This window comes from Sminthopsis crassicaudata, chromosome 4 (assembly GCF_048593235.1).
Source record: "Sminthopsis crassicaudata isolate SCR6 chromosome 4, ASM4859323v1, whole genome shotgun sequence".
NCBI lineage: Eukaryota > Metazoa > Chordata > Mammalia > Dasyuromorphia > Dasyuridae > Sminthopsis > Sminthopsis crassicaudata.
In genome coordinates, this window is record NC_133620.1 from 184762908 (window position 1) to 184823855 (window position 60948).

Here is a 60948-nt window from a genome sequence, read left to right on the forward strand (position 1 = left end):
CCAGCAGTTTTTGTCAAATAATGAATTCTTATCCCAAAATTTGGGATCTTTGGGTTTGTCAAAGATTAGATTGTTATTTTTATTCACTATCTTGCCCTTTGAACCTAACCTATGCCACTGATCAACTAGTCTATTTCTTAGCCAATACCAAATGGTTTTGGTGACTGTTGCTTTATAATATAGCTTTAAATCAGGTACACTTAGACCACCTTCCTCTGACTTTTTTTTCATTAGTTCCCTTGCAATTCTCGACCTTTTATTCTTCCATATGAATTTTGTTGTTATTTTTTCTAGGTCATTAAAATAGTTTCTTGGGAGTCTGATTGGTATAGCACTAAATAAATAGATTAGTTTGGGGAGTATTGTCATCTTTATTATATTCGCTCGGCCTATCCAAGAACACTGAATGTCTTTCCAATTATTTAAATCTGACTTTATTTTTGTGGCAAGTGTTTTGTAATTTTGCTCATATAATTCCTGACTCTCCTTTGGTAGATATATTCCCAAATATTTGATACTATCGACTGTTATTTTGAATGGAATTTCTCTTTGTATCTCTTGCTGTTGGATTGTGTTGGTAATGTATAAAAATCCTGAGGATTTATGTGGATTTATTTTGTATCCTGCGACTTTGCTAAAATTCTGAATTATTTCTAATAGTTTTTTAGCAGAGTCTTTGGGGTTCTCTAAGTATACCATCATGTCATCTGCGAAAAGTGACAATTTGATTTCTTCATTTCCTACTCTAATTCCTTGGATCTCTTTCTCGGCTCTTATTGCCAAGGCTAGAGTTTCTAGTACTATATTGAATAGTAATGGTGATAGTGGGCAACCTTGTTTCACTCCTGATCTTACAGGGAAAGGTTCTAGTTTATCACCATTACATATGATGTTTACTGAAGGTTTTAAATATATGCTCCTTATTATTTTAAGGAATAGTCCATTTATTCCTATACTCTCAAGCGTTTTTAGTAGGAATGGATGTTGGATTATATCAAATGCCTTTTCTGCATCTATTGAGATGATCATATGGTTTTTATTAATTTGATTATTAATATGGTCAATTATACTAATAGTTTTCCTAATATTAAACCAGCCTTGCATTCCTGGTATAAATCCCACTTGGTCATAGTGTATTATCCTGGGGATGATTTTCTGAAGTCTATTTGCTAATATCTTATTTAAGATTTTAGCATCAATATTCATTAAGGAAATTGGTCTATAGTTTTCTTTCTCAGTTTTCGATCTACCTGGTTTAGGTATCAGTACCATGTCTGTGTCATAGAAGGAATTTGGTAGGACTCCTTCAATCCCTATTTTTTCAAATAGTTTACATAGCATTGGAGTTAGTTGTTCTTTAAATGTGTGGTAGAATTCACCTGTAAATCCATCTGGTCCTAGGGACTTTTTCTTAGGAAGTTGGTTAATAGCTTGGTCTATTTCTTTTTCTGAGATGGGACTATTTAGACTACTTACTTCTTCCTCTGTTAATCTGGGCAAGCTATATTTTTGAAGGTATTCTTCCATTTCATTTAAGTTATCGAATTTATCAGCATAAAGTTGAGCAAAGTAGCTCCTAACTATTGTTCTAATTTCCTCTTCATTAGTGGTGAGTTCACCTTTTCATTTTCAAGACTATCAATTTGCTTTTTCTCTTTCCTTTTTTTAATCAGGTTTACTAAGGGTTTGTCTATTTTGCTGGTTTTTTCATAAAACCAACTCTTAGTTTTATTAATTAATTCAATAGTTTTTTTTTTACTTTCAATTTTATTAATCTCACCTTTTATTTTTTGAATTTCAAGTTTTGTGTTTGTCTGGGGGTTTTTAATTTGTTCCTTTTCTAGCAATTTTAGTTGTAAGCCCAATTCGTTGGCCCTCTCTTTCTCTATTTTATGCAAGTAGGCCTGTAGAGATATAAAACTTCCCCTTATTACTGCTTTGGCTGTATCCCACACATTTTGGTATGATGTCTCATTATTGTCATTTTCTTGGGTGAATTTATTAATTATGTCTATGATTTGCTGTTTTACCCAATCATTCTTTAGTATAAGATTATTTAGTTTCCAATTATTTTTTGGTCTATTTTCCCCTGGCTTTTTATTAAATGTTATTTTGATTGCATTATGGTCTGAAAAGGATTCATTTACTATTTCTGCCTTACTGCATTTGATTTTGAGGTTTTTATGCCCTAGTATATGATCAATTTTTGTATAGGTTCCATGAACTGCTGAGAAGAAAGTATATTCCTTTCTGTCTCCATTTAGCTTTCGCCAAAGATCTATCATATCAAACTTTTCTAGTATTCTATTTACCTCTTTGACTTCTTTCTTATTTATTTTGTGGTTTGATTTATCTAATTCTGATAGTGCAAGGTTGAGATCTCCCGCTATTATAGTTTTGCTATCTTTTCCTCTTGCAGCTCTCTTAATTTCTCTTTTAAGAATTTAGATGCTGCACCACTTGGTGCATACATGTTTAATATTGATACTGCTTCACTATTGATGCTTCCCTTTAGCAGGATATAATGCCCTTCCTTATCTCTTTTAATTAGATCAATTTTTGTTTTTGCTTGATCTGAGATGAGGATGGCTACTCCTGCTTTTTTGGTTTTGCCTGAAGCATAATAGATTCTGCTCCACCCTTTTACTTTTAGTTTGAATGTCTCATCCTGTTTCAGGTGTGTTTCCTGTAAACAGCATATAGTAGGATTCTGACTTTTAATCCAGTCTGCTAACTGCTTCCTCTTTATGAGGCAGTTTGCCCCATTCACATTTATGGTTAGAAGGACTATTTCTATATTGCTTGCCATCCTATTAACCCCTGCTTATGCTTTTCCCCTTTCCTTCCCTTTTACCCTCCTATCCAGTATTAAACTGGTGAACACCACTTGCTTTTCACAGCCCTCCCTTTTTAGGATCCCTCCCCCACCTTATTTTACCCCCTTTCCTCGAAATTACTGTATTCCCTTCCCCTTAGCTTACTCCTTCCCTTTCACTTTTCAATGAAGTGGAAGAAGTTTCACCATAAATCGAATATGTCTATTGATACACGCTATGTTCATCTCCCTCCTTTCTTTCTCTCAGATATAATAGGTTACCTTTGCCTCTTCATGAGATGTAGTACCACCACTTTACACTTTTTTATGATATAATCTCCTTTCCACCACTAGTTTCTAAGACAAATTGTACATGTTCTTTACATATTTTTTTGACAGAAGTATAGTTCTCAAGATTTTTTTTTACCTTTTTAGAAATCTCGAGTTCTGTATTTGAAGATCAAACCTTTTATGTAGGTCTGGTTTTTTCATCAAAAATAGATGGAATTCATTTATTTCGTTAAATGTCCATCTTCTTCCCTGGAAAACGATGCTCATTCTTGCTGGGTAAGTTATTCTTGGCTGCATACCAAGTTCCTTAGCCATGTATGACACTTTCAATAGCCTTGTGATGGAAAGAGCTATCCACATTCAGAGAGAGAACTATGGAGACTGAATGTGGATCAAAGCATAATATTTTCACTTTTTTGTTGTTTATTTACTCTTTTTTTTCTTTCTCATGTTTTTTCCCCTTTTGATCTGATTTTTCTTGAGCAGCCTAACAGATATGGAAATATGTTTAGAAGAATTGCACAAGTATAATATATATTGTAATGCTTTCTGTCTAGAGGAGGGGTGAAAGAAGGGAGAAAACTTTGTAACACAAGATTTTTGCAAAGGTGCATGTTGAAAACTATCTTTGAATGTATGTGGAAAAATAAAAAAAAAGTATTAAAAAAGAATGGAGTTCAAATGAGGTGCTGAGGATGAAATATATAGAACCATGAATCAGCTGAATATGATAATTCTATTAATTGAAATTAATGAGGTCACCAAGGAAGAAAATATAGAAAGAAATCAAAGAGGGATCTAAGAAATACTCTTAGAATCCATATGCAGATATGGGTGATTATCCCAGGAAAGGAGGTTAAAAAGGAGTCACTAGAGTGATTAGAAGAGAATCAACTAAAGATCAAAAAAATTCCAGAGGAGAAGGTATGCAAGCGCAGAAGGTGGTAAATAGTGTCAAATACTGAAGAGAAATCAAGAAGGATGAAGACTGAAAAAAGTTCATAAGATTTATAATTAAAATTTTGCCACTTTTGAAGAGAACAGTTTGGTTTAAGTGATGAGCCAAATTACAGAGATGAGAAAAGACTTGGAAGAGATATAGGAGAGACAGTATATATAGCTTTCTTTTTCTTTTATTTTTTTGGAGGGGTGTGGGAGGGGAATTTGAGAGCTGAAGGGTATGATGTAGTCTAGTGAATAATTTTTAAAAGTATTATTTCTTTAATTACTTGTGAGACCATTTTGAGATATTTTTGAGTTCCAAATTCTCTCCCTCCTTCCATATACCCCTCCCCAAGAAAGTAAGCAATTTGATATAGATTAAATGTGTGCAATCATGTAAAACGTATTTCTCCATCCATGTTGTAAAAGAAAATAGACCAAAAAACCCCAGCATAAGAAAGATAAGTGAAAAAAATAGTATGTTTCAATCTGCTTTTAGACTCCATTAGTTCTTTTTCTGAAGGGGGATATTTTTCATCATGAATCTTTTGGAATTGTCTTGGATCGTTGTATTGCTGAGAACAGCTAAGTTGACTATACTACATTATTGTATGATGCACACTGTTCTTCTCCTGGTTCTGCTTACTTAGTGGAGAATTTTAAAGTATGAGGGATAGTTGGTCATACTTATAGAAGCAGAGGAGGAACCAGTAGATAGAAATTGAAGATTAGAAAGGATAAGGATGATTAAGTTAGCAATTTGTTGGAGAAAATAAGAGGCAAAGAGATCAAGGATGTACCCAGTGAAAAGATTTGAGACTGCTATTGAAGAAAATGAGATTTAGACTCAACAGAGAAGAGTAAAAGAACTTCCAAGCTAAAGTAAGTTCTCAAGTGAGGTTAACAAACATAAAACTGAAGTAGACTCAATCAGCTTGGTTGCATGACTTCAGTTCTCTTGAACAGGATGTGAATAGGAGATATCTGCCACAAAGATCAGCATTAAATAACTGTTTGGATACAATAAGCCTCAAAGAAGGAAAGGTTGTAAAGACAAGACAGAAGGGGGAGAGTTGAGAAATGGCAATAAGGATTAAGAAGTATGCCAACATATCCTCAAAGACCACTGTGTCATGTCACTATAAAAGTAAGTACAACCAATATTAAAGAAGATGGCCAGAGACACAGTGACCAGGTTTAAAATGAAAGGAAGTTTATTGCTGTTGGAATGAGGACTTTTAGAAAGATAGTGTTAAAGATCTAAAGTGACAGTTGGAGGTAAGGGAAGTATACTCTTATTTAGAGTCACTGGGAATTGGAAGAGCAAGAGTTTGTTGGTTAATGATGTTAACCAACGTTTGATGGTTAATGATGAGTGCAAGCTGAGAAAACAGTAGATGGTAATATCCATGATAGCAATGGTAAGTGAACAGGAAGTTCTCTGCTATTTCAAAGACTTTGACATCATGCACAGTTTTTTTAAGTCTCAGCATGAACAAGCTGGTTCTTGTGGATCTCAGAGTGGATTAGGCTTGTGTCTCTGTGCCTATCTCCCCATCCTGTTTTTCCCTGGGTTATGAATGATATTATTTGGAATCTTCTACTATCCTTCTCCAATACATTTTCAAATGAATTTACATTAGATTAAAACATTTGTTAAATGCTTACTTTGACCACTATGCTAAGCATTTTAAATTAAAATACAAGAAAGGGGAGAAAAAGGTCTCTGCTCCCAAGGAACTTTACATTCTAATGAAGGAAAAAAAAAACTATAAAACCGAAATGACTGTAGAGGGAGAAACTGCTTTTGGAATGGCATGTGGAAAAGTAGCCTAAGGAATCAGAAGCTAAAATAGATTAAAGATAAGCATGGATGGCGTGGGTTCTTCCTTAAAAGAAGGTTTCAGCTTAGCTCCTAACTCTCCAAACTATTTTTTTAACATCTGTCCCAGTGGTTTTCTCAAATTAAAAATGCCTCCTTTCCCACAGATTTTCCTATAATTAGTTTGTCTTTGGAAGTACCCTCCCCCAAATTCTTCTTAGCCTAAATTCTAAAGTAGTATTGCCGTAGCTACTATTTTTCTCTGATTTGTTAAGAAGATTGAATGTTTCCTAGTATGTGGAGCAAGTATGAAGTAAGGATATGGTGAAGAACTTACAGCAATGTTAAATTCTTTTTCTGTATTCTATCTTCTCTAGGTCTCTGTGACCTGCATAGGTATGTTCAGTGTTTAGGCTACTAATTGCTTAGATTTTTTGATGACATTTATGTCTGTCCAGGCTATCGATGTTTAGGCTACTAATTGTTTAGTTTTTGAGATATATGATGACATTCAATTAACTGGTGGGGAAGGGGAGGGCACCTATCTCTTAATGTTCCCCAAACTCATGATGTAATCCTTTTGCAATTAAACCTATAAAAACTTATATCTTCCCTTAGTTCTTTAGCCCTTCTACTGTGAGCTTTCTTTCTTTCCCTCCTCACGGTGGAATTGCTCATTCTCACGAAAATTTGTTAAATAAACAACTTTTCTGCTTTTTACTTCGAGAGGTCTCTGAGAAGTCATTTTTGGATAGGATTTTCTATCCCTCACACTAGTTTAGATGACTTTAAAAAATCAGCCCCCAAACCAACTCTATAATGTGGCCATCAAAGTCTTTTCCTTTATCCATTTCCTATTTTTCAGCTTGCCTCAATAAGTTAGCTTGGAGATGTTGTAATTGCCCACTGTGTCTTCATCTCACCTCTATCTTTCTAATTTGATATTGATTTTGAGCTTTAGTCTAATTAATAGTCTGATTACATACCTAAAAAATTGATTCACAAATGATTTCAATATAATCAGTCTTTTTCTGCTTGCTAAGATAAAATTGTGTGTGTGTGTGTGTGTGTGTGTGTGTGTGTGTGTGGTATGATATATTTGGTCCTCACCAAATTTAATAGTGTTTTCCAATTGTCTGTAGGGGGGAAAGTATTCATGAGGGCAAACAACATGGAACAAATTAGAAAGGATTGTCTTTGTAGTTAAGAGGATCTGGATTCAAATCTTGCCTCTGACACTTGCCACTCTTTGTGATCCTTTGTTTGAGCTACATAACCTCTCTGGGTCTCAATTTTATGATTTGTAAAACAAAGGATTTGGACTGTGGTTTGTTTTACTTTACGATATGTATTCAGGAACCTTCTGAGTTAATCTACAACCCTTTTGATTCTCTAATTTCATAATTCTAAGCCATGATTTAATGAGTTCTTCACTAAAAAAAAAGATTAAGATTATATGTATTTTATAGATATAAATAATATTGTTCTCCCACAGACTAGTATAGCTCTTTGCACATATTAAACCCTTAATAAATATTAAACTAAGTTGAAATTAAATTTCAAAATAGAATGGCATAAAAGAAATGGCATTAAAATGCATTCAATGCGTGCTGACAGCAGATGGCAGCACTAGAACGTTTCTTCTTTCTAATGTAACTCTAAATGGACTTGAATTTTGGTTAATAGTAGTGAAGTACAATTTATGTACATTTGCTCTGTCTGCTTCAGCCTCATTATTTCTAGATTTCACTTATATTAAGGCCAAGCTCCTACATGGTGCTAAACAAGAGACAAGATGACAGTGGCCTGAAACTGTGAGAATAAAAATAAGTGTAACAATTCCAATTTGGATTACACCAAAAAGGAATTATTCTACAACCAATAGAATACTGGGTCCATTGAACTTAGAGACCGAAGACTTGGGTTTTTATCCTGACTCAACCACTTAGCAGATAGGTGATAAAGTCACTCTGGGCCTCAGTATTATTTTCTATATGGTGAATGTGAGAAATGAATGGGTATTTATATTATAACTATTCCATAGTTATAAAAATTAAATTGGAAAAATGAAAATTAAATTAGAAAACTGGACTCCCCCCAAGGACATCAAGAAATAATCAAGGGTGCAGTTTATTTTCCCCCAAAAGAATGTAAGCTCCTTGGGGGCAGGGACTGACTTTTATAATCAAGGATGGTGGCCTGAAATTTGAAAAGAATCTTTTGTTCTTTGTCCTTATCCTTCCTAGATCACATTCCTCTTTTTAGAATGTAAGTTCCCTGGGAGCAGGGACTGGCTATGTAATGAGGCATAGAGAATCATGATGTGTAATTCTGTAACATCCAGTTAATAGGAAATCAGGGGAGGGATTTGTGCTTTAGGATAGGAAATAAAATGCTGCCTGTTGGAGTTTCAAAGATGTGACTACTTACCTAGGTACCCATTCTTGCAACAATGTAAAGTAATTCTTTCCTGCATTCATCAATGAGTCAGTGGAGTTCTTGGTAAAACATTTTGTTTCTTAAAGTGAACATAATAATACTTGCACTATCTATATTAAAAAAAAAAACTACTGAGAAAATCTAATAAGGTAATGTATATGAAAGCATTCTGCAACTTTAAAAAACATTACAAATTTATTAAAACTATACTTCAACAGATTTGTAATTTCATTGATTATGAGTAATCTGTCTAATTACAAATCATCCTATATGACTTTTGTCCATGGATCTCTCATAAATCCTTCAGAGGTGATCTACTTGATATGTTTTCTTTTTCTTTACTGATTTTTTTCTGGTTATATATGTATATTAACTTTTTAAATGAATAGTTCTTTTTGAATCGTGTTGGGAGAGAAAAATCAGAACAAAAGGAAAAACTCACAGGAGAGGGAAAAAAAAGAAAGAAAAAAAAATTAACACAGAATGTATTGATTTACATTCAATCTCCAAATTCTCTTTCTGGATGCAGATGGCATTTTCTATCCTAAGTTTATTGGAATTGTTTTGGATCACTGAACCACTAAGAAGAACCAAGTCTTGCCTAGTTGATCATTGTACAATGTTGCTATTACTCATGTAAATTAGCTCATGTAAATCTTTCTAAACCTCCTTTCTAAAATCAACTTGGTCATCATTTTTTATAGAACAATAATATTCCAATAGCTATGTGATTGGTCTTACCTCTACTTGCCTCAGTTTCCTCTTCCGTAAAATGAGGAAGAGTGAACTCAATGGCCTCTAAATATGTGGTTCTATGAGCTGGCCAGGCTGTCCATCAGCACCACCCCAGATCCAGGACAATGTAAACTCCTTTAGGGAATTCCTGTGCTTCTTTCTGAACAGAGCTCTTTCCAGATCTCCCATATGCATACTAACATTCTCCACCTCTTCCCCACCCTGGAAATGTCTTTGTATTTGATATAAATAACAGCCAAATACCACAACTTATTCAGCTATTCCCCAATCGATGGGCATCTACTCATCTTCCAATTCTTTGCTACTACAAAAAGAACTTATAAACATTTTTACACATGTAGGTCCTATTCCCTCCTTTGTGATTTCCTTGGGATACAGAACCAGTAATGGCACTTCTGGGTCAAATAGTATGCAAAGTTTTATAACTCTTTGATCATAGTTCCAAATTGCTCTCCAGAATGGTTGAATCATTTCACAACTCTACCAACAATGCATTCGTGTCTCAGTTTTCCCACATTCTCTCCAACTTTTATCATTATCTTTTCCTGTCATCTTAGCCAGAGTTATGAGGTGTTACCTCAGAGTTGTTTTAATTTTCATTTCTTTAATCAATAGTGATTTAGAGCATTTTTTCATATGATTATAAATACCTTGAATATGATCATCCGAAAATTGTCTGTTCATTTCCTTTGACCATTTATCAATTGGGGAATGACTTGTGTTCTTATACATTTGACAGAGTTATTTTGTATATTTAAAAAATTGAACACTTATCAGAAACACTGGCTATAAACATTTTCCCCCAATTTTATACTTCCCTTTTAATCATATTTGTGTTGGCTTTGTTTGTGCAGAAACTTTTTAATTTAATATAACAAAGTTGTCCATGTTACATTTTATATTCTCTAGTTCTTCTTTGGTCATAAATTCCTCCTTTCTTCAAAGGTAAATTATTCCTTGCTTTCCTAATTTGCTTATGATATCACTCTTTATACCCAAATCATGTATCCATTTTGACCTTATTTTGGTATGGGGTGGACTGTAAGTCTAAGCTGAGTTTCTGATATATTATTTTCCTGTTTTCCAGAAATTTTTGTGAAATAGTGAGTTCTTATCCCAGAAGCTGGACTTTTGGGAGTTTATCAAATACTAGATTACTATAGGCATTGAATATTGTGTCGTGTGTATCTAACCTATTCCACTGGTCCACCGCCAGTACAAAATGGTTTGGATGAATGCTGCTTTATAATGTAGTTTTAGATCTGGTATTGGTAGACCACCATGTTTTGTATTTTTTTCCCATTAATTCCCTTGATATTCTTGACTTTTTGTTCTTCCAGATGAATTTTATTTTTTCTAGCTCTATAAAGTAATTTTTTGCATTTTGATCGGTATGGCACTGAATAAGTAGACTAATTTAGGTAGAATTGTCATTTTTATTATTCAGCCCACCCATGAGCAGTTTATATTTCTCCAGTTGTTTTGATCTGACTGTATTTGTGTGAGAAGCTACTTGATATGTTAAGAATCTTCCTCGAGAACTTCTGTTGAGAGGATACCAATGGAGCATGGAGGCTGTTCATCTTGTCTTTCAACTCTCACTATGTAATTGATCCATCTCTTTCTTAGGTATTACAGATCTCTATTATTACTCCTCTAGACAATTCATTAGTAATATATTGCAAGCCTACCACAAACCTCTCCATTGTCCTTTTGATGACTAGCAACTTTAATTTTTTTTGCAAGACTGTGGCCTTATATAAAGTGAAAGCACACACACACACACACACACACACACACACACACACACACACACACACATACACACAGCATAACTGGAAGAATCCTGATGTTAAAAAGGCATATCTTTGATTTTAAGGTGAAGCTCACAAGCTATTAAAAACACTGTGCAACTTCTGAAAGATTATGTAGCCTGCTCCTCTCCTATTTAATTCTTGGTCCAGTTCATTGTTTATTAACAGTGATTGTCCAAGATTAATTTACCAGCTCAATAAATTGTCTGTCCAACTATGTATGAGTTTTTGAACAATAGGCTTTCTTTATCCATTTATTTTTTTCCATCAGTATTTCAATCAGTATCATATAATCTCTAAGTGGAAGCATGTGGGAGACTTCATTATCTTTAGAAAAACTCTCACGACAGAGAACCTATATGTGTGTTTAGTCTTGAGAACACATCATATCTGAGTTCCAAGGATGAACCTAGCTAAAGAAGAAGGCACCTTGACCACAAAATGACAAATTTTTTGGTCGTGGTAATACATGAATGAATGAGAAATTTTAAAATGATCTGAGACTTCTGTTTATATCTTTTTGCTTTTACAGTAACAGTTGGCAGAAGAGGGAACAGAGGGTGCCAAAAGTCAGTTTTTATACCTCTACAAACTTTAACTCCTAATACTTTAAACATGATATCCTTGCCCAGTGATCAATGAGTAAACTTACTTATCTATCTTGACATTCTTGTAGAAATAGTACCAGAAGGAAAAAGCAAAATTTTCCATTTAACTAAATGGATGGATGGCTTGCATATTCATCTTAAAGAAGCAAAGAGATGGAAGAATTGACTTTAGCAAGCAACCAAATTTAACAAGAAACACAATTTAATGAGTAACTATAGTAATTTAAAAATATTTATTAAGCTATTCCTATGTTCAAGAAACTATGCTACATGCAGGGGATAAAAAGAAAAAAAAATAGAAAAAGTCTCTTCTCAAGGAGCTTTTATTGGAAAACTATAGCATATACACAGAGAAGTAAATTGAATATCATTTAAAAAGAAGAGAGCATTAATTCACAAGGAATAAGAAGCTTTCCTAGGAGATAGCATCTATATTGAACTTTAAAGGAAGATAAAGTTTCTAAGAGGCATAGATGAGGAAGAAGCCCAGTACTATAATGAAGGGCAAAATACAAAAGCATGAGACGCTAGAGATGGAATGCTGATTTCTGAGAACAGCAAGTTGGTCAGGTCATCAAAAAGTAGGATATAAGAAGAGTGAAGTAAAATAAATCTGGAAAGATAAGCTACAGTGTTCATGATAAGCATTTGTTGGGAGAAAAAAGGGGTATTGTGAAAATAATTGCAACTTATGCAATGATAATTCTTGCCATGGATGATGAAGTAGTGAAATTTTATGAAGAAATCAACAATATTCTTCAAGTTAAGATATTTCAAATGTTTTTTCGTATTAAATTGTATTTTTTGCAATTATACATAAAAATTTTAAGATTCATTTTAAAATTTTTGAGTTCCAAATGCCCTGCCTCTTTCCCTTCCCTCCTCCAAGAGAGTAAGCGATTTGATATATATGCAATCATATAAAACATCTCCATATCAGTTATTTTGTGAAAGAAGAAACAGACCAAAAGAAAACACACATACACACACACACACACACACACACACACACACACACACACACATGAAAATAGTATACTCTTCATTCAAGTTCTGTTACTTCTTTCTCTGGATAGGAATTATTGCATCATTGTTTTCCTGAGAAGAGATAAGTCATTCATAGTTGATCATCACATAGTATTGCTGTTACTGTGTATAATGTCCTCCTGGTTCTGCTCACTTCATTTTGTATCAGTTCATATAAATCTTGCCAGGTTTTTCTGAAATCTACCTGTTTATCATTTCTAATATACCACAACTTGTTCAGTTATTTCCCAATTGATGGGCTTCCCCTCAATTTTTAATTCATTGCCACAACAAAAAGAGCTGCTATAAATATTGTTGTACATGTAGATCATTTTCCTTTTTCTTTTTTGAGGTAACTCTAATTTGCTCCTTTTAAACAAAATATTTATCCAGAAAATGGGAAATAAATAAGAGAAATAAGTACAAACTATTCCCACATCTAAGAAAGTTTTGCCAATATAAATCAACTGCCACAATGAGGAATCCAAAACAACTTTAAAACTACTTTACTCAGCATATACTTAATGCTGCCCTGAAAAGATATATGGCAAAAAGGAGCAACATCAGTTTAGAATACAAATTTGTTTGTAAAATTATATGGATAGCAAATAAGTGATCACCTTTAACCTATGATACACAAGGTGTAAAGTTTGGTTCTGAGAGAACAAAGACAAAAACAAATCACTCTGTCCTCAAAGTGTTTACATGCACACAAATAATTCAATATAAAATATATACAAAGTAAAAATAGAAGAATTGTGATGAGAAGCACTAACTAGGAAGATCAGGAAAGGTTTCATAAGAGAAAAAGCATTGTAGGAAAAATCTACATTTTTGCTTTTTTGTTGTTATTTAGGATGGATATCTAACCACTCTTCAATCTCTTTTCCTATATCTTCATCCAGGTCATGACAACTAAACGTGGCTATTTCATAGGTTCTATCCTGAGCCCTTTTCTATATATCATTTCAGCTGATGATCTCTATGCTCATGATTCTCAAATCTATTTATCCAGGCCAAATGTCTCTGCTAATTTCCAGTCTCTCAGCTCCAATTGCCTTTCAAACATCTTGAATTGGACATTCCATAAAAATCTCCAACTCAGCATTTCCAAAACTGAACTTAATATCTCTTCCTTTTCCTCACTTCCCTATTAATATTGAAAATGTCACTACTCTCTTAGTCCCTCCGGTTTGCAATCTATTCTTTACTTTCTCACCCTCTATATCCAATCAATTCTCAAAATTTGTCGATTTTATCTTGATAACAGCTCTTGTTTATGCCCCTTTCTCACCTAAAAAAAATAAAATAAAATAAAATAAAATAAAAAAGGTGATACTGCTATCACCATAGTATGGGTCTTTTTTACTTCAAGTCATGCAGAAGCTTGCTGGTTGGTCTCCCCATCACAAGTGTCACCTCATTCTAGTTCATCCTCCACTCTGATCTTCCTAAGTCTGACCATAGTAGATGATGTCACTCCCTTACTTAAACTCTAGTGGTTCCCCATCACATCCAAGATCAAAAATCCTTTGTTTGATATTCAAAGCCCTCTGTAACCTGTTCTTCCATCTTTCCAATTTTTTTTACCCCTTATATTCTTTTCCATTCAGTGACAGTGGTCTCCTTGCTCTTTCTCAAAGGTACTCCATCTTCTAAGTCTAAGCTATGCCCCATGCTTGGAATATTCTTCCTAAAAAGAATTGTTTTCTTTTACCTGGTTTTCTCCTGGTTTCCCTGGCTTTCTTCAAATCCTAGCTAAAAATCTCTCTTTCAGAAGAAGCCATTCCTGATCCCCCTTAATTCTGGTACCTTTCTTCTAATAATCGTAGCTTCCATTCTCACTTAACCTAAACCAACTCTAACTGTAATTGTACAGCGGTTGACTTGTTCTGTCACAGCAAAATGGCTTCTATAGTCAGACTGCTACTACAGAATTTTTTCTCCTCTAAGTGTTTTTGTTTTATTTTCTTTACCACTGGTGAATGTAGTCTTAGTTATAGTTTTCTTTCTTTCTTTCTCTTTCTCTTTTCTCAATCGTCAATGCTGAAAAATTACCCATGCATATGTATTGTAAATAAAAAGCTATGATAAAATTTTTTTTAAAAGATAAAGGACAAGTTGGCAAAATAATCTCTTATACCCCAATACTTAAAAATTTGCAATTTTGAGTGTGTAAATCCTCTATCAAGACAAATCAAAATTCCTACCTTTTTTTGGTCTTTTTTAGATGCTTTGGCAGATTTTTTTTTTCCTATACTGCTGCCAATAGTGATAAAACTCTCAGAACTTTATAAAGCTTATTGTCAGAGAAAAGATAAATTCTATTTCTGGACCCATAGCAAAACTATCTTCCTAGAGCCTTCCAGAGTTTGCATCTTGTTGTGGCCTTTGAAAACACAAAAACTATGTCTACCCCATATGGCTTAGGAATTCGACTTAAGTAGCAGTCACTTCTCTCCAGTTGCATCTCTCTGTATTGCCAACACAATGACAAATTATTGTAATCCCTGTCTTGAAGATCTTTGGCATGGGACTCTCCTTATTGGTGGAAATGAAGGCCTTACTCTCCATAAGGTGCTAGGTGGAGTTAGTGGAAGGCAGAGAGCTTCAAATTTCAGTAGTTCCTCTACAAAATATCTTTAGGGACAGTATCATTCTGGACTGGCCAAGCTTTATGACTTTTGAGTGTCAAGTCCTTTCAGGGACCCCCAACTTCCAACCTAGAAGGAGGATGGAAGGTTGTTGAAGGAACAGATTCTGGAAATAGAGGAGTGAAGTTAGCATTCTCCACCATTTTCCTATCTCTAGCTTGCTGCATTAGAGGCTTTGGAAAATTATCTCTTGAGTAAGATTAAAGACACTCTTAGTTAAGCTGAGTCATCTCATTCACAATGGGAGAGCCCCTCACTCTCAATTCCCAATTATATAGTCTCTTTTGTATACCTTCTCTGATTCCTCTTTTGTTGTGATTTGGATAAATGAATTCCTTTGCTATTTGGGGAACCCACGTTTGCTGGGTCAAATCTTGAATGTAGAATTTGGAATCCTCCTTTCCCTCGCAAATTGCAAAGTGATCAGATGTTAATTTGACCCCAGTCACAAACCCTAGATGAAGAATATCTAAGGGAACAGATTTATATATACTTCTAACCTGGCATTTCCTTCTCTGAGGATAGCAGAGTAGTGGGCTTCTAGCAGTAACTAGAAGGAATCAAAGTAGGAGGAGAAGAGACTATAAATATCTGTTCTGCCTCCTCTGAGCCACACAATAGCCCTCCCAGAAACAACATACATCCTGCTACATCATAATATCCTTTTCTTCTATTTCTCTTTCCTGTTTTTATTTCTTTTCCCTCTTTCTACATATGTCATTGATTAATATTTGTAAAAATTAAGGCAGATTTCCACATAGGATATTCATTTCTCCATAAATTAAGGCTGTGATTTTATTAGTGATGAGAACTTTTGGGTGAGGAAACTACTATGCAAGTCGCTCAGCAACTTCTCTACAACTTAGTCTTAGTTTCCTAGAATACCAAGAAGTGAAGTAATCTGCACAATCACGCAGCCAGTATGTGTCAGTGAAGGCCCAAACTCAGACATTCTTGGCTTGGAGGCCAATTCTATCCATTTCACATGATCACTTTTGCAATTTTCATCACTCCACCTGGGCTTCAAAAAAACCCGAGGTTAGGGAAATGATTCATTCACAAGCAATATCTATTTAAATTACTTTTTTTTTCTGAAATTAAAGGTTTTGAGAAAGGATAAAAACCTCCCAGTTTGTTTTGCTTTATTTAAATGGTGAAAGGAATTCCTTTAATATGTTTTCCTTTAAGGATGGGCTCATCCGACCTCCTCCTCAAACAAACTGTAGCCTCGGAAAAGGCAGTATTTTAAAAAGCGCAGGCACATCGGCCTGGTCTAAAGGGAAATAAATACCCTCTTTGGAATCAGAGGGACTAAGTTCAAAGGCCAGCTGTTCCTCCTCTTCTTCGAGCCTAAGCATGGATGGCGGCACTTTAGCCATCAGTTTCCAAGGTGGAAGGAAAGGTTGGTCCAGATCTCTCAACTCACTTCGTTGGGGGGTTGTACACAATCGACCCCAAAGGAACGAACAAAGGAGCGGGTCTCCAGCCTCATTTCAGGGACACTGCCCCCTTCGCGGTTTAGTCTGTAGAGGACGCTCCGTTCCGGCCGCACACGGGCCCACGTGGCACGTTCCCAGGGTTTCGAGGCCAGGTGACCTGTCGATTGGACTGCCCGGGCTAAGTACTTTCTCTGGGTCACCAGAAGAAGCAGCATTAGGATGCAAAGGATGCCAGGACTGACAACTCGGCAGATTTCCATTACACTGAAGAACTAAAACCAGTCACCCCAACTTGCCGGGAGAACGTGGGGGCGGGAGAAGACGTGGTTACGGCGTCAGGACAAAACGTATCCACTGCGCACGCGTATGAGGTACTACCTCTCTCTTGCTTCAGCGCCCTTTACTGTCCCTACCACTTTTGGATCTGACAGAACAGATGGACGAAAATTACTCTCCCACGCGACGTGGACTCCCTAAGTCTTCCTCTATGACTTCCCACGTAGACAGCGAAGCAACTCAACCTCGCCAACTCTTCTGAGTTCCCACCCCTTAATTTGCCAGTACTCAAGATGGCCGCGGACAGCATGGGCTCTTGTCAGAAGCCTATCACAGGCCAAGCATTGACCTTTGCCCCTCCCCACTCCTCCCTCTCCGGCGCCGGTGGCAGACAGCTTCTGCGCATGCGCAAAAGGGACTGGGGGAAGTGGGGGGGGGGGGTGCGACACGGTCCCACGGTATTGCCAGTTCCGCCTCTGTAGCAGCTTTAGTCTCTGCTTCTTTCCTTTGCCACCCTTAGAGCTGGGTTCCCATCGTTACCTGCGCGAGGGGACCGGGAGGCAGGACCGGCAGCGGCGCGCTCCCAGACCGCTCGGTCCCGGCTGTTCCCCTCCCGCAGGCAGGTGGCCGGGGTCGGCGGGAGAGGCCAGGGGGAGGCCCACAGCAGCGCCATGTCGGCGGGCGGCCCATGTTCGGCGGGGCCCGGCGGGGTCTCCGGGGGTGCCTCCTGCGCTTCTGGGGTGCCCCCCGGGGGGGTGTCGATGTTCCGGTGGCTGGAAGTGCTAGAGAAGGAGTTTGACAAGGCCTTTGTGGACGTGGACCTGCTTCTGGGCGAGATCGACCCGGACCAGGCGGACATCACTTATGAGGGACGCCAGAAGATGACCAGCCTGAGCTCCTGCTTCGCGCAGCTCTGCCACAAAGCGCAGACTGTGTCCCAGATTAACCACAAGCTCGAGGTAGTCCGCGATGGGCAGAGGGGAGGGGAAAGGAAGGACGCTGTTCGGGGCTCTTCTTCGGTCAGCTCCTGATGAGTGGGCGGCGACCTGCCCACCTGGGGCTCTCGGGGCTTCCCCTTGGCGTGGCGGGGGGACGGCTAAGGCAGAAACCTGGGGGCGTCCACCTGACACTGCCTGCTTCTTGTAACCATAACTACTGGTTACCCTCTTGCTACGGTGGGAAGGAAACCTCAGTCGGAGATGGCCACAGTTCATTTTCTGGGCCCAGGGACATACTTTCAGGGTGGTGTCTTAGTTCCTTAGTCCCAACATTTGGGATTCTTCTGTGGGATGAATGGATAACTGAGTGGCTTGTTGGGGATACACTGTTGGAAACACACCGTAGCCTTTTTTCTTCCGTTCTTGAGCCTTTTAGTGGAATTTGGTCCGATCTGCGGAGACAAATTAGCTTGGAGAGGGGATTGCTTTCCTTAATTAAAGATGCTGGATTGGTTCTCTTCATAGATAGGGTTAGCTCTTAAGTTACTTCGGTTGTGAATGGCTGTCAGCGCTGGGTTTTTTTCGTGAACCTTTTCCGAGCTCCCTTATTACTTTCCTTCTAGATGATCTTTAATTTATCCTGTAGAGACTCCTCCCCCGCAAATCTTAGTGCAATTAAAAGCTTTTTCACATCTTAGTGCAGTTTTAAGTTGCCAAACCTTGAGTAGCTTAAAACTGCACTGCATTTTTGGGACATCTTATCTCTCGTTTGTGTAGATCTCTCTGAATGTTTTCTTCTGGGTTAGATTTCTTGAACTCCTTGAAAAAAAGGGGCTTCCCCTCCCTTGTATTCCCAGTGTTTAACACTTAGCCCTGCACTTAGTAGGTGTTTCATAAGTGACTTGTCAGCTTATTTGACGTGCTCTCATTCTCAAAAGCTGGATTCAAGCTAAGTAAAGAATGCTCATGCCTTGATCTTGTGACTTTCTAGGGGCAAAACTATTTACACATCCTATGTAGAAATCAATTCAATTAGAACATTGTCACAATACTACTGTTTCATAAAGGAACGTTTCTCACTATGGGTTTTATAAGCAAAGTATTAAACTTGTCCTTTAAAGTAGGAAAAGGGGAGGTTAAGTTGAAATTAAGACAGGGATTAAGTAGGAAAAACTATGGTAATAGCTTTCAATTCTGCAAGAATAAAATTATAAGTAAAAATGATACTTTTTATTAAGAAATTATTACTATTGATTCAGACATTTGGGTTCTTGTCACATAATTTGGATGACTTCTTAAAGGATCAAAGTCACAGAACTTTTACAGTAAAAATAGTAAGTATTGAAAGAAAAGTTGTGTAGTTAATCTTTGGTTAACTTGCTATTGCATACTAAGATTTTTATCTTGAAGGTTTTTCCTGAATTTTCATTGACAGCTTATCCCTTCCAGAAAATTTGGTAAGAAACTGGTGGTGAAAATGCCTCTGGAATTCTTGGGTTTTAATATTTTTTGATTGATTCTTCTGTGCAATTTAGCAATTTTTAAGTTTCTCTTTTTGCTATTTGCTTTTGAGTGTGTCTGATACTGTTTTGTGGGTAGTAAGACCTCTGAATATTTACTCAAATGTAGGAGTATATTATGAATAAACATCTTTTTATATTAGAAAAGATTTAATTTCTTTTAAAAACTTGAATAGCCAAATACTTAAGCAGTGATGATTTAAATGTCAAATTAAGAAGTTAATTTTGTAGAAAAGATCATTTTGTGAGTAGGAGGTGGTTTTCAGTTACCTTCATCTTTATCCATTCCAAATGAAAGTTAGTAATCATAAATTATTCAAAGTTGTTCTCTTTTCTCAAATGACATATTCTAAATTCAAATTCACTTGTGCAAGATTGTATTTTTTAATGTAAAAATAAAATTATAACCCTTTGTTTCAGATGAAGTTCATAGCAAATGGAAGAAAAATAGGCTTTCATTTTGGGATTGGCTATTTTTAGAAAAAGTTGCATTTGATTTATTTCAACACTTTTGAAATACTGTCAGATCTTACAAGTTTAGCAAATTCTGCAGTTTCCATTTAATAGGAACTCTTATCTGTGTATGTAGAAAAAAAAAAAAGTCACTATCAGTAAGCACGTTTCAGAGTTTACCACAATGTAGCTCATATATTTCCAGTCTTCTGAATACTTAGAAAATATTGACCTAACATTTTGATGCATACTTTCTGTTCCTTATATGACATGGTTTTTAAGTGCATCCAATCTAGTTGGGTTTTTCTGGATACTCTCCAGCTTATCAATGTCTTTTTAAAAATGATGTACCCATGAAGGCAGTATTCCAGATATAGTCTGTCCACTGCTTATTATGGTGGGATTTATGTTTATGTTTGATTGCCTCCTTTGGGTTACTATATTAACACAGCTTAAATTTTTCTTAGTTTTGTTTATAGTAAGATGGATGGACTGGTCATTTTGTTGGCTTATATAAAACTTCCAATGAACTAAAACACATAGTTCTTTTTCATATGAATTGCTGTTAAACCAAGTAGGTCTCTCTCCTGGGGGAACTCACCTGGAGCCAAGAAATGGAATGTCTTATTAGAAGTATAACAAAGAGGTCAGTGTCAGATTGAAGAGGCTGTGGAGGGGCATAAGATATGAGATGACTGAAAAATAGGAGTATGTGGCTGAGGTCTGGAGGGCTTTAAATTCCAAGCAGAGCATTTTGTATTTGAACATAGGGAGCTACTGTGTAATTTGAGTATAGGATGACTTGGACAGATCTGCATTTTAGAAAGATCAATTCAGTTAAATTTAGGATTCACTTGGCTGGGATGAGACTAGTGGCTGGCAAGCTAACCAGCTAGCTACAACAGTAATGGGAAGAGATGAGGGCCTGCACCAGAGGTAGCAATATCAGAGCAAAAAACAGATGTATGTGTGTAATACATATATCTATGTCTATCTATATCTACACATATCTTCTACCTATTTCTATCACATCTATCTATCTCAATAGATATCTATTTATTTATGTAGTTATCTAGCTAACTATCCAAAATCGTATGGGAAATGGTGCAGATGTGAAATCAACCGGCCTTAGGCAGGATATGGGAGGTTAGAGACAGTGAGGCGTAGAGGAAGACATCTAGAATGTAAACCCCAGGGATTGAGTAGATGGTGATATTAGGAAAGTTTGGAAGGGGGAGGTTTAAAAAAGAAAGATGATGAATTCATTTTTGGACATGTTGAATTTTATTTTCTTGGTATATCCGGTTCAAGAGGTCTGAAAGAGAGAGGTAGAAGACTGAAAGTTAGGAGACACATTTGGCCTGGATAAAAGGATTTGAGAATCAGTATTATTGCTGTTTTTGAATCATTTCAATTGTGTTTCACTCTTTTGACCTCATTTGGGCTTTTCCTGGCAAAGATACTGGAGTGGTTTGCCATTCCTTCTCTGTATTATTTTATAGAAAAGGAAATTGAGGCAAACAGGGTGCAATGGCTTGCCCAGGATCACAGCCAGTGAAAAAATATCTAAAATTGGATTTTAATTTAGCTCCTTCTGACTCCAGGTCTGGTACTCTATCCACTGTGCCCCTTAGCTTTTTTAGCTCTCTTATTTCGATAAATATGTATAATACAACCATTTATGTTAAATTGTTTTGATTGTGTTCATATGGATTTCGTGCTCATTGAGAACTTTTTGATTCTTTGCTTTTGAACTTTGTATTGTAAACCACTTTTGATTATATCCAATGGAATATAGGCAACTACTCGATGCAGTGGATTGAGTGCCAGGTTTAGAGTCAAAAAGATTTATTTTCCTGAGTTCAAATGTAGTCTCAGATACTTAGTAGCTGTGTGACTCTGGGCAAGTCATTTAACTCTGTTTGCCTTAGTTTCTTATTGGAAAATGAGCTGGAGAAGGAAATGACAAATCATTCCAATATCTTTGCCAAACAAACAAAAAAATGGATAGTCAAACAAGACTAACACAATTGAAAACCAACTGAACAAAGAGAAAATGGTACGCACCCTTTCTTAGTCTTTACCATTGTTTGGTGAAGCAAGAACTTTTTGTTCCCAAGTATTTCTATAAATTTTTAATCTGTTTTTCATGTGCTCTAAAAATAACAATTGGGTACTTTTTTTTTTTTTTTTTTCCTGAGGCAATTGTGTTTAAGTGACTTGCCTAGGGTCCCATAGCTAGGAAGTGTTAAGTGTCTTGAGATCAGGTCCTCCTGACTTCAGGGCTGGTGCCCTAACCATTGTACCACCTAGCTGCCCCAGCTGGATATTTTTTTGATGAGGAAATATTAATCTTTCTATAATTGCATTGGAGTAATTTTGTTTTGTTAATATGATATAATTTTTTTTTTTTTTTTTTTTTTTTTTTTTTGTGGTTGTGTATCCTTTTATATCTGGTCTGGTCTATTTCATCAAAAGTATGTTAAGACCAATATTGCCTAGGTGTTAATCTTGGATTTGTTAGCCAGTCTTTTTTTTTTTTTTTTTTTTTAAACAAATTCATTCTCAGCTTTTCATGTTTTTGTCATGGCAAAAACCTGGCAAAGTTAAAGGTGGTTTTCTTTTGGTAGTTCATTCTGTACTCTCCAGTCTTTGATATAACACATTAAGAATTTTATACTTAATGAATCCAAATCACATTTTTATATTGTTGGAGAAAGTTTTGAAAGGATGAAGTAACTGTTTACTATGCTTTTCAACCAAGTTTATTTACTTGTATATTTATAGGTTTTTTGAGTGACAAACATTTTTAATACTTTGTATAAAAATACACACCCATGTAATTGTTCTATTTTTGGAGATGTCATTAGTGTTCTCATGTTTTGGTGTAGAGGGCTAGAGCTGTGGAGAAGTATACTTGAAACAAGATGTTAACTCTGGAATTGATGAGATGATAGTTCTCTAATTCACATATATACTTAGTACTTAGTATAGTCATGTAATGGTCCTCTAGTTCACACATATTCAGTACGCTGTAATGATGTAATTGTACTAAGGTATATAAGAGCTGAGAAGAAACTGGAAAAGGAACAATTCTATCTTTGACCATCCTGGTGGCTCTCCTGCCTCCTCCAGGAAGATCAAGGATTTGGGCTGGCACAGAGATCCTCTAGAAAGGTAGCCCGAACATTACACTTTGGTAGTAAATATGTGATGCCTTCTTAGGAAAGGTGGGATAGGCTTGCTTCAGAGAATAAGCTTTATTACTAATTCATGCAGAATTGTGCAGTATTTGAGTCGATAATTATTACTCTTTTCAAAACAGTCTATTTTCCAATTTTGTAGAAGAGATAGAATTTGTCATTTCCTTTAAAGTTCAAGTTTTCTTTGGGACTTCTTTAAATCATATATAGATACTATATTTTCCATATCCTTCTTTTGGAATTTCCTTTAATTTTTATGCTTATCAAGCTTCCATCTTAATAGTTTTTAATTTATGTTATTTTGTTCTTGGTGTTGCTTTGACTACATGTACTGCCTTAACTTTTTGGCTTTCTCTTTAAAATTTTTAAAAAACAAATTTACATTGATACTTTTGTTACCTACATTTCTCATTGTCTCTCTCGAAAAGAGATTCCTTATGTCAAAAAAAAAGAATTTACCAAATTAACCATGTCAATAAAATCTGACATCCACACCCATAATCCTTTACCTCTGCAGAGAAGGGAGGTGGATGACTTTCAGCTATTAATTAAGGGCATCAAGAATTGATGATATGTTTTTATGTTCTGGATTTCATTCCACTTTTTTTTAGTTGTTGTCTTTAATGAAACAACATGGTGTTTTCTATTATGCATAACAGGTAGATGTTGCTACTCAGAAGCTAAATTCAGAAGCCAATATTCAGAATAAAGAAGCACATTTGGTTTTTGTTTGTTTCATTGGTGCTGATGGACTCAGGGTACAGAATGAGACTTGTGGGGTTTTTTTTGGATATGGCCAGTGTGGAGTTTTTGTTATATATTTTTGTTACAAATTTCCTCTTTCCGCTCCCTCTCCTCCCAACCCTATTAAAAATGGAGGAGACAAAAAATGAATTTTTGTTCATTGAAAAAAAATTTGTAAGTCATAGGCATATTAAAAGTTATCTAGTCTGTTAGCCCCCTTTTTTAATAGGAGAGAGTTTTGGGTATAAAGTTAAAGCTTTGCTTTCTTTAAACTATAGTATAATTACAATCAACATTTATTCATTCCACATTGTGTTTGCTAAGTTCTATAGGATATGTAAAGGTGCCTTTAATGGAATTTTGAAATTTTATGAATTCTGTCTTCTTCAGCTATTTCATTCAATGCAGATTATGTGCTTAGAAATTTGAAAGAATTTTTTTTTTCTTTCTTGGTCCCACATATAACTTATATTTAGATTTTTCTGTACATGAAACACTTAAAATTTTTTTGTTAGCTTTCAGCTTACTCATGAGTAATATTAGTTTGGTTTATAGCAAAATTCTGGTGTAATTAAATCATTGCTTTCCTGTGGTCTTTCTCCCAGATCAATAACTTTTATTTTATGCATAATAGATTCATCAGTAAGTTAAATTACTTGAAACCTAAATCAAATTCAGTTAATACTTTTGGGCAGATGTAGGAGATATAAAGGTTTGTCAACCTTTTGTGTAATCATGAAATTTATTCATACAGTTTCAAAACAATCCTTAATTCTGACACCTCTCACAAGAGGAAAACGAAGAACCTGAAAAAATAGGAAATATTTTTGAAATGTAGGAAACACAAATCCAGAATATGTTTGAATTCTTTTTATTTCCATAACTTAATTTTATGTTTAAAGAGTTAGATTTCCTTTAGGAAATATGGTATGATAAAGACAGAAGCCAAAGGCTGTGAAACTAGAACAGCAATTAGTAAGAGATCAAAGTGAAAGGGCTTATGAAGAAATAAGGACATGAAAGCTTTACTGGAGTTTTTATCTCTGAAAATGTAGTGAAAAAAAGTAATCTTAGGAAGATATAAGTAGTACTTTTAAAAAAAATTTAATAGCTTTTTATTTTCAAAATACATACAAAGATAGTTTTCAACATCTACCCTTGTAAAACCTTGTGTTCCAAATTTTTCTTCCTCCTTTCCCTCCAGTCCCCTTCTCTAGACAGTAAAACTCTAAACAGTTAAATATGTGCAATTCTTCTATACATATTCCTACATTTATCATGCTGCACAAGAAAAATCATATCAAAAAGGAAAAAAAAAAATGAGAAAAAAAAAAAAGAAACAGTAAAGCAACAACAACCAAGATGAAAATACTATGTTGTGAAGCACATTCAGTCCCCATAGTTCTCTTTCTGGAAGTAGTTAGCTCTGTCCATTACAAGTCCATTGGAATTGGCCTGAATCACCTCATTATGGAAAAGAGCCAAGCCCATTCTATTAGAGTTGATCATCTCATAATCTTGCTGTTGCCATGTAAAATGTTCTCTTGGTTCTACTCACTTCACTTAGCATAAGTTCATGTTAAGTCTCTCCAGGCCTTTCTGAAATAATCCTGAGTAGCACTTTTTTCTGATACTTTTACTACTGGGTAATCATTACAAACTAATTCATATATGCATTATTGTATTCCTAGGTGGTGCAAATAAGCATGCTGGACTTGGATTTAGGATTTGCCTCAGACATTTACTGAGCTTTGTGATCTTGGACAAGTCATTTAACCTATCTGCCTCAGTTTCCTCATCTGTAAGATGGGGGTGATATTAATAGCCCCTATCTTCTAAGGTTTTGTGAGGGAAGAGTGAGATAATATTTGTGAAGTACTTTGAAAACCTTGAAGTGGTATGTAAATACTAACTTTATCACTAAGATTATCTTGAATGAGTACTTGGGTACTAAGTTACAGTAATACTGGGGGGGGGAAAAGGTTTTTTTATTCATTAGGGTCAGAAATATAGACAAGACACTTATCACTTACTTTTAAAAATCAAATCTGGTTTTAAAAGTCAAGAACTGGTTATTCAATTTTTGCTTTATTTGGCTGTATTTCTTCTTCCCTCCTTTTGTTTAAAAGACATTTTCTTGAGATCAGTCTACTTTCTACTCTGATTTGGATTTTTAGAGTTGTTCTGGGTTTCAGGTATCCAAGCCTTCTTTGTCCAAGTAAGCATAGATTACTGAGATGTGACTAATAATATTATTTAACCTAATAATAATAATATTAAATATAATAATACATTTAATTATTGAACTAATAATATTATAGTTTGCCAGATAATTTTGATCCTAGTAACAGGTGTTTTCAACTTAAGTAGTATGTAAGTTGCATTTCTATGTATTTATATTGTCCCAAGAGAATACAAAAATAGTATGAAATTTTATTATGTGGTGATTTGGCTTCCAGTAATATAGAGCTTTTGTTTGCCATAGATGTTTGACAAGGGAGGACTTTCGAAGTTACTATTTAAATAAGTATTTTGAAATTTCTGAATATATCTGTGGGTAATAAGTTTTCTTATGTGGCTTACAACTTTGATCTATTTTTCTGCTTGTTCATTGACTCAATGGATATCTATAGCTTGTTTAGTTGTATTTTTATTTAACTTATTCTTGTAAAGTATATTGCATAAAATTGTTATTTGAATCTTTTAAAGCTATCTAGCATCTGTTTTGTTTTATGGGGATGTAACTATATTTTTTAGGGACAGCTAGGTGGTTAGCTCTGAAGTCAGGAACACTCATCTTCCTGAATTCAAAATATTTATTAGATATGTGATCCTAGACAAGTCACTTAACTTTTTGCCTTAGTATCATCATCTATAAAATGAGCTGGAAAAGGAAATGGCAACTACTTCAATATCTGTATCAGGAAGGTGCTAAATGAACAAGATTAAAAGTGACTGAACAAAAGGTAACACAATGGATAAAGGCTTGGAGTCATGAAGACTCGTTTTCCTGATTCAGATAAGCCTGTTTGCCTGTTTCCTCATGCGTAATATGGTTATGCCTTGAGTTAAGGCAGAATTGCACAAAGTTGTCAGCTGTACTCCTCTAGTCATTCCGAGTCCAGGATGCAGTAGATGACTTGATGTCTTTGATATTTGACCAAGCTCTAAATGCTCCACAATAGCTTTCATCTGCCTTCATGGCAGATGGAAAAATTTTTTCTCATTTACCTATTCCACATGGAGGAGATATCCCTTTACCTCACCAGTGGGTTTCAGACCTGTCAGTTACCTGTGACCTGGGTTAGCCCATCTGCTTGAGACTCTTTTACTGGGGTTATGGCCATTGGGCATGCTACAGGTTCTTAGAGTCACAGGTGAGAGTTGAGAACAAGGTAGATACCAGAGACAGAAAACAGCCCTGAAAAGGGCTCCACAAGTCCCACCATAGGTGCTGCTCCTCCTTGACCACACTATACACACTATGAATTATGATTATTACCCCCAGTGCTTATTCCCTATACCTTTTCATTGGACATTTCAAACTATATGTCCCAGAGAAATCTCAAATTCAACATGTCCTATTATTTTCTTCCCAAAACCTTCTCTTCTTTCACACTTCCCTTTTTCCATTAAAGATAAAGATATCCTTCCATGTTTGTAATTCCTCTCTTCCTTCAAGCTGCAGTTCAGGCATCATCTTCTGTGTGATGCCTTTTGGTATTTTCCTTTTCTACCAAGTGCTATTGCCCTTCCTAAATTATCTACTTCATATATATATATATATATATATATATATATATATATATATATATATATATACACACATACACACACATACATATCATTTGTTGTCTCATTTGAGCCTTTGAATAAAAACTGTGAAGTAAATGCTATCATTATCCCCATTTTATAAATGAAGAAGTGACATGTCTAGGGTCACATAGCTAGAATATATCTGAGGTAGAATTTGAACACAGGTTTTCCTGTTTAACTCTAGCACTCTATTTACCATGCCATGCTCCCTTAATGTTATCTAATTTTATCCTCATTGTTAAGAAGTACTGTTCCTTCTTCATGGCAATCTTTTTACTTAATTAACTTACTCTTCTATTTAACATAGCTTGCCATTCTCTACCTCGCTGTTTTTTACACTCAGAAAATTCTGTCTTTGGCATCCAGAGAAGGAGCACTTGGGATAGATCTGAAACAGGAAATTAAGAAATTCCCCTCTAGTTCAGGCACATTGAAAAATCTTTTCTCCTATTTCCATCTTCCTGGCAAAAGGGCTGCAGAGCACAGATCATGGTCAAGATTAAGGAGAAGATTAAGGTTCTTGTTCTCTTCTCCTCCTTAGGTTGAAAACCTAAGGAAAGTCTCACATAACCTTTTCTGAATCCAACTCTTGTGCTCCCTTCCCCCAGGAGTCAAACCCTTCAGTATGAGATGCCAGTATAGCCCAAATGGCTTTGTACAAATAGTAGCTGACCTATTTCCGGGTTGGGGCAAATTCTGCCCGACTTATGAACCCTTGATGACATGAATGTTATGGGAGAGAGAGCAGGATGGAAACTGAGAAACTGTGATCCTGAAGTACTTAGTCTGTGGCCCTGTTCCTTGCAATGTTGGACTATGCATACCTGACATCAGACTATTTATGGGATCTCTTCTGAAAAACTGCAGAAAAACATCAGAACATTTACTTCCTGGCCATGATCAGGTTTGGTACTGGGCCACAGTCCTTGGGCCTCTATTTCCTCCTATTTCCGTCAGAGTCCTGGCATCTCTCCACATAGCCCAGTTTCAAATCCACGTTTGGAAAAAGAAGTATACTAACAACTTGGCAGTCTTTCTGGACTTCAGTGCTTTCTTTAAGACTCCTACCCATCAACTAGAGATCTGGAAAAGGTGACCAGCTGTCCTTCCCTTTGTCCTTGTTCCCAGTGGTAGGAAGGGAAGAGCCTGTGGTTTTTCAGGGTTAGGTGGGTACTACAATCTTGAAGAACAAGGCCCTTTAATCCACCTGGTCATACACTGTTACTTCATGGTAGAGGCACAGGAAATGAGAGAGAGAAATTCTTTAGCAGGCCTAAGATTCAGAGCACAGGTAAAACTCCTAGGAAGGGAAAGTCAGATTTCCTCCTGAGCTAAAGAGGCTAGAGAGCTCCAGCAGACCTGAAAGACAAATGGCCAGGGACCAAGATGCAGGTAAAAGAAAAGCATTAGCTTTCAGGCATTTGTTACCTTCCCCTGGCAGCAGATGGGGAGCCTCAAGGAGGAGTTTTAGGGACTAGACTCAGTATTTATGGGGAGGAGTATAAAGAGTGAAAATACCAAGGCCTTAGATTAGGTAGAGTCCTTTAGGCCCTTGTTTCCTTTCTCTAGAGAAGGTTGTAGGGAGGGAATAGTGAGAGGGAGGGCTAAGGTCCAGCAGCAGATAAAACTCCCCAGGCTCTCACTTCTTCCTCCAGAGGCAAGGGAAGAACTCTGAGAGGGGCCTAAGTAAAAGTCTCTGGTTTCTTTTGTTCCCAAATGCTAAAGGGTCAGGGCATTGGACCCAGGGCCAGGCAAAAATGCTAGGGTCTTGCTATCTTCCCCTAGGCAGTTCCCCAAAATGTCAAGACATGAACTAAGATCAGGGTTGATTTTAAGGTCATTGGTGATTCTCAAGGTTCCTAACTTTCTTATCTTAAGGGAATATCTGAAGGCCTAGGCATAGTCACTGAAGCTGCAGAGGGCTGAGGGTAGGGCTCTGCTCTTGTTTCCTCAGGAGAATGTAACCTTATAACAGGGACACATTGTCATTACCGTATTTGTATATCCAGAATTTACTGGCACAGAGTATATACATGTTGATTAATTATGTCTCATAAAATATTGTGGACTAATGACAGTTATAGAAGTCTATTTTACGTGATTGCACATATATAACCAGTATCAAATTACTATCATCTTAAGGAGAAAGGAGGTGAAAGAAGGAAAGAGAACATTTAGATCTCAAGATTCTTCCCTCCCTCCCCCAGGGCAGTTGGGGTTAAATGACTTGCCCAGGGTCACACAGCTAGGCAGTGTTTCATGTCTGAGGCCAGATTTGAATAGATCTCAAGATTTTTAAAAATGAATGTTAAAAATGATCTTTATATGTAATTGGGAAAAATTTAAATATTATTTAAATAATGTTGGTCAGAGCCACCAAAGATTGTTAGTAGGTGATAAGATAGTATTATTTATAAATGATTGAGAGAACATGTTTGAACTAAGATAATATCCTATATTTTTTCAGTAGCTTCTTCCTTGTCTTCTGTTGTCTTAAGTGTAATTTGAAATGGAGATGGCATCCTTATATGATTACCTTGAAAGAGTGACTCATTGCATTTTATTCTTAACTAGTATAATGTCGTTTAGGTAGTACAAAAATGATTTCAGTGTCATAATGAAAAGTATCATTCAGACACTCAGAAGTATACTTTACTGGAATGGTAAATATTTTCTTCTTGTCTTTTTAAAGGCACAGTTGGTGGATCTGAAATCTGAACTGACAGAGACCCAAGCTGAAAAAGTAGTATTAGAAAAAGAAGTTCATGATCAGCTTTTACAACTGCACTCCGTTCAACTTCAGCTACATGCCAAAACTGGACAGAATGTTGATTCTGGTACCATTAAGGCAAAACTGGTAAGTTGCTGAAAAAAATTCTTTGTTTTGGATCAGAGTAGAAGATCTTTTTTAATGAAAACTATGTAAGGATTTATTTACATATCTATATGACAAGACAATTTTTTTTGAGTTTTATTATTGATTTTTATTCAAATTCTAGTCCATGATTTCCTGAACTTAATGATAAGGATAAGAAGTTTGGATATACATTTTTGAAGAACAACAGAGAATTACGTAGTGTCTGTCTGCTTTTGAATCTTTAAGTTCCTTCCCATGTTTTAGTAGTGAGTTTCTTTTAGCTACTTCTCCTTTGTTTCTTTTTTTCTCCTCTTATTAGGACTTTATTAAATTGGCAGAATTAGAGAATTTTTGAAGTAAAGGACCTTCAAACTATTCTTGGATACTTGAATACTATTTGGATACTTTGTAGTGTTTTATTCACAAAAATTCTGACTTAAGAAGTACATTTTACAGAAGAGGAAACTGAGACCCAGAAAAAAAATAACTGAAATTTACATAGCACTTTAAAGCTTACAAAGAACTTTATATATGTTAAAAACATTGCCCACAGTCACATAACTAGTAAAAAGTCTGACGAGATACTTGACCCCGGATCTTCTGAATCCAAACCTACAGTTTCTCACATTGCTTTTTTGCTCTCTATTTTATTGAAAAACTGAATCCCAGAGAGGTTTGTTTAAATAGTCCACAGTCACTATTAGCAATAAAGTTGAAACTGCAATTTAGATCTTTTGTCAGGTTCTTTTTCCCATTTTACCAAACTGAAGTTTGAAGCGTTTCTCTCTAGACCACTAACCTCACTAGATCTGAGAGCATTGTGTCACTTTGTGGTTCTCCCCAAATGTCACAATATCTAAATTGTGGAATTCCTAGCCAGAGATTAACTCTACAAGTCGCCCTTTTGAAATCTATTTTAGAGAGATGTTACATGGTCTTTGCACATAGGAAGAACTCAATAAATAGCTGTTGAATGAACGAGCAAAGTGAATAAAACATTTAGGTTTATCTGCAGATTGAGTATGACAGAGAAACAGTTGAAATAATTTCAGAAGTTCTTTTCTCCTTGAACTTATTTAGTTTTCCTTTTAAAATGTTTGGTTTTTAATTTTTTTGCTAACACACTTCTGTTTATTTTTTATTATAACTAAATGAATATACAGAATTCTTTATAATAGTATTATAATCATGTAATTTGTTTTGTCTTAAGGTTTCAAATTACTTCATACAATAATTTTTGCAACAGATTTCTAAATATGAAAAAAAATCCTTGAGATAAGTAGTTTTAAGAAACATTTACTGAAGGACAAATTGTATTACAACCAGAAACAGAATTTAGAACTAGAATGGACCATAGAGATCATTTTACTTATCTTCTTCATTTTACAAATGCTGAGCATGAAATCCTGAGCATGAGCCAAGTCCCTTGACTTGCTGGTAATTACCTAAAAAGTATTAGAGCTGATAAAAACTGTAAGTTCAATATCTTTGCTTTTTCTATAGTACTACACTGCCTATATGGGTAAAATCTAGTGGATTCATTTTATTGGAATTTATTTGTAATAAACAGTGTCATCGAAAGAAATTCGGATATGTACAGAGTCATCAGGTGGAGGGTCAACTCTCACTCTGCTGCTTAATAACTCTCTGACTTCACCTCAATTTCCTCATCTCTAAAATAGTAGGGTTTGATTATATAGTTTTCATTCTGGCATTCTGGAAATCTGAAGAAGTTGCCTAAAGCAATTTCCTTGGATAATCAGATTGGGAGAGCCAGTTTCATAGCCTACCTGATTCAGTGAAAGTTAGGAAAAGTGCTCTACTTATAACAGATTCAGTGAATACTCTTGACAGTAAACAGACCCAGGGTAGAAAACATTTGAAAATAATAACTTCAATTATTTACCTGGTTAGCCATGTCTGAGATTCTCTGTAGACTGTATATTAATTACACTTTAAGTTTCTTTTCCTCTGTCCTTGTGTTAGGATTCTCTAGGAAACATAATCTATCATTCTGTATTTGTTTTTTTTTTTTAGGGGTGGGAGGTTGAGGAAGGGAAGAAAGTTCAAAAACAGCTGTGTAACTGGATTAAATTGTTATGAACTTATGAGTAAATTTTTATAGTTCTGTTTTTTGTAGAAGGTTATACTTTACAATCATGATTTTTACCACTAAATTAATGTGTTTATTTACTTGTGTTTCTAACTAAAAAAACTTTCTTCTTGTATCTTAAGTCTGTCCCCTCTGTGGAAGAACTGGTAAGTATACATTTCCCCATCTTATTAGTGTATGTTCTGTAGTGTTTGTGTATGTATGTGTGTGTGATTATGCTAAATTGATGCACTTTGTATTTTAAAATTTTACTGATGTTTATGTGTGAAAATTTTTTGAAAAGTTAGTGGGTAATCCCATAGTCCTTTCTATTATATTTCCTGCTAGCTGTTTTCTGATTATAGTTACCCTCAGCAGAATCACTATTTGTGATTCACTAAGAGTTACCAGAAGTTTGCTTTTCTTCTTAAAGAGTTGCCTATTTTCTCATGTTGTGGGAGATACTTCTCCAGGCCTTTTTCATATATATATATATGTCTCTCTCTCTCTCTCTCTCTCTCTCTCTCTCTCTCTCTCTCTCTCTCTCTCTCTCTCTCTCTCTCTCTCTCTCTCTCTCTATATATATATATATATATATATATATATATATATAAAATTATATAGATGAGTAAGGTCAAGTTTTTACCTTTGATGGAAATTTGTTTGGTAAGTTAGGGAAGGTTTGAACACAGACTATTTATAAGGCAATTAAAAATATGATAATTTCTTTAGAAACAAAGTTCTCTTTGACATTCTGGTTAAGAGATTATTTAAAACTGAGGACATTATCGTGAATTTTCCATCAGTGTAATATTATTGAAATTTCTCTGGAATGTAATTTTGATGTCAAGAATATGCATGGATTTTGCTTGTTATGCTATTGCATGTAACTTGTAGCAACTTTTCAGAAGTTTTAAAAATGTTTATTTAATCTTATACAAAACTGATTTGAAGTTTTGAAAGCAATAGGATATATTGTTAATACTATTACCTTTTAGTTTTGTTGCCTCCTACCTCCTTATCCCCTTTAGCCAACTGTGTAGCTTTCTTGAAATGTCCTTTGTTTAAAAAAAAAAAAAAAAAATATATATATATATATATATATATATATATATTTTCTACTTATAAATTCTAATTAGATGAAGCATATACATATATGTATATACGCTTCATAATTTTATTTTTATATATATGTGTGTGTATATATATATATATATATATATATATATATATATTTATATACATGCTTCATCTAATTAGAATTTACAAGTAGAAAATACCTTTTGTTTATTACCTAATAATAAAATAATTTAGGTTGTATGATCTGTTTCTCATAATGTTACTTTTAAATGCTTTTCTTTCTTCCATGGCTGATTTAATATATAATACATAAGACATTCTTTTAATTAAGTTTCTATTTATATCTTTGTTTTTATATTGCCTTAACTTCCATGTTTCTCTTCCACTTGACTTCTCCCAAAAAGCCATCCCCTATAATAATTTTTTAAGAAAAAGAGAGAAAAGAAAATTGTTAGATTTGAATAGAACCTCAAAAAATATATGCAGTTTTCCACACTCATGATTCTCCCTCCTCCCTCCTGTCATTTATGACATAAAGTGGGGATTTTTTGGTTTGTTTGTTTTGTTTTGTTTTTTTCTTTTCAAATTAGTTAGCTTATGAAATTCAGTGTAGCACTTAGTCACTTTTGACTATATATATGAAATACACAATCTGCTAGGTTATGGAGATATAAAGATAATATAGTTTCTGCTCACAAGGGATTTGCAGCTTCATAGTGATGGCTATAAGATATATATTTACACACACACACACACGTATGATAAACTAAATTATGATAAAGGCAAAAGAAAACCAGACAAAATGCTATGAAAAATTTGGAAAAGGAAGACAAAACCTTCATTTAGGGATTAGAGAGCAGATTAGGAAAGCTTGTTTCATGGAATACTTAGACCATTTGAGTTGAACCTTTTAATATAAATTTCAGATAGTGAATTATTATGTAAATTGTATTGTGTCTTTAGCAAGTAAAGTAAAAAACACACACACATACACAACATGTACATTTCATCTTTTTTGAAAATGCAAAATCAGAAAACAATATGGACAAGTTTCATTAAAAATTTAAAAATATATATATTTTTTAAATTTTAAGTTTTCTCTCTCTCTCTTTTTTTTTTTAAGTTTTCTCTTTTAAAATGGTTTTGGGTTTGGATTGGGTTTTACCAAAAGGTGAAAGTACCTAGAAAACTTGCAATTTGAAAGGAATAGTTGGGAGAGTTAGGATAGGGACAAAGAAAAAAAATTTAATGCCACTGAATAGGCTGAGGGGACCAATAATAGTGCACTTTCAAGGTAAGGAATGAAGAAAAGCATTAAGAATATTTTTTAGGATTTAGTGAAAGAGGTACTAAATCACATGTAGGTATTCCTAAATCTTGTGATATATCCTTTTCTTCATTTCAAAATAATATTTAGAATTTTAAAAGGTCACTTTAAACAATTTCTTTAGTTTTGATTTTCTTTTTTTTAGGTTTGTGGATAGGGGGCAGAGATTTGCTATTATTTTTCTCTTTTCCTCCCTCCCTCCTACTTGAAGCTTGACTCTGTACCATTCTAGTGACTGGCTTGTCTGGGACGAGTTTACTTGGGTTGCAAAATAAAGGTTACTTGAAAATTGTGTGAATTTCCTTTACTTGGCTAATCCCCCCACCCCACTGACGCAACTGTAATTCTTTTGATTTTTTTTTTTTTTTTTTTGTGCTAATTCTCAAGAGTTAGCAAAGATTGAATGATTAGCAAAGAGTCACTTTGCTAGTTACACATGGAATATACACCTGCAAATTATGGTAGGTACTATAATGTAAGGAATACTTAAGGAAAATTGTTATTTTCTAAGCATTAAACTTATAACCATATAGGACATAGAAATATATATTAAACTGTACTATAACCTGAGATAATACCAAAGCAAGACCAGGAATATTAATAAAATTCATTTTTAAATTCTTTTGAACTTTTAAAAGCACATCTTTGGAATATTTCATCTTAAGGAAGCATTTTTCTTAATGTAAACTCCAGAAATTGATGGAATGTACTATAACCCCACCTGGACAGAAAGTGGAAAAAAGTAGTTGAGGGAAGAATAATAGCAAGACAGATTACTAAGTCTGACATGGACATATTAATATTGATGGAAGACTTTAATTATCTTGACATCTATTGGATCTTCCTGCCAAAAGCAGAGAAGTTGGTGATTTCTTGACTCGCTTTAATGCTGTAATCCTTCAACTAATGGAAATTTGATTCTGTTTCTAATTCTTAAGTGACTGTTCATCTTTAGGGTTGGTGATTTCAAAGGAAAAGAAAACCAGGACTAGTCTGCCATGTGCCCTAGAATTTAGGAGATCTCAGAAAGTTCAGAACTCTGGTAGGTAGAACCTTATGGAATAATTCTTTAGGGAAAGTTAGAGCAGGAGGGATATAGGACTCTTAAGAGTAAAATACAGAAGACAAGAGAAACCAATCCAATAAGGAAGAAGAGGCAAGGTTTTTTGTTTTTGCTTTTTTAATAAAGCTTTTTATTTTTAAAACTTATGCATCGTTAGTTTTCAACATTCACCCTTGCAAAACCTTGTGGTCCAAAAAATTTTTTTCTCCCTCTTTCCCCCCATCCCTTCCGCTAGGAGTCAAACATGTGCAATTCTTCTTTACATCACAAATGATTTGTTTTATATTAAGGGAAAAAAAGATCCAAGAGAAAATAGAACTGTTGATAAATATGAATGGAGCAATGATAACTCCCTACAGAGAAAGGCCGAGTTTCTCAATTCTTACTTTGCTTTTGTTTTTGTGGGTTTGTTTGTTTTTTTGTTTTTTGTTTTTTTTGGTCAAGAAGAATGATCTTTGGACTAAAAAGAAAAGAAGGAAAAGGGTTAATAGAGAGTTAATAGAAAAGATTAGTAGTAATAAGAAAGTACTTAACTTAATTCAAGTCAACAGACACAAATGAGCTACACCCCAGGATAGTTGGAAATTTGGCTTGTATAAGAATGGTAGAGGATTTGAGTGTCCCTTTTTTTTTTTTTTTTTTTTTTTTTTAAAGTAGAAAAATCAGTAAATCCTTAGGCCAGTGAACTTGATTTTGCATCCTGGCCATAGTCTAGAAAAATGGTGTGGTTGGGTAGAGTATGAGTCAGGTTGTGAAGGACATTTTATTTTGTTTTGTTTTAATTTAAAACTTTTGCTTTCCTATTACCTTTATTTCTAAACATGTCTCTTCCCTAAGGAACCATTCATTGTAAAGATAAAGAGATCGGGAGGAAAAGTAGTTCTGCAGAACTAATCAATACATCAATTAAGTCTGACAGTATATATTATTAAAGGAGTGGTTTATACTTTCCTGGAAAATGGTTCTTTGTTACCATCAGGGCTTCATCAAGATTAATCTTATTTCCTACAGGCTTTCTATGCTGATAATCAGTGAAATATAATACAGGATACTCCTAAATCTTAGTAGAATAAGTCTTTAATCCTATTCTTATATACAAGATTGGAGAGATGTGCGTTAGCACAGTTAGGTGCATTTGGAACTAGTTGAATGACCAAACTTCATGAGTATTCATTCAGTTCAGTGTCAGTTGCATATAATCTAGTGGAATGTCTCAGAAATCTATACTTGATCTTGTGAAATTTACCATTTTTATCATTAAATTAAAGTATAAAACTATGCTTATCAAATTGATAAATCTGAGAGGGATTGTTTATGAGAAAAGACTTTGGATTCAAAGATGTCTTGAAAGAGTAGAACATAATAATGAATTAATTAAGAGAAAAATTTATAGAAGTAAATAAAAACTCATGAGTTAAATAATATTTGGGCTTTAAAAAATCAACTACATATATACAAGATTAAGGCAGCACAGCACTTTTTCTGAAAAAGAGCTAGAGCTTTTAGTGAACTACAAGCTCAACATGAATCAATCTGCATTCTCCAGAAAAAGTATCTTTCTCGCCCAGGCTTAATCTATCCCCTTCGCCACTTCCTATCCCTTTCCCATTTTATCTGAGGTGTTGCTTCTTTAGGCATGCTTTTGGTTCACGTATTTCCAGTTTCTTCTTTTTTTACTGACTTCTTCACTTTGGCATATAAATATTTTTATTAATCTGAGAGAAGGTGAAGGGAGAGGATAGAAAAGGGAGGGAGAGATGGAAAGAAATTATTCCTTTTGACCTTTCTGACTCAGACTCTTTCAGTCATTCTTTCTCTTTTCTATTCTTTATAGCTAGATTCAAAAAGAGCCATCTACACTTAGTGGTTCTACTTCTTCACTATCCACTCATCAGTCTGTTACAGTCCCGTAGGCATGTCAAATTGACTATATCTCCCCAAAAAATCCTTTTTCCCTAAAATGCCCCTATCAATGATACCACCACATTTTCTCATTTTTACCTCCCTAAATTTCTTGCATAAATCTCTTTCGCTCCACTAAATCTACTTTACTTTTCCTCTGGATCTAGACTGCTTCATAGCCTTTTCATTGATCTCCTTCCTTGTCCTCTCCAGCCCATCTTCCACACCATTGCCAAAGTGATGTTGGCATAGACCTGACTACTCAGTAAATTCCAGCGACTTCTTGTTACTTATAGATCTTTTGAAGTTTGTCTGTAACTGGCCTTTCCATATATTACTTCGCCTTCCTGCACTTTTCAATCCAGCCAGACTGCTGTTCTCTTTGCTGTTCTTCATCCGCCAGAATGACCTTTCAACCAGATGTGTTCTCTGCTTTTGTTTTGATTATTCCTTAAACTTAGAAAACATCTCTTTTCTTCTACTCTTTGAATTCTTTGCTTGCTTTAATAGTTTTAAGGATCATTTTCTATATAAAAGCTTTCTTGATCCTCCAGTTCCTTGTATTCTCCTTCCCAACTTTATATTTGTTTATATTGTATTTAAACATATCTTTTGGGGCAGCTAGTTGGTGTAGTAGATAGAGCATCAGCCCTGAAGTCAGGAGGACGTGAGTTTAAATCTAGCCTCAGACATTTAACATTTCTTAGCTTTGTGACTCTGGGCAAGTCACTTAACCCCTATTGCCTCAGCAAAAATAAATAATTAATTTATCGTTGCATTTATTTTGTATTTTTTCTGTGTGTCTCTTCCTTGAGAATAAGATGTTTCATTTTGTACTTAGTTTTACAGCTACATGACTCATTTGGATGGATTCAACTTTTATATTAAATTTTTTTTTCACTTTTTCTATTTATACTTTCTAGCACTTTAATTTACTAAATTTGATAAATGAGAAGCAAAATAAAAATGCTATTTTATTTGCAGTTTGGGATATAGGCCCAGTGGTATTAGTATATTATTTTAAGACTTATAAATTTAATCTATCCTTACTATTACTGTTCTTTATTGCATAGTTATGTGAGATGAGTAATGTATTAACCTACTTTTTAATTGCCCTCTTTTTTCTTTTGAAGTTTACGTAATTCATTACTTAAGTAGATCCTACTATTTTATTCTGTCTGTTTTACTCTTGTGGAACTTAATGTAATTATAATTTAATATTGTTTTTTTTTTCCCCTTGAAACATTTGTTCAAGTTTCTAAGATGATATTCTCCTCTTTATTTTCCTAAAAGTTTCCTATTATTGGGAAAGCAATTAAAAAAAAAAACATAATCTTTCCTATGTTTTCACATCTAAGTCAAATGATTATCTAAATGATAGACTCAGTGAATATAATTTTTGTCTATTTGTGATTTTTTTTTTAAAGAAATTATATCAGATAAGAGCAAGTGAAGAAAGCAAGGCGTAGCATTTTATTAGGCTGATGATAGCAGGATTTAAACATGCTGAAACCTTAGGTTTTCTGTTCAAATGAATGAATTATTTTGCTTTAGGGGAAGATGTGATAATTTAGAAAAATTTAATTGAATATGAAAATGTGACTTATTTTGAAAGGAAATATTGTTTATGATATTGTAATTCATTTCACAGGAAATGAATTATTTTTTGTGTATATATATTGTTTAGTAACTGTCCAATATATAGTGGCTAGAAAGCCAGCCTGAATGAGAGAGAATTGAGTTCAGGTTCCTCTTCTGACATAGAGATGATGACCCTGAGCAAATCAGTTAACTTGTTAATCTACAGAATGCTTTGACTATAAACTGATGTTGATCTTCATCAGTAAAGGAAATTTCCTTGCTTAAGGTTTCCTTCACAGATGAAATTATAACTGTTAAAAAAAAAAAAAAGAAAAGAAAAGAAACCAAAAAACCCAAAACCCAATAGATTTAGAGATTTTGCTTTGCAAAGGACAGTGAAATGCCAACCCTAAGGATTTTTATTAATGTTGTCAATAAATTGTATTTTTAAAATTATGTTAGGAGAGAGAGCTTGAAGCAAACAAAAAAGAAAAAATGAAAGAAGCTCAACTTGAAGCTGAAGTGAAGCTATTAAGAAAGGAGAATGAAGCTCTTCGGAGACACATAGCAGTTCTCCAGGCAGAAGTTTATGGGGCAAGACTGGCAGCCAAGTACTTGGATAAAGAATTGGCTGGAAGGTGGGTAAAAATTAATTACTAAATTGATATTCAATGAAATCTTTTCATAAACTTGTTGCTTAGATAATTTCTTAGAATAAATGGAAATGCAGCAATAACCTTTAAGAGAAATTTTACAAGTTGAAGGAAACCTAACTTCAAGAAATTAATATTGATGAGATATGTTCCAGATTTATTGGAAAGGGTTTGGAATTAACATCTTTAACCATTAGATAGGCAGTATGATAAAACAAGAGAGCTGACCTTTGACTCAGTAAGTCCTGGTTTAAGTCCTGTCTGACTTTGCTAGGTCTGTGATCCTGTGTAAATCATTTTACCTGTAGTACTCTAAGACTAAGTTATAGAACAATTATTGTTCCCCATCAGCAGAGGAAGTTTATTCATTAGGAGTTCTTTATCCTACGGAAATGTACAAAGGAATTTATAAATAGTGTTTTTTTTTTACTTGTTTAGATTCCTACAATAATCCTTTAATTCGTCTCCTGATCTATATCACACCACTGACACTTACCTACCTGCAGACCTCATTAAGACTCTGTCTTTTTGCCTGTTGTTTCAAGTTCAAACTCTTCTTCATCTTGGAATTCAAAGTCCTTCAAAATTTCATTCTACTTTATGGAGCCAGCCATCTTATTCACCATTCTACAAGAAATTCCTCCTGATATTTATTGCTAGTTACACTTTATTGCATATCTATTTCAGATGGTATACTCATTCTCATAACTGTATTTTTTTTTTCAGATTATTTCCTTTGCCTAGAACTTCCCAGATTATTTCCCTTGTAAAACCACCCCTAGTTTCTGTGTCCAAACCTTAGCCCCTCTTCAAGGCCTATCTTATGCTCCACTTGAGCATGTCATGAAACTTGACAAATCTTGCCAATTAGGGTTTCTCCTCCTGATGCCGCATTCTCACTCTTTGGACCCTGTACTTTGATATTTTATTATGTTGACATTAATATTATCATTTAATCTGTTAAATATTTATTTCAGTATTTATATTTTGTGCTATTCTCTTGTTCTTAAGAGCACTTGTCGTCTTCTTTTTTTTTTTAGGCTGGGGTTAATTGACTTGCCCAGGGTCACACAGCTAGAAAGTGTTAAGTGTCTGAGACCAGATTTGAACTCGGGTCCTCCTGCATTCAAGGCTGGTGCTCTATCCACTGCGCCAACTAGCTACTCCAGCACTTGTCTTCTTAACAAAATTCCAAAATCCATGAAGCAATATTTTTCTCTTTAGCATGTTCTGGGATATAGATATACTAGATAAACTGTATATAAATATATAGATATACTAGGTAAACTGTATATAGATATATAGATATACTAGATAAACTGTATATATATATATATATATATATATATATATATATATATATATATATATATATATAAACTACATAAATTTAATTCCTTTTTTCTTTTAAATAACAAGAGTCCAACAGATCCAGTTACTAGGTCGAGATATGAAGGGACCTGCTCATGATAAACTTTGGAACCAACTAGAAGCTGAAATCCACCTGCATCGTCACAAAACAGTCATTAGAGCCTGCAGAGGGCGTAATGACCTGAAACGATCAATGCAAGCACCACCAGGACATGTATGCTTTTTGATCCTTTTGTAATCAACCTTTTTCTGTTATCATAATCTGAAGTGCTTAATAGTCCCATTTTTAAGTCTGATTTTAATCTCTTCAGGAAAATCTGTTAATTAAATCTACAATCAAAAAAGACCTTAAATTTATTCATTTGAAATGCAAAATCATTTTTAAAATATAACAGCTCATAAAAATTTTGCCAGTCCTTGAAATACCTGCCATTTAGAATCATACTTTAGACTATGATGATCAGTAGTAATACTAAGGGTCATACTTCTAATTTTTATTTATTTCCTGGTTAGGCCTGACCTAATACTCATTATTAATTTCTATGTACATAATGAATATATAGGTGCCTCAATGGACAGAATGCTAGGGGAGTCAGAAAGTTCTAAATTGAAATATGGCCTCAGACATTTATTATCTATGTGACTAATAGGTGAGTCATTTAACCCTGTTTGTCTCATCTTTATAATGAGTTGAAGAGGGACTAATAGAAGGAAATGGCAAATCAGTCTATTATCTTTGCCAAGAAAACCCCATATAGAGATATATGGGGACTGAAATGACTGAACAACAATGTACATTATATAGATAGACACAGTTTTGCAAACATTTTAAGAATGGTTTGGTTATCAAATTTAAAATGCAGATTCCGGGATACTGCTACCATTTATTTGATTTTTTTTTTTCAAGACAATTTGGGTTAAGTGACTTGCCCAGAGCACACAGATAATAAGTATTAAGTATCTGAGGCTAGATTTGAACTCAGGTTTTCTGACATCAGGGCTGATGTTCTATTCACTGTGCCATCTTATCTGATCTTAAGCTAATGAGGAAAAAGTTGGAGATATACATAAAGTAATCTGCTTTCACCATTACTATTATTTTTACTTGGTTTTATTACCCATTCAGGTATATCCAAATCAAATCTGATTACAACAGCTGCATGTAAAGAAAAAAATCTTACCCTTTGGTTCATGTGGGTATTTTATGTTTGCAAGAGGATAATTCCAAGACAGAGAAATAATTTATGTCTTCATAATATTTGTTTTTATCTTCATCTGATGAATATATAGTATATTGCTGGTCACACTCATTGCTAATGCTGTCTCTTCCATTGTTAGTGAGCCCTCTTCCCTAACTTCTTCATACTTTGGATTTAGAATTGTAAGTGTGTTTGAGAGATAGTAATGGGGCATATATGTATAAGTAATAAGGGATGATCTAAGAGGATGAAATCATATCAGTAGTCTTTTATATGATTCTTTACTCTTCCAGAATAAAAGTAGCAAACCTCTCCTGAAAAGCAGGATTCTTCAGTTGATTTATAGGATGGCATGCAAAATAATCACCTTTTTTTTGTATAGTCTAATATTTTTTTCTTACTGTCAAGGTTGAGTGAGGATAGAAAAGCTGGGGCAAAAAAGAAAATAACAGTACATAAATCTATTCTCGAGGAGCTAGGAGTATGAGTATCCAGGGTGAAAAGTCTCATATTTCTTCTTTAGTTGCTTAGCTTTAGGATGAAAATAATTTATTAGTCATGTAGCTGATAGTTTAAGTCCAAAATGAATAGTTCAAAAAATATTTGAATCTTCACTGTACTTTAAATACTCTAAGGCTTTTTTTATTTTCCCCTTAGTTCTTAGCAGCTATTATTTGACAGCCTATTGTCCTTCCCCAAAATAAGGATTTCTAATTGAAGGCTATGTGGTAGAGTTAAATCAGTAGCATCATTTAGTATAATTATATACAATAAGCTTAATTTAATTTAATTTTTTTCCCCATTTTAATTAGGATCAGGATTCCTTAAAGAAAAGTCAAGGTGTTGGTCCAATTAGAAAGGTTCTTCTCCTCAAAGAAGATCATGAAGGTCTTGGCATTTCAATTACAGTAAGAAGTGGTGCTTTTTCTTTTTGTGTTTATTATGATAATCCTGCTTCAAGGAATAAAGTGCAGATGAATGAACTTTTTGAAAATAACAAGCTTATTTAAATGCCAAAAGAATATATTCTACATACAATTAAACTTTTATTTCCGATGGTTCCAGTCGATTATAAATTTCATTATGATTATAAATAGAAATAATATCCCGAAACAAATGTGAAACATTTGTTGGCTATACTAAGTGACTCTCTTAGTTTTGTGGGGAATTTTTTTTTTTTTGTTTGGGTTTGGGATTTTAAGGTTCCTTTGTTATTGGCTGTTATTGCTTTTTGCCTATATATCTTAATATTCACATGTCATAGTTGAGGCCTGTGAGTTTTTCAATATCTCCTTTATGAGGACATGGGCTTCTACTTCTGACAGCTTTATTGCTTAGAGGGCCTGTGACTTTGGTTTTGGATAGATAATAAGGTTGCTTTACTAGTCTTTGAGATTCATTGTCATGTGATAAAGGAACTCTCATTTTCTAGTAAAAGATGACTTTTGAAAATCTAATTGAAAAATTAGTTTTTATGAAAATGCTTTTATGATTTTATTTATTATTTATGAATTTATTTAATATTAATTTGATCATTTTGGTTGTGATTAAAACTGGTTAATTAAATTATTTTTTTCTTATTGATAGGGTGGAAAGGAACATGGTGTTCCAATTCTCATCTCTGAAATCCATCCTGGACAACCTGCTGATCGTTGTGGAGGGCTACATGTTGGCGATGCCATTCTGGCAGTCAATGGAGTTAACCTGAGAGATGCTAAACATAAAGAAGCTGTAACTATTCTTTCCCAGCAAGTAAGTTCATTTCTGCCTGTATAATTATGACTATCAGTTTGTTCTTTTTATTTCTGTATTATAAGACAGTATATACATACACATATATGCATACATGCATATATATGTATATGTGTGTATATATATATATATTTACCCACATTCATATAGCTATTTGTGTGTGTGTGTGTGTGTGTGTGTGTGTGTGTGTGTGTGTGTATACACAAACACACATGCATTCATACATATAAAAGCTTTTTTTTCTGTGCTGTAAATTCTCTCAGGAATCATGATATTGATGTGATTTCACTATTGAAGTTCTGGGACTTTTCAAAATGACCATTTTAGTCAGGCTCACATTAAAGGAAATTTTATGAAACAGTGGACTGAAATGATAATGATCAAGTTTTTCTTCAAAAAAGTGATATGAGAACATACTTCTTGTCTTTGAAGAGCTGGGGAGAGTAGGAATGTGGAACACTACATATATAATGTACTTGAGTTGATGTGTTGATTAGTTTTCTTGAATTTCTTTTCCTTTTTTTATTTTTTGTTATAGATGATGGCTTTCTTAGAGGGAAAGGTAGATGATATATTTGGATATATATCGGGAAATTGATATAAAAAGAAAAAATGTCAAAATATTTTCAAGGAAATTTTTTTTTCTTTCAAATTATCTAATAAGATCTAGATTAAATTAGCAGTTGATTCTGAAATATATGGAGTATTTTAAAGCATGAATAAAGCCATGTATAACTAAAATATAGAAAACTAGAAATGAATTTCTTAAGATTTATCAACATTCATTAGAGAAACTTATTTTCAGATTCTTGTGGCCAGCTAATTATTTAGATGGGGGAAAGGGGAAAACAAACAGTTCAAAAACCACTTTTTTCAAGCAGAGTACATAGCTTTAAACAAGTCTCCAAAATGAAATTACATATTCTTGAAGTAATGTAAGCTCCTTAGAATCAGGTACTTGTTTTACTTTGTATTTGTATCCTCAGTACCTAACATGCCAGATTTACTTAATACATACTTCTTGATTGACAAAGAGTAAGAATTTATACTAGATAGTATAAAATGTCAGGACTTAATACCTGAATTGCTTGTTAGGATTTAGATTTTTGGCTTGCTAAAGTTATATTTGTCTATTTTTGTTGTCTACATATGATTAGTTTGTTTGTTTAGAGTCTGTTGTTGAAGGGGCCAATATAGCAGGAAGATCTCTTTTACAGTCATATAGCCATAGCCTGCACTTTTAACTAGAATCAACCAAACTTGTAAATGAATGTGGTCACAAAGGAATTTAGGCAGAAGATTGTGGATGAGTTCAACACAAATCCATTAAGAGTTTTAACTCAAAATATGTAACCTATTAATAGTGGGTTAGTGTTTTTTTTATTTCTATCCTGTAAAACTTGTTCTATGGTAGCACAGTTCAGTAGTCTAAGCAATCACTTAAATACCTAGAAGTTCCTAGTTGTGATCCAGGCTGTGTTATTCACTAACTTTCACTAATTGGCAATTTTTAAAAATTATTTGTAAAGCAGAGATTTATTTTACATTAAAACATTGATTTGTACACATTTAGGGTCATAGATTTAGAGTTGAGAGGGACCTCAAAGAATGTTCTTTGAATAAGTAGAAATTTTATTTAATAGTTTTACTGCCAGGACATGAAACAATGTTTACTATAATCCAATTTGACTGGAGGGAGTATGAAGAATGGATAATAGCAGGAAACTGTTTATATAGTGACCTCTAGAAGAGTAACTGCTGAGAATATGAGCAAGGGGAATATTTAAGTAATTTGGCATAGCTGTGAACTAGAAGTCATTATTACAATACTGATCAACTTATTACAAGGGTTCTTGATCTGAGACTGTGGCACTCCAAGGGGCTGGGAATAAGGGTTTGATTAACTTAGTTCAAAAAATACATCTTTATTTTCATTAGCTTCTGACTGAAATTTAATATTTCTTTCAATTATTCAAAACATTATTCTGAGAAATCTGCCAAAGTAGTGCATGACACATAAAATGGTTAATAGTATAATGACTACTTATGATAAAAGATGAAGTTACCAGAGTTATAAGTTTGTATTTAGCACCTATAGCCACTTATTAGATTAAAGTCATTAAATATTTATTAAAGATTTTTCTGTGCAGACAATTATACTAGGTTCAAAGGAAGTTACGAAGGTTATATTAGACACAAACCTTGTTCTCAGAGTGCTTATTATAGTCTAGACATGATATCTACATATAACTGATGCGTAGTAACATCATCAGTGCTAACACAATGCCTGTAAGCACATATGTTAACTCGAAATTTTTATATATATATGATAGATGTTTGTGTTATGATATATGTTTAGTTCAAAACAATGTTACCTGTGATTGGAGGGTTGAAAGAAGGGAAAGCTTCATGGAAGTTGGGACACTTGAATTGATCTTTAAAGGACTGGTAGTAATTCAGTAGAGAATGAAGGAGTAGAAAAACATCACACATAAAGAACAACATGAAAACAACATGGCAGCAGAAAGCCTACAGTGTCTTTAGGACACCAGCAGAGTTTTGATCAGAGCATAGGAGTGTCTTAAGATCAATTTATATATATATATACTTATTTTTTATACTAATAGCTTTTTATTTTTCAAAATACATGCAAAAATAGTTTTCAACATTCACCCTTGCAAAACTTTGTATTTCAAATTCTTCTCTCTGCTTCTCCTCCTCCCCCCTCTCCTAGATAGAAACTAATCCATGTGCGATTTGAAGATCAATTTATAAAGGTAGAATGACACCAGGTTATTCTCAATTCGATTTCCAGACAGACGAGTCTGCATATTACTTAGAAAATAGGAAAAAATTGAAGAATAGGATGACCAAATCTATATGTAAGAAAGATCAATCTAATATTATAATTAAAGAATGATTGAAGGGTGAGATTAAGGGTAGAATAAGGAATATCTGTTTAAAAAAATTTTTTTTTAGTCAGGAAGGTAGAAATGAAAACTATAATGTTATAGTGGATCTGGAAAATTGGGAAATTAGGAACTGATTATAAATGAAAGTTGAAATGTGCCTTCTTAATTAGGGGTGGGAAGTAAAGGAAAGATTCTGGAACTCAGAGTTTTAACAGCAAATGTAAAAAGTTGTTTTACATAAGATTGGGGAAAATAAAAGTATTGAATATATATATATATGTATATATATATATACATGTATATATATATATACATGTATATATATATATATATACATGTGTGTGTGTGTGTGTGTGTATATATATATATATATATATATATATATATATATATAATAAATTCAGAATGTCACTTTCCAAAAGAAATAAATGAAAGGTGGAGAATCAAAGGAAATTGAAGTTTCAAACATTGTAATACTAGTTAAGTGGTAGTGCTATTCACAAAAATAGTGATACAAGAGACAAAACTAATTCTAGAGAGGAAAATAATCTCTGGTATATTGTTTGATGTACTAAAAGAATTAAGGGGTAATATTCTGAAAATATTTGGATATGTAGCTTAAAAGAAAATTTAGTGCTAGAGAGCTTTGGGAGTCATTTATCTGTGATAAGTCATTGTGAAACCCATGGAAGTAAACAAGATTAAGTAAAATGACTTATAGGAAGGGAACAGAAAAGGACTAAGAACAAATATTTAGTAGTGCTCACCTTTTCTAGTCAGGAAGACAATTAAGAGAATGAAAGAGACAGAGAGGAGAACCTGGAAAAAAAAACATTATTTGTGAAATCAAAAGAAGGTTAAGTTTCTCAGGAATACAGGCCTGTATGCCTCTCATAGTCATAGCATAACTTGTCTTCTCATTCTCAGCAGTTTAATAAATATATTACTATTTTTGCCCTGCTGTTGATGGTATGGAACCACTCTGGTTTTTTTGGGCGGATCAGGACTCAAAGAGGTCAAGGAGGTAATGACTTAAAAAAAAAAAAAAATTGATCATTGATGACCTTTGAAAGAGTAGTTTAAATAGAGTTGTAAGGGACTAAAAAATGACAAGGAAATAGGAAAATTAGGTGTTGTCAACTTTTTGTAGGAGTTTAGCAGTGAGAGGAAAGAGAATACAGTAACTAGCTAGTAAAGAAGGATCAGTATGATAGTTTTGTGGAGTTTTTTCTTTTAACATTGGGGAGACCTAGATATATTTATAAGCAGATAGGAAGAGGCAAAATAACAGGGAAAGATTGAAAATACTATTGGAAAAAAATCTTAGAGGAGATTAGATGGTATGGGATCAAGAACACAGGTAGAAGGATTAATCTTAATGAAAGATAGGGATAAGGTTTGAGTAGAACTGATAGAGAGGTTATATAGTAGGCATGTGGTTTCAATCTTCTAAATGAAACAAGGAATCAGATTAAATAATATAAGTATGGACATCTACATAGCACAGTAGATAAAATTCCAGGCCTGAAGTTAGGAAGAAATGAGTTCACATTTGGTCTCTCAGACATTTTTTTGTCTCAGTTTCTACATCTGTAAAATGAACTGGAAGAGGAAATGGGCAAACCAGTAAGCTTTGCCACGAAAACACCAGGGTCATGAAAAGTTGGACACAATTGAAACATGATTGAACAACAAAACATGGGGTGAAGGTAAAAATGCCCAGTTAGGAAATGTATCTTGAGTAGAAAATAGCAAGGATGCCAATGTCACAAGATTATAGAGTAAATGAAAGGAGATAGGATCTTAAGACTGGAAAGGTAGGAGAAGATCAAATTATGAAAAAATTTAAAGACCAGAAGATCTTAAACATTATCCTGAATATAATAGAGAGCCATTGGAGTTTACTGAACGAATTATGCAGTAGAATGACTTGATAAAATCTATGATTTAGGAAAATCAGTTTAAAGATGAGTAGTAGAGAGTTTTAAAACTAGAAAATTATTGAATTAGTCAGTTAATAAACATTTACTAAGATTCTGCTTTTTACCAGGCACTTTACTAAGTGCTAATGGAGTCTTATAGACCAGAAAGAACAATGAGAAACAAGAGAAAATGAGTTTTGGACCTGGAGCCAGGAAAACTTGAACTCAGTTTTCCCTCAGACACCTAAAAGCTGTGTGATCCTGGGGGCAAGTCATTTAATCACTGCCAGCCTCTTATTCACCTGTTAAATAGGTATAATAAGAGTACCTATCTTCCAGGATATGAGGATAAAATGTGCTGTTTATAAAGTGTTTGGCAAACCTTAAAAGCACTGTGAAATGCTACAGTGTTGAAGAACTTTGAAAAATTTTAGACTTGACGTGACACATTTCACCGATTTCTTGCCAGACTGGTGGTAGAGTTTAAAATGCAAGAAAAGAAATACATTTTTGGATATGACCAATGAGAGGATTTGTTTTGCTAGACTGAAGTTTTGATATGAAAAGATTTTGTTTTTCTTTTTCTCATTGTTTAAATGAGGAAATAACAATGGAAAGTGTTTGTCAAAATAAATTGGTAAACTTCATTAAAAAAATGAAATGACTTGTTCATAGTTAGGCAGCTGCTAAGCGGCAGTACTGAAATCCAGACCCAGGCTTCCTACATTTGTCTTTTGCTCACACTATTCCACTCATTGGAGACAAACTTTTTCCAAAATCCAACTGAGAAGTAGTATCTGTTATATAAATGATTTCACAGATCTATTATATTCATCTATTTACAAATACTATATGTGATTGACATAACTAGGGTTATCATTTTTAATGATATATTGCATTGTAATTTGTAAATTCAGATATTATTGATATGCATTTTTGTTCCTCCATTGAGTAAGCAGGGCTTTCATTAGGATCAGCTTGTTTGACTATCATGTATGTATCTATACCTTCTTCCTACTTACCTCATATACAAAGTATCTTCTAATATACAAATCACCTTAAGAGTAATAATGCTAAAACAAATGTGTTTTTATTTTTTTTTTTAATTAAATTCTATTTTATATGTCACACATATAGTTTCAAAATACATTGACTGGAGGATGATCAAAGTAAATATATTAACTCCACAGAAATACCTATGTTCTATTTCATCTTTTAATGTGCTTTCATTGCACTAAATTAACAACTTCAGACATTAAAATAGCACCATTTTGGTTGGGTAAATTGTGGTATATGAAGGTTATGGAATATTATTGCTCGGTAAGAAATGACCAGCAGGAGGAATATAGAGAGGCCTGGAGAGACTTAAATCAACTGATGCTGAGTGAAATGAGCAGAACCAGAAGATCACTGTACACTTCAACAACAATGCTGTATGAGGATGTATTCTGATGGAAGTGGAAATCTTCAACATAAAGAAGATCCAACTCACTTCCAGTTGATCAATGATGGACAGAGGTAGCTGCACCCAGAGAAGAAACACTGGGAGGGGAATGAAAATTGTTAGCACTAATATCTGTCTGCCCAGGTTGCATGTACCTTCGGAATCTAATGTTTATTGTGCAACAAGAAAGTGATATTCGCACACATGTATTGTACCTAGACTATATTGTAACACATGTAAAATGTATGGTATTGCCTGTCGTCGGGGGGAGGGAATAGAGGGAGGGGGGGTAAATTGGAAAAATGAATACAAGGGATAATATTATAAAATATATATATATATATATATATATAATAAAAAATAAAAAAAAAAATTAAAAAAAAAAAAATAGCACCATTTTACATGAGAGAAATGGATATGAGATTTGCCTAGTGCAAATCTCTTTTTTTTATCAGCTTGGTGAAGCCAATATACCTCTTCAGGATATTTTGAAATACATGAAATAAAATGCATAAGATTAGAAAGGAAACAAATTACATTGAAATAGTATATTTTTAAAAACAAGTTCACCTACTTCAACAACTCCTAAAGAGAAATATGGTGACAGGCTGTGCCAAATAAAATAATTATTTCTTTTAATTACTAGAAGAAATTAAGATTTATGTGCTGATAATAAAAAGAACAGAACACACAGTGTATTTCTTTTAAGAGTTCATCCAGTAAGTACTGAGTGAAATGAGTAGGACCAGGAGATCGTTGTATACTTCAACAAACAATACTATATGATGATCAATTCTGATGGATGTGGCCATTTTCGACAATGAGATGAACCAAATCAGTTCCAATAGAGCAGTAATGAACTGAACCACCCAGTAAAAGAACTCTGGGAGATGACTATGAACCACTACATGGAATTCCCAATCCTTTTATTTTTGTCTGCCTGCATTTTGGATTTCCTTCACAGGCTAATTGTGTACTATTTCAAAGTCTTACTCTTTTTATACAGCAAAACATCTGTTTGGACATGTATACGTATATTGCATTTAATTTATACTTTAACATATTTAACATGTATTGGTCAACCTGACATGTTGGGGGGAGGGGGGAAGGAGAGGAAAAATTAGAACAAAAGGTTTGGCAATTGTCAATGTTGTAATATTACCCATGCATATATCTGGTAAATAAAAACTATTAAAAAAAAGTTCATCCAGTAAGAAAAATTCTATAGTCATTTGCACATAGGCAGATTCTACCTTAAAGTACCTAAAGTACTTTATTGGAAGCTACTTACACTATATGGCTGAAGGAAGGACTTGGCATTTTTTTTGTTTTGTTTTCTCTCTCTCTCTTTTTTTTTTTTGCAAGGCAGTTGGGGTTAAGTGTCACACAGAGACTTGGTATTTTTAAAAATAAAATACTGCCATTATTTTTTTTTAAAGTAAACAGTCACAAATAGATTAAAATTGTGATTAGAATAACCCTCAAATATAATATTTTTCATAAGTAATATTGGAAGTTCTACAAATGATAAAATTTTTCTCAAAACTTTGAATGCTAATAAATAGACAAAAAATTTGTATTGATATAAAAAACTTATTTAAAGGAAGATTCTGTTTATTCAGTATCTTTAGATTCAATGTTACAAGATTAAAATGAATATAAAAATAATTTTATCATCATTTTTATGGTGAATTCCTGCTTGAGGTAAAAGTCACATTATCAAGTATGTTAATAGAAATTCTATATAATTTTAAAAAAATTTTTATTAATTTTATAATTATAACTTTTTTTTTTGATAGTACATATGTACTGTCAAATTTTTTTTTTTTTTTTTTTTTTTTTTTTTTTTTTACAATTTTTTACAACTATCCCTTGCACTCCCTTCTGTTTCGAATTTTCCCCTCCTTCCCTCCACCCCCTCCCCTAGATGGCAGGCAGTCCCATACATGTTAAATGTGTTATAGTATATCCTAGATACAATATATATGTGCAGAACCAAATTTCTTGTTGCACAGGAAGAATTGGATTCAGAAGGTAAAAATAACCTGGGAAGAAAAGCAAAAATGCAAACAGTTTACACTCATTTCCCAGTGTTCCTTCTCTGGGTATAGCTGATTCTGTCCATCATTGATCAATTGGAACTGAATTAGATCTTCTCTTTGTTGAAGATATCCACTTCTCTAAATAATCTTAGATGAACTTAATTAGTAGACAAATAAATGTAATTCTGCTCATAAGAATTAAAATTAATTTCAAAGAAAATGTTTGGAATTTACCTCTTCTCAATGGTAGTGATCCTTTAAAACTTCTAATTGCTTAACTGAGAGCAATTATCTTCTTTTTCCCCCTCCCACTTTAGAGAGGAGAGATTGAGTTTGAAGTAGTTTATGTTGCTCCTGAGGTAGATTCTGATGATGAAAACGTGGAGTATGAGGACGAAAGTGGACACCGTTATCGTTTGTATCTTGATGAATTAGAGGGAAGTGGAAATACTGTTGCTCATCGGAAAAGTGCAAGTGGAGACATAAAATTGTTGCAAGGTAAAAGGGTATTGTTTAAATTCCTTAAAGTAAATATTTGATTTTTTTAAAAACATTATTAATAGTTGTTTGATGACAAAAATCTTTAGTTTACTAAGTGAGAAGTTTAAGGAGTAGTATTTCTGTGCTCATTTTGTTTTAAATTGGAGGCAATGAGAAGTAACAAAATATTATTTTAGTCTTTTCAGATTGAGTCATTTGTATAATTTATATAATATTCCATAAAATTTTATTTAAATTATGCAAATCTCATGCCATGACATGTTCACAGATTATCATATTATACACATTCATTCTTTAAAGGCTAATCAATAACAAGGATTCATTATGTTTATGTAGGGATTATTGTAGTTTATGTAGGGACTATTGTAGTTTATCCAACACTCAAATTTAATACTAGACTTAGCTTCTTCCTGCTTTGTACCAAAGTTTTTTTTTTTTGGCTGAGGCAATTGGTTAAGTGACTTAGCCAGGGTCACACAGCTAGGAAGTGTTAAGTGTTAAGGCCAAATTTGAACTCAGGTCCTCCTGGCTTCAGGGCTGGTGCGCTGTCCCCTGCGCCACCTAGCTGTCTCTGAGCAGCCTTTTGTTAAGAATAACATCCCTTTTAATAATTTGGAGCATATTATATCACTTTATAACTAATAGTTTATTAACAGTTTTTCCCTTGCAAAATAAAATCAAAAATCCTTCTTTTCCCATCTTATTAATGTGCATTCTATTCCATCTCTCTTTTTCCAGGTTTTAATAAGAAACCAGTAATTGATGGACATGAAAATGGAGACCTGGGAACCTCAAGTGAAACTCCTCTTGATGACAGTGCATCCAAATTAGCTGAGTCATCAGAATCTTTGTCATAATTGGTTTATTAAATTGTATTTTCTGCAGGCAATATTGTTACTCAGACTGTTAAGGATTTTTATATACTAGGGGAGGTTGTGAAAAAGGACTATCTTAAAACAAGGGGAGGCTGTTGTTTATTGCCGAAATAAAAGGCAGTTACCTCAGGGCTTCATTGTGAGCAATTCTAAATGTTTAAAACTCTCCGTTTTCTGTGATAAACCATAATTAGCAATTGCATGTAAAGCAATTTTTATTTTCTTAACGTTGTGAGCACCAAAGCATGTGTTTCCCAAAGGGATATTACTAAGCTTTTAAAGGTACAAAATGAAGCATAATTGTTTCATTTGGTTCCTTTTTCACTTAACAGAAGGACAGTGTTAACAGGAATCTAATAGGAAATAGCCTTTAATTACAAAAGAGTAAATTAAAATGTTTTAAGTATATCCCCAAATGCTATATTGTTGGTGTTTAAATTGCAAAATTTTATTCTGTTAATAGCAGGAAAGTGGGCTTAACTTCAGACAAAACAAAAATATCCCACATTTAAATATTTCAAAATTGTAGGAATGATTTAATTTTCTATTTATTACAGATTTTTATTCCTTAATCATTTCTTAGTGATCATTTAGATGTAATGAGAATGCCTTTCAGCTTTGTTTAGTGCAGTTAAAAAATAGTTTAAGTAAACCTTTGTCAATCAATGCTGCACTAGAAATAATTTCTGAAGAGTTCTTGCACATTATACTTTTTTGTTTTTTAAAAATTCAAATAAGTGTAAAATATCTGTTCACAATTATGTTGATGCAGGTGCATGGCATTGGTCAGTCCTAGGTTTCCTTCCTAGTGTCCTTTTTTTATTATTAGTTTTACACATTTTGAGTTGTTCATACAGTTTGTCATGCCATGATAGTCCGGGTACTTAAAAGTTCAAAATTGTTGTTGACGTGAAATACATTGCCTTTGAAGAGTAATTTTAAAGTAACTGATAATTAATATTTCTCAAGGCTCAGGGCACACATGAAGTATTAGGAAACTTGATACAGTAATTGTCTTGGTTAGTTTTTCCATGTCTGTAGCTATTTTCCTTATTCTTCTTATGCAAACTTTACAAATGTCCTAGCTTCTCTTACTGAAGAGTAAAATCTATTTTGATTGCTCTCATTGTGCAAGCCACTATACCCTAGTAGGCAATGTCAAAGCATTGTACTTAAAGAGATGAGTTTTGCCAACATTGTTTTAAAGACCCTAAAAATGGAGAAAAAAAAACAAAAACCTAAACGGCCTTTAGAATGATATCAGTTTATTCAGTGTCTAATGTTGAAATGTTATATGATGCAGGACAAGGTTCCTAGCTTCTTCTAGGTGCATTATATATTTGTTTATAGAGAAATCTTTAAAATGTATATACTTTATTCAGTGATTTTTGCTATTTATAAATCTTGAAATCTTGTTTATAACAACTATTGCTCATTGATAGGTTTTTGTTGTTGCTGTTTTGTTTTGGGGGACAGTTTCATTCACTCTACTTGGCTATTTCCATATTAAATTTTTAATAGTAGTGCACTTCATATTGTATATTGTTACTAATATTAAAATACTCTGTAACATAACATTGCCTTTAAGCAAAAGCTAGTATTTAATAGTAGAACTGAATAAGCAAGCAAGGTGCATATCATTGTTTGCTCTAACATCAATTTTGGGGGGGTGGGGGGAGCATTTGCTTTTTCATGCATGATATAAGATCTGCAGTTGGATTTCAGTGTGTGTTCATTTTTGTAATGCTTTGCTGTGAGGTTTCTTATTGTGACAGGTCTAAAAACTATTCCCCTAGGGCATGGAGTTTATTTTTTTTTCCTCCTATTTTCCATAAAGCCAGTAAGTGATGATGGTGACACTCACATTTTTCAGAGAATTTCCTCCTTTTTATCTGTAACTAAAACTTTTAAATATGTTAAGATGACAACTGTTGGTCAGAAAGAACTAACTTTTAGATTTATGAAGCATTATTATGATCCTGAACCTAGATACCTGTGAAGATGATAATGTGATTTGAAGGTCATTGTGAAGGATTGGAAATTCCTTCCCCAGAGTTTAAACTCCAACCTGAAATGGACAAAGTCATTGAAAACACTACTCTTTATTTCTTTGTTGATATCCCACAGCCTGCTGCTGTAGTTTTTCAAGGGCTGCTGAATAGAGACTTATAGAAAGAGGTAGATACCTCTATGACTGTCTCCCCTTCATCTCTTCTTCAATTTTGTTTTGAAGCCCCAGATTAGAGCATTGTTGCTAGGATGTTATTGTGAATAAATCTGTGCTTCCTGCCAATGAGTGGCCATAACAGGTGCTTTGGCAACTGTTGCAGGTGTAGCACTTTGAGGAATTACAGGATGATTTCCCAATTTCTTTTTGTTTTGCTCATGACTGTACCTCTCAGACCCTAGTCTAAAGAGGAATTAGATTTAAGAAAAGGTTCCAATATAAAGCAGTATTCATGTTTTCGTTTTTATAAAAAAGAGAAATCACCAATATATAGCAATTATTACCAATTTACACAATTGTTTCTAAGACAAAACCAGACTCTCATGAAAAAGAATGATTTGGAAAGGTGTGTGTGTGTGTGTGTGTGTGTGTCTGTGTGTGTGTGTGTCTCTGTGTGTCTCTGTGTGTGTCTGTGTGTGTAGTGAAAAGGTCTTGATAATGACCATAGCATATGTACACATCTAACATCAAGACCATTTTCTAAAGAATTCTCATCTGTAATGACTGTTTAGAATATAACAGAATGTTGACTTATAACATGGGACCATATTGAGATAGATTTAAGAAAAATGAAAATTCCTTGGTGGCAGAGGTAACTGGACAGTTGTCAAAAGATGATTGAATTTCCTTGGTGGTGATATTTTTACCACGTTGGGAATTTTTGCATTTGTCTTCAGAAACTCAAAGGTGTTTTCTATACATATGTATGTTAAACATTATTTCATAACATTATTTATTATATAATCTATCCTTCTATTCAGGGTTGGGCTCATCAATAAAAGATGTAATATTTGCAACAACTGTATTATATAACTAGTTAAGTTGGGTTGAATATTTTTTTATTAGCCTGTAAATAAAGATGGCATCTTTACATTGAAATGATGTTTTATCTTATTTAACAAAAATAAAATTTTTGTGCTTCTTTGTTTCATAGTAAATATATTAGTTTATTTCTCATTACTTCCTTATTTGTGCTAATATAGGATATCTGTCATGAAATCCCTATCAGGTTTGAATCATTTAATAACTACATTTTTATAGTCAGGTTATTTTATTATAGCTAATGGTGTTAGGAATAAAGCATATGATAGTTAAAAACATGTCAGAACAAATTAAACTGTGGAATTAGGTTTTTATTCTAACTGGTAAAGGTTCTTGGAGAAATAAGTCTGTTTGGCTTTATTCTTGGTGTTATGAATGATCAAGTGAATACTAGCTGAAGAAGTACTTAACTATTAGACACTAGAGAGAATGCATATGGCTTTTTCCACCTAGCGATTCAGCAGCTATTTCCCAAACATCCTCATTGTAGAAAACATGTTCTCTGAAGTTAGAAAAAGTCTCTTTAATTGCAAGTGTACCTCATATATACGTTACATAAATCTATTTTAAATTTCATTTGTCCTTACTATCTCTATATTCTGATAGAAAGTGCATTAAGACTAGCATACTAGCACTTAAGGTACACATACACACACAACACAGAGATATATATATACATACACATGTATGTAGAGAGGTATGTTTGAGATAAAATGTATATTCCCTACTTAAGCTTCATTAAGAGAATAAACTATCTCCTGCATTTTACTCTTATTTCACTAGTTGATATATAACTCAAAATGAGAGAGGTACTACCTGTAGACCAGTAAAAACCAATATTTTTGAGAACATAGTATTCTTTTCCTTTCATTGCTACAGATCATAGGTCATCCGTGTCTACACTGATCTTATATAATTCGTATTCTTTCTATGTGAAATTGTTGGAGGAGATAATATAAGCATTGTGAAAAAAAACATGAAATTTAAATCTTTTTCCTTCATTTTTTGAAGTCCTTGTGTTTTTGGACTATATCCTGAGAACTGGACTCTACTTATTTGAACTTGATTCAGAGATGCTAAGAAAAGGGTAAAGTAAATCTTAACTCCCAAGAGAAGTGAATTCTGGAACTTATTCTATGCAATCAAATCATTCTAGAACACTTTTATAGTTTTTTTCTCTTCTGGTGATAGTAATACTTAGTTTTATAAGGGTTTAAGTACAAAAAAGTTAAGGTAACATAAAAAGTTGTAGATAAAATATTGAGAATCCTAGAGTCTACAGTGTTGCCTACTGGGGTGCGTCACTAAAGCACTCTCTCCTTCATTGGAAAGTCTGAGTATGAATGAGTTTCAGTAGAATCTCAACTGTATTCAAAGAGGTATTTCATCAGATGATTTTAATTTTCACTTGTTGGTCACAGCAACTTGTAAACCTGGTAAAGAATGGAGGAGCATTTGAAATCTCTTCCCCAGGAAGAAGTAAGTACTCTTAATGACAAAACGATGTCTTTTTTGAATATTGATAGACAAGAAAGGTAGGCTTATATTCAGAAGCCTGGTTCCAGTTTTACAGATTGGGGTAGGGAAAGAGCAGGGGGGAGTTTACTATATTTCACTTTTAGGAAAGGCAAATGGCAAATCTAAAAACCAAAAAACCTAAACCTAGTATTATTCATTTAATAAAAAATGTTATATCCCGTGTATATTCTAGGTTTAAATATAAAACTAATTTCTATAATACAGATAATTCAGAATAATGACATTGAGGAGTGCATGATAAGATCCTGAAACCTCAAAGAAAGATGAATTAACATTAATTCCACTTTTAAGATAAGATAGCAGACTAATATTTTAGACTCTAGGAAAAAACTCTAGTTTTTATTAAATAAAAATAAATTCAAGTTAGTAAATTTAAATTAAGAAAGAATTTTTATCTTGTTTCTTACCCCCTTAGCATTCTAGTTTATTGAAGTTTTACTATTTTATAAAAATATGTATGTATATGTACACACACACACATATAACCATATCCAACAATTTGATTTCTTGTGCTTTAATTGTTGCAGAGAGGCAATATAGAAAGGGATAGAAACTGAATTTGAAATCAGAAAAACCTGAGTTCTTCCTGCCACTCAGTTTAGATTTGTGACTGGCCAAATCCCTTAATTACCTTGTGCCATAGGCAGCTTTCAAGGCTACTTAAGATAGAGTTGCCACTTTGCATCCCTGAAGGGAGTTTCTGTACTGGAAGTTCCTAATACCAAAGAACTCAAATCTGAGCTTCTCTCTCCCTTCTTCCTGTAAAAAAAGAAATTGGTTATTTATTACTTTTTCACCCAGAAAAATATGTAGATATGATGGTTCTGTATAGTCTATTAGCCTTTGCTTTTCCTATTTCTGAAGCATATTTTATGATATGTAGATGCTACTTATGTATAGTCTACAAACATTTGCTCTCATTAACCATGTGTAAGATTTTTTTTTTTCCTGCTAAGAACTGGAAATATAAATACGAATAGCCCCAGCCCTTAAGGTACTTACAGTCTCAGAGGGGAAGACAGTACACAACAAGGAATTGGAAATTGGGAGGTAAGATGAAGTAATTAATATCTCCAGCACAGGAGTGTGACGTTTGAATCTGGAAAGTCAGAAGCATAGGGACAAGGGGAATTACAGTTGGCCTGAAGCTCCTGCCAAAATGAGGGTCCCCATAAGAATTTGCCAATTGGAAAAGGGCTTCAAAGTGCAAGTTTTAAGCATGAGACGATGGTGCTGGAGTACAGAGTCAGAAAACAGTGGTAGGAGAAAATAAACCCACTGATTCTATTATTCACCTCTTAGAACTCTTAAAACTCAAGCCCTTTAGCTTAACTTCTTGTTTCCAATATAGTAAAACTCAAAATTTCATTTGTACACTATTTTGGGAATTGAACCATTGGACCTCTCATGAAATATTAATAGCTAACAATGTTTACAAATTATCCAAAATCTGATTCTTTCCTTGTCATTGTTTCTTTTCGCTACTCAACACATTGTAGAAGGGAAACCACACAGAAGTAAGGGCCATTTTGTGTCTATTTTTGTTTCTTTGTTTGTTGTGGTAAAATAATTATCATATGGTTATTGGTGATAAGCTTCTTATTTAGGTTATTGCAGAGATTCTTTTGTGATACATTCATGAAACTGGTAACTTTATGTAACCAACATTTTACCTTCCCAAAGGAGCTCCCAAAACTTGGCATGCTTTTCTAGACTAGATGATTTTAAGTAACAAACCATGGGGAGAATAAGGAGTTATCAGAGCTATAATAAGATGCCAAAGCAGATATTCTTTTCAAGGAAGGAATGAAAAGAGCCTGGCTTATTAGTTATTGTCTACTAAGGGCAGTAGAATTGAAGTGGAAAGGAGACATAATTTGTATCAAGCAGATATGGCCATGAATTAGAATGATAAAGTTGTATATATAAAATAAGGAATATATGAAATAAATCTATAAAGGCCACCCTGAAAAAGAAAAATAATGATCTAATATAAACTTTGGTTATCTTTCATCTTCAAACTATTATAAAATTTGCAATGTGGTGAAGTACCAGGAGGGGGCAGCATATTTCTTTAAAATGTGTTTAAGGGGTCTAATCAGAATTCAAGTTATAAAGCAACAATTATCAAAATTATTTGGTACTTTTTTTAAATAGCAAAGTTGATCAGTGAGCTACTTTATATTAGCAATACCTAGAAACTAACAAATATAGCAGCCTAGTTTTGGTAA

At 33.8% G+C, this 60948-nt stretch overlaps 1 protein-coding gene across 2 annotated transcripts; it reads left to right on the forward strand.

Moving 5' to 3' along the window:
- Positions 1 to 17290: 17290 nt before the first annotated feature.
- On the forward strand, positions 17291 to 55657 carry GOPC (golgi associated PDZ and coiled-coil motif containing). 2 transcript variants are annotated; one of them, XM_074310015.1, is made up of 9 exons: positions 17291 to 17841; positions 30249 to 30413; positions 32649 to 32672; positions 39921 to 40096; positions 41531 to 41696; positions 43494 to 43589; positions 44269 to 44433; positions 53071 to 53251; positions 53993 to 54979. In XM_074310015.1, exons 1-9 carry the CDS (start codon positions 17554 to 17556, stop codon positions 54109 to 54111), a joined length of 1380 nt encoding a protein of 459 aa, XP_074166116.1. In that variant the 5' UTR covers positions 17291 to 17553; the 3' UTR covers positions 54112 to 54979. The 2 variants fall into 2 exon arrangements, with proteins under 2 accessions (XP_074166116.1, XP_074166117.1); XM_074310016.1 differs by lacking the exon at positions 32649 to 32672 and having other exon boundaries at positions 53993 to 55657.
- Positions 55658 to 60948: the final 5291 nt, after the last annotated feature.

What these genes read in the sequence shown, in the direction of transcription:
- GOPC (XM_074310015.1), top strand. Translation starts at nt 17,554, where the DNA reads ATGTCGGCGGGCGGCCCATGTTCGGCGGGGCCCGGCGGGGTCTCCGGG. An exon ending in AGATTAACCACAAGCTCGAG is followed by an intron (nt 17,842 to 30,248) that starts GTAGTCCGCGAT and finishes GTCTTTTTAAAG; the next exon opens with GCACAGTTGGTGGATCTGAA. An exon ending in TGCAAGCACCACCAGGACAT is followed by an intron (nt 41,697 to 43,493) that starts GTATGCTTTTTG and finishes CATTTTAATTAG; the next exon opens with GATCAGGATTCCTTAAAGAA.